Raw genomic sequence first — 72,089 nt, 5'->3', positions numbered from 1 at the left:
CAGATTGCTCAACATAAACAACCGAGGAAGCTCAGATCCAGATTGCAGAAACACTTTTTAAAGAAACTGTCTGAATTCATTCATTATTAACTGCATGAAAACAAGATTTAATGCACAGTAGCTGAATAATACTGCAGCAGGAGAGTCCAGCCAGCCGCTCCCGCTTTTATACTTCAGCCGAGCTAAAAGCAAACTCTGATCCCACACAGTTGCCATTGCTCAGGGGAGAGCCATCCCACTCAGCAGCCCTGCAGCCGAAACCCTTCCGGGGAGCCAGACTCTGACGGTCACCAGCTCTCCCACACCACAACCCGGAGCCGCTGTCCTGCAGGCTGGAGACTCCCCGCATCAGTTTTACATCCAGGGAGGGCAAGTGCTCATCCAAGGTGTGTGAAGAGTAAATACTTGAGCAGGAGAACATACTGTGTGTTAAATCAGAGAAAGCGTTTTCACTCGTCACTTCCTAATTACAGCTGTGATCATAGCTGACATGACGGTGTGTGTTAAACACACTGATAACACATAATCCCCTTTGTAATCACGGGATTAAGGCCTCAACATATTATGGGATCATAAAATGGACAGCCTGGTTGTTAACTGCCATAACCCACAATTTGCCCCCAGAGACAGCAGATTATGTGGAAATGAGGCTCAGACATGTCATTAAAGATTTTAAAATGACTTCAAGAAGAAATTTCTACTGATGAAATGTTTTCATCAGGCTCCTGATGTTTACTTTTACCTTTGGCTTAAACACACACACACACACACACACACACACACACATCTTTAAATTACCAGGAGTGTGTTTGTTAGTCCTCTGTGAGTCTGTGGATTCCTCTTCTGACTGATGGGACCTTGTTCTGCTCGGCGTGACGGTCTCCCCAGCTCGGTGTCTTCCTCCTTCAGATCATCTCTCTCCTTTTGTGCTAAATCTGACTCAGTTTTCTGCTGGGATCTGATCTGCTGCTTCTTATGATTTTTCCAACAGCTCAGTAAAGCTTTTCTGACAGCAGAGTGATTGGGACTTCTGCTTGTCACGAATTATCTCAGAGATTTTGCAGTTTGTGTCTCTCTTAACTCCTGCTGCAGCTGGCACGATGCTGCGTGTTATTTCTATTAATCAGTGACACACAAACAACAGATAAGATTTCAGCTGATATTTTTTAAGACTGACTTTCAGTCAGCATGATGGGTCCTTGTTTTTTATGCATCTTATGAAGCAGAGCAGGAGAGCTTCCTGCTTTTGCAGATATTTTCATATAGCGTAGATGGAAACTGGGAGTCCACTCTTCTTCTTCATCTCTACAATTACGTGTATAATATGAGGTTTTGAAGTTGGACAAACCCAAGCATGAAGCCTTTGAATAGACAGAAAACAGCTGTGTTTTCTTTCCCGGATCCTTCCTTCATCCTTAAAGCTTTTGCTTGAGCTCTGTGTAGAGTCCTCGGGGAATCGTCTGAATCTCCTAAAACATCTGGACCATTGAATCAGCAAAGCGGTTCTGGTCCTCCTGCCTTTAATGTCAGACTGCCTCGTTCCAAAAACAGCACTTTGCTTTTTTTCTTGCACTTAGCTTCAAAGTGGGGAGATTTCATTGATGGCATAATGGTGGCTGCTGGTCTTCAGACACCAGGAGGAATGGTCTGGAAAGTCTTTAGTTGTTCTCCAGTAAAACCAGTGCAAAGTAGCAGTCAGTGCTTCATGAACACCGTTGGAGTCCAACAGTTGCAGCTGTTCCCTTTGACAAAAAAAAACTTAATGGTTCATAATTGTATAATTTCCTGCTTCTTGATGTTTGATATATTCTATAAATCTGTCTGATTCAGTGTCTATAAAGAGCCTGGAAGAAACAATGAATAACTGCATCTGCGTACCAACTGAATGAGTTTACAAGGATTAAAATGTACAAAAGAATCACATCTCTGCAGCATCTGTCATGACCTTCTGACTGGTTTAGTTTTGGTCTCCCTCCTGTTTACAAATCCACATATACTTGTAACACATTGTCATTTTGCCGAAGTGTTTCACGCAGCATGCGTCACTGCAAAATCTGCCGGGTGCCATTTCGCAATAGTTTACTGATTTACAGAAATTTTCTTCTGTATCCCATGATGTAATGTGCCACTGCCACCATAAAACTTAAAAGTTGTTTTAAGTTATTCATCATTATTATAATTCTTTCTCATATTATTATTATTGTATGACAGCTGGGTGACGCAGCATAACTTTGTTTTCTTTCTTCTTCTTTTGTTTTCTGATTGAGTGTTTCTCTTCTTCTCAACATCCTGGTAGGCGTTACCTCAAACACACGTAGGTAAATATAATAGTTGTATCACAAAGATACATATATTTTTAATTGTTTCTGCAAGTATTAAACAAGAGAAAAGGCAGCTAAGCCACTGTTAACTTACGTCTCTGAAACTGACTAAAAATGACAGCATGCTTCAAAATAAAGCGATTATAGGGTGAAGTACTGCGAGTGATGGATGTAGTACCTATGATACGTAGTATGATGTTGTAGGTGGTTTTAAAACTGTCCTCAGCTGCTTCTGACTGATTGAAAATGACCAAAAAAAAATCACAGCATGTAGGAGAGCGTTATGTAATTGTGTTTAATAGTGATACAGAGGAGAAGACTGGCATGGTGTCTGATTAATCTGCCTTTTCTTTTTCCTCCGTCACACTGTATGGGCAAAAGGAATATATTGGATGTTTTATTTCTCACTTGTATATATGTGTGTATGTGTATTGACTAAAGGAAAAGTCCAAAAAGGGAAGTGCTTAATCTTAGTACACGTCTGTGGTCCAGATTTAATATCTGAGACATGTTAGATGACATTGTTTTTAATGTAAGCTGATATCAAGCTACTAGGAATAAAAGAAAAATCAAAGTTTCAACCTTTTAACCTTTTAGTCTTCAAGTCTATTGATTTTTTTTTTTTTTCTATTTTCTTTCTGGTGACTTATTGTTTCATGTAGGTGTTGTGTCTGTTATATTGTGCCAGTGTTTCCAGTTTTTGACCTTTAGACCCTTTCACCATGTTAGTGTCAATGTTTCAGTTTCAGTAAGCTCCTGTTTTTCTCATGTTTTCCTGCTCTTTCCAGTGTTTGGGTTTAGTCCAACTGAGTGGTGCACATACCTCCAGGCTTATTTCCTCTCATCTGCAAAGCTGTGTTGTTGTCTTTTATTGTCTCTCACATGGTATTTTCATTCATATTACTGTAGAAAAAAATAAGCAAGTACTTTTTTTTAATAAAGAAACAAGAGATCGGGATTATTTAGCTTTTTATTTCTGAGTTATAAACTTTCTGAATAGTATTATAAGATAAACATGTTTGACTTTTAGAGTGAGCAAAATGTCACAACTGTAAGTATCTATTTCAAAAGAGTATTGTGTTACAGGGATTTATTTTTAGGGCTTTAAAACTAACCTAACCTCTGTTTTCCCACATTTCCAGTCCATTTAAGCAGCCTGACAAGTAGTATTCAGTATAATAAAATAACTCTTGAGCACTAAAGGATGAAGGAAGCTACAGCATGTTAAAACCACAATGAAACAAGAAAGTGGCGTAGATGTGAAGTATCCTGTGATTACGGTTCCTGTTGACACATTACTGAGATTGTGGTGGAGGATTTTCCCCGAAAAGCCCAAAGCAAAGTGTTTATAATAAAGTCTTTTCATCTGCTTGGTAAAAAATCACCGTTTATGATTGCTTAAAACACATGATGTCAACCTCTGTTACCTTTTTTCCTTCATTCCTTTCCAACACAAACACAAACAAATTCAATCAGGGAGCTCAACAGTTTGCATGGCAGCCACTTGGGACACAATATCCTCTTGTTTGTTGAGCGTCTCTCTAGTTGCGTCACTGGTGCTAAAAATACAAGCCCTCCACTACCACCCTCCTCCCTGCCTCCCTCTCTCCCTCCCTCCCTCCCTGCCTGCCTGCTCACATTGTTTCTCTCCTTCAGCGTCTGTTCCACACGAGGGAGGAGGGGGGAGAGGTGGGAGGACCTCTAATCCAGGGTGTTTTACTGACTTCAGCGGGCATGAGTGATGTCATTGTGATGTCAATGCCTGTAATTGTAATCAGGCTGTAAAGTTGAAGAGCGACCACTCTGATTCAGACAGAGCTGAGAGGAAAAAGGGAGAAGCAGAAAGAGATCCAGGTAAAATAAAAAAAAAAAAGGGGGAAAGAAAAGTAGAAGTTTTTTTTTTCTTTCCTGAGGTTCTTTTTCCCCCCGCTGCCGGGTTGCTGGATTATTGAAAACAAGAGATGGCTGTAACAGGGGATGAGACTGAGTCAGGTAGAGTTTCCTCACATGTTTCTGTGTGTTTTCTGCAAAATCTCGCATGTATTTTTTTTATTTCAAGCTTATTTCTCAGCTGCTTTTTCACGTAAACAGACTGAAAAGTTGAGTAGTTTGTCATTTAGAGGCTGTTTTTTGTTATGAAAGAGTATCTCTGTGATTATCTAGCAACAGATTGTAAATGCTGGAAGATGTTTGCTTGTGTTCATGTTGCGTTACTTTGACTTAATCGGTCCTAAAATTCAGAATGAAACATGCAGAAGATGTGACAGTTTAGGGTTGGAAGGGGAAAAAAAAAGGAAACAGACCGAACAAGCCAACAGGCATTTGTTTTGTGTGGACGTTTTCACACACGCACACACACAAATACACACAGATCTACACGATCTGCTTTCTGAACCACTAAAGTGGTTGTCAGGCAGACGGACAGGGAGAGGGAGAGAGGGGGTGAAGAAGTAAATGGGCGGGTGGGGGCAAGATAGTTGACGCTTTGACGTCACCGTGTTTCCTGGAACACAAGCAAGGCAGGGAAGAGGGAATGTAAAACGTGCGAGTGAGACGCACAAACTGACGTCAGCACAGCTCGAGTCACTGTGCTATCGCAACAAGAGAGAACGGGTGAGATAGCCTGTGTGTGTGAGTGTGTGTGTGTGCACCTGCTGAGTCTCTGTGGATCAATGTGTGTGTGTGTGTGTGTGTGTGTGTGTTTGGAGAGCAAAGAGGGGGTTGAAAAGAGAGCTCCGAAGTGAAAAGAGAAGCTGAAACGGAGCGGTTAACTGTTGAGTCATCTCACTGATGAGTCAACTCAAAAAGCACAGAAACCACTTCCACTGAACGGGTTCGTTTCTTTTCAGGGCTTCTCCAGAGAAAGTGCTGCTTTTCTTTGAAAAATGTCGTCTAGCAGTTATCAGAAGCGCACAGCAGTCTGATAAACGCAACGTCACCTCCCAAATACTAAAAAAAGATGCCTTTTCAGGCTGGAAACTGTTGGAAAAAGCTTTGCAGGAGTTGCTTCTCTGCTACTCGCCGGACCTGGGACTTCTGTTCCCATGGTTACGGCTGCTTCATCCTGGGGCATGAAGAGAATTGAGCTTTTTAAGTGTGTTGAAGGCAGAAAATGAGGGCCTTAACTTGGATAGCTACAAGATGCTTCCCATTGGAGATTCAATTGAATTCAACTTTATTTATATAGCGTCAAATCACGGCAATGCCATCTCAAGACTCTTTACAGACAGAGAAGAAAATATAATGAAAGCCAATTCATGATAGCCTATATAAGGAAACCAACAGATTGAGTTGGGTCCAACTGATTGTGTAGATCATCAAAGGTGTTGAATCAAGTTGAATCGGTTAATTGCGTCTTGTTGAAACATTGCATTTCCATTAAAATGTACATTTTTAAATGCAGTTCAGCTGTATAAGAACAAATACCTGCTGGTCAGGTCAGTCGCGGTCAGAGGAAATTCACGCTTTGAGGCAGGAAGGCAGACGGATGAGGTGCTCTTGGCTGAAAATGATGTCTAACATCCTCTGGTGAAGAAACAGAGTCGCTATAAATTATATGAAGAAAAGAAAAAGGGTTGCATAAACTGCTCTAACGCTCTTGTCCATCTTGACCCACAGCCGCCACTGGAGACATACCCGCCTACCAGCTACGTTCGCCTAACTCAGGCCTGGCTCAGAGCATCGTGATGGCTGCTTCTCCCAGCAGCATGCAGAGCCCCTCATCGATGCACGCCGAAGATATCACCCGCAAGAGGGAGGTTCGGCTGATGAAGAACAGGTAGCTGGCGATGCAGGGGAAAGATCGTTATGTTTACAAACCGCATTAGATCTACAGCGGGGGAATGAACCGCCTGCATTCTTTAAGGGTTTGGAGAGAACATGAGCAGCTATTTCTGGAGTCAGAATAAGCCAGTGTTTATGGTACAGTAAATAAAAAATGCGGTTAGTTTGATGTCATTACGAGCATGGAAGTGTGTGCCAAGGCTTGTATCTTATTATCTGTGCTGCAGTAACTCTGTCAGAGCAGAGCTGCATGTGCAGCTTAACCGCCTGGAGGCCAAAACTGCAGCATAACGCTTTCATAGAGCAGTAAATGTTTCTGTTTTATTTTCTTCAGTAACCGTTTGTCTTAAAAAAAAAAAAAAGATATGGAGTCAGTGCTGATGGATTATGCATATCTCAAACTAGATTTTCTTCTTCTTTCCTCTGCAGGGAGGCAGCACGCGAGTGCCGCAGGAAAAAGAAAGAGTACGTCAAATGTCTGGAAAACCGCGTGGCTGTGTTGGAAAACCAAAACAAGACCCTGATTGAAGAGCTCAAAGCGCTGAAGGACATATACTGCCACAAAGCCGAGTAGCAGACGCTGCTTGTGGCCGCTGGCTGAAGACAGTTTACAATCTGCAGCAGCATTACAGAAAAAAACACACAAGAAGAAAAGGAAAAAAAAAAAAGACTTCAGAACAAAAACTGCTTTGATTGTCTTTGTTTCTCTGCTCACTCAGGCCTGATTCACGCCAAATTCAGAAGTGACGTGGGAAATTCAAACAGCTCAAGCTTGCCAGTTTTGCTCTTGTTCTTATCCTGTGTACTTTGCATGTGAAGACTCAAGTGTTGCACACACTGCGCTTGCCGTCGCTGTCGCGCGCAGGGGGGAGAGGCCGGCCGGCGAGAGTCGGATGAAGATGAGTGGAACAAGACGAAGAGGTACAGGTGCTTCCTGAAGCATGCAGGAGGAAGAGGGGAAGGAAGGGTCAGCCATGTCTGGCAACCAGCGAGTGTCTCCGGGGTCGAACGAAGTGCACGGAACACCACACCGATCCACCACCAGCTGCAACAAGCCAACGTGTTTACCTGACAAAGTCATGTGTGTGTGTCATTTCTGCTTGTGTTTTTGGTTGTTGCATTCCCATCATATAAAAGCACAAAGAAGGAGAATCAAGCTTGTTTTCTTAGTGAAGTGATGTCGTGCATTTCAACATTCTCTGTTTCTGAAGGAGTTTTCAGTTTTAGGTGGATTTATGATAAAAATCTAAAATAGAAGAAATGAAAATGAATGTTTTTTTTTTCTTTTTACAAATGTCAAAACATGCCAGGTCAATGTAAAGGGGCATTACCTAATCTGAATGCTAGAAGGATATAGTTTTCCCTCTGATAAGATCGATTTATTTATCTCTTTAGTCAAGGCACACAAATTAAATAATCTTTGATTGAGACGATAAATAATTTAAATTCACTAAAAAATCAAAAGCGGCAAATATTTCATCTTAAAAAACAAACAAGAAAAAGCCTTTCCAGTCAACTCTTCTGCTTACCTTCGACTCGGCACCCTTTTATTGTTCTTTCTCTGTTTTAGATGATGGATATCCGCGGTGGAGTAAAAACTGTACTGATTGTGGCGTAATATGGAAACGCTCTGTTTAAAGGGTGACGCCAGTTTCTTAACTCTGTTTTTTTTTTTTAACAACAGTTTATTTTAAATACGTGTATAACATCATCAGCTTGTGTTAATATTTCAGCTGTTGTATGAAACCGCTTACTTTGTTTCTGTTGATGTAGTAGTTGACTTTTTGCTTTAATCATGTCGATAACTGACTCGGGCTGCCAACGCATTTCTAGTGAGATATTTATCCATTGTTTAGTTGAATGACTGTATGTGTCACACGGTGACAGTCTCACTATTTATCTGCCAATTCCTTTCATGGTTTGTTTTGTTGGTTGAGTGCCCACTCAGCTAGCAAATAAAAAAAACAAAACAATAAAAAAAATTGAAACAAAACAGTCGTTATGATAAAAATTGAGTTTTTTTTTTTTTTTTTTTTTTTTAGTATTGATGCGTTTTTCCGCACTTTGCTTTAATTGTTTTAAAAAAAAAAAAGAAAAACTCCATATTTTTTTCTGTGTTCTTCTCTCGGTGTACTTCTTGTTTGAATTGTACAAATGTGGTTGTTTATCTAATAAAATGTTCAAATCTGACAAACATTTGTGATTTACTTCTCACCCAGCACTGACATACACGTTCATACACTGTAAAGCCTGGTATATATATTAAAAAGGAGGGAATTCTGTATTTTAACCAATTTTTCTTTATTATAATATAATATATTTTATCATTTATTATAAATATAATTTTTGGAACAATCGAAGGCAACTATTTTCTGCTGCAGAACCATGGAAATTCACTAGGGGGCAGAAAATACCAAGATGTTTATAACTGAGTTTTAACACAACACAAAAAGTTTCTGACCATAAAACTGCTTCTGATTCACTCTGATGGACACACACTGACATTTATTATGTACATTTCCAGCCCGGGGTGTCATGTCAAGGTTCAACGTGGCTCTGAGTCACGTCAACCGCTGGATATCAACACATTGGCTGTTTCGGAAGCGCACCATCACACGGCGATAAGAGTCAGCTGGAGAGAGCTCAGAGAAGAGACAGGACGCAGGATGGATTCTGAATGAACCTTTAATAGGGTGCAAATTCTTGCTCACTAGTGTTGCTTTAAAGACGATACGCACACCTAATGATGGCTAATTTTTCATCCATCTCGCACCCCACTTGTACAATCACTAAAATTCAATTCAATTTCAATTCAGCTTTATTTGTATAGCGCCATTTCACAACAACATCATCTCAGGGATCCTTACAGACACATCAGTTCAAGCCAATTCATGACGGACTATCTAAGAGAAACCAACAGATTGCATTGAATCTTGACTTCAATCCAATCCGCCATCCAGTGGAAGGCAAAAGGGCAGCCAGCTGCCTCGACTGCTTGGTGTGGCGAGGACAGGGAAGACTGATCAACATGCACTGCAGCTTTTATCCTGGAAGAGGCATTGCAGCTCGGCTTCCTGATCTCAGTCCGGAATAGTCACAGGTTTAGTAAAACATAGTCTTATCTTGGGTCATTACTTATCTTTTTCTTCCTCTGAAGATGTCTTCTTGTGTTTCTTTGGTCAATGCTTGGTAGCATGTGATGCGATGTGTCAGTGAAACTCCGCTACGTCATCACACAGCACAGTCTCTGTGTTGGGATGCTGCTGGGCAGTGACGGCTCCAGAAATGCACAAAATCGATATCCCCGTGGCATCAAACAAGTCTATAAAGTTACCAAAACTTGTATTTAAGAAACATTTTGATTAGATGAGTGGTTCTGAAGTTTCAGCAATTCATAAGTCAAACATACTGCATGTGGTGTAAACAGATTAAAACCGCAAAAATGAATAATTCTTTACTATTTTTTTTTTTTTTTTTACTGTGACTGTCTTTTTTTATGCTGCAAGACAAAATGCTGCCATCAGTGTGGTGGCGGAAAATTTCTGCTTTTAATCTGCAGAGTGCCCCCTACAGTCTTAGAAAGCTGTGGTCATGTAGCACGCTGGAGGAACAGATCCTGCGGCTGTACAGCGTAGACAGCAAGCGGAAAGGCTTGCTGCAAGGATGTTCTGTTTATGGTGGCATGAAATGAAGCATGTGTTAGCCAACCATCCTAAATTATGGCAGAGGTGAATCTGGAGTCGTTGCAAGGTCTCAGCAAATGTCCCAGACAGAACACAGGTCTTCTGAAGTCATTTTGAGGCTGAACTTAACAAAACAAATCTGATAAAAACCCACCTGGGTTCAGCAGTTTGCTTATTGTGAAGACTAATGCTGTTCTGTACATTTATCCAGGCGACACTGGGGGGAAAAAATATCATGTTAGGTACATTAGAAAAATAAGAAGGTTTATTGTTTTTCATTTTCTCTTTACCTTACTCTGGTACTGCAACTGCGTGGGCATCAAGTCTTCAGCTAAAAGCTATCCATATTTAACTGGCTCTGCTCACAGCATGAAAGTCAACAAGCCCCATGAAAAGCTGCTTCAAGGAAACACATGGTGGAGCCACAATGACTCTGCAGTATGCAGACACCATTCAGCATTGCTTCATCCACCATCAGTGGGCTGATGTCTTCCTCCAAATGAAGTAAACACAAACTAATGCTGCAGTGAAAAGATCTTTTTAATGACATGAGCATCGTGTACTTTTGTGTCAGGATGAATGCAGTCACTAAACAGAGGCCACATCCACAGTTTAAGCTATGCACAGTTTACATATGAGGTGCATCAAGGCCAGTCTCCTGCTTGTGTTTACCTTTGCTGTGCAAATACTGTATACTGTTTGTCATTTGAGGAAGTGGTGCAGGAATTCAGAGCTTTCCCTGATGACGTATAAACAACAGCGATCATACGACTGTATTTGCATCACAGTACTCAACACTGAAATATTATATTAGTTTGTGCTGGTTATATGGATTCACTGGATGACTGTCATGATAACAGAGGGCTCTGAGGTGGAACATAGATCAGGGATCCTAAATCCAGGTCCTTGAGGGCCTGGTGTCCTGCATGTTTTAGACGTGTCCCTGCTTGAACACACCTAACTCAGAATTTGACAAGTTCTGCACAAGTCTGCTAAATACACACTGATCTGAATTAAGGTGTGTTGCAGCAGGGAACACACCAATCCTGGGTTAACGATCCTTGACGTAGATGTTTGAATAAAACGTTCTGTCAATAAGCATGCTTATATGACATCTAAATGTGGTAGTCTGACTGAAATCCCAAGAAATGAACCTACTGTAGATAATGCAGTCTTAAGCCAGTTAACTCATGCATGCGTAAGCCCAACATCCAGCACACCATCTTCAGCTCTATTTGGATATCCTGTACAACACAATACAAAGGGAAATTACTCACTTGAAGCATGGGCTGTTTTGTATTTGAAAGATTAAAAAAAAAAGGTTATGTAGAAGTCCAACAAATAAAAATAGATGTACATAATTTAAATACAATCACAGAAACAAATGAGGGGAAAAAAAAAGCACAATCTTTGAAACACCTCATTATGTACTGAGATGTGTTGGTTTATCTGTCTGTCTGTTAGCAACATAGCTCAAAAAGTTTTCAGGAAAAATGAGAGATAGAATGACGAACAAGAGATTCAGATTCTGGGGGTGATCTGGATCTCTTGCCGCCTGGATCCAGGACCCTTTGAAAGAATTCTTTACTATTTGGAGACGGAAGCTCTAAAGGCAAAATGGTCCCTAATAAAAAAAAAAAAAGATGTCCGGGAGTTGTTGTTGTTGTTCCTCCGGGACTTGTTTAGCATGTTTTTCCTTGAACCTCTGAAAGGTCACAAATTGTGCTACAAACTGCACAACAAACCCAAGCTCCTTCATTCAAAGTGATAAATCTCAGTTTGCTTCACGGTTGGAATGAAAGCATTATGCACGCTATCAAGGAAGACTGATGTTGTTTATGTTGTGTGTATCAGCAGCATCACGTCATGAGCATGTAGTATTTTCTCATAAGACAAACGGACACAAGCTGAACTGAAACAACAGATTAAAATGAAACCGATGAGATTTTTTAAAGTAAAATCAACTCAAACTTCACAAGTCTTGTTTTTTCAGAGAAAACCTCTCATGAGAGGTTTCCATGGCAACTGCAAGTAGTACAACATTGACCCTGAAGGGTTTGCTGGCAATGAAAAGTTTTTTTTGTCTTTCAAACTTAGCCTGATCTCAAAATGCTACTTTATTTTCTGATAAAATGACTCAAAGTTATTACATTTCACAATCCACCTCTTTCAACACAGTCATAAAAAACAAGACTTTTAGTTTTTGCTCTTTCACAAAAGACACACATATTCACAAACTTAAACACACTGTGGAAAACCAGGTGAAAAGTTGAATGATGCTTCAGAAGGAAACCTTGAAACTAAAGCTCGTGAATCATCAGGGTTACTTTCAAACATCGAGTCTCCTATGCGTTGCATAAATGCCTGAAGTTAAGAAGTGCAATAGAAAACTGAAGCGTTTTGCTTTGTGCATTCATTTAACCCAAGGATCCATTTAATTGGGACAAATATTGAACTTGCATAAGCTTTTAATCACATTGCTTTTAAAATGTTTTTCCAGAAATATGTAAAAACTTTAGACTTCCTGTTTTTACTTCTCCTTTCATTATCCTTTGTTTATGCTAAAAAAAAACAAACCAGGACAAGCCAGAAGGTGAAAGTTCAAGAATGTGGGAGTCTTTTTAACTTTTCATGACGATATCTTGAAAACATTTTCATTGCTTCTCCTTCAGAGAGGCTGGAGTGGAAATTTCCACCTTGTTACTGGCCGCCTACAAGTGAGTCAAGGCTGATTACCTTGACAACATCAGCGATGCAGTCAAGGAGGACCTCTGCTGTTCGTTACACACGACTGCAACCAGAGCCTTCTGCTCAGTGAAGCAGCCAAACTCATCTTTAAACTGAGAGTTTTCATCTGTATTGAATAAATGTGTGTTAATACCATAATATCTGTTTCTATGAACACACTCTTGCCTCTATAAATAAATGACTAACCAGTAGACAGAGAGCTGATGTCTGTCATGACATCTGTCTTTATATGAATAAAAGATGTTCCTTCCCCCCCCCCTTCAGGTTAATTAGTAATTACATTTCACAAAATCAAAATCACGCTACAGCTATCTATAAAAAACATTCTAGACGTCTTCAATAGAATATTTACTGATAAATATTCTCATTTCCAATTTATTTCAGAAATCAGACTCAGAAAGACTTTTATTGCCATTGTCTTTGAATAATTCACAGACTAGGACCTTGTTTTGGTGAGAAGGTGCTGAATAATAAAAATAATAATAATAATAATTTAAAAAAAACCCACTGAATAATAATATAAAATTAGAAATACAGCTATTTTACAGCTATTTTACAAATAAGGTAAGGCATGCAGAGGAATGAAATGAACATATATACAAACATATATACAAACCCTTTTTGTTAAAAATATATAATAAAAATAAAGTTAAAAGTAATTTTGTATGACATGGAGACATTTAAACTAAAAAACAGTAAGAAAGCAGGCTTCATGCTGAGGACAGCTGTGGAACTGCACAAGCTACAGAAAATTTAAAGAAATTGTATTAAAAAGTTTAAAGAAAGAAAAAAAATAAACCCATACAAGTTACAAAATATATACTGTACTTATATGGTTATGTTGGGATGAATATGCATGTGTAAGTGTCCATATGTATGCTGTGTATGAGTATCAAAGAATGCAAATGGTGTTGGTTTATGTTTATGTGCTGTATATATGTGTGTACAGATACATAAGTGTGTAAAAAATGTATATAGATGTATATGTATATACATTTTCTCTGTTTGTTTGTTAGAGCTGACATATACCTGAAAGAAACTGGCATAAATTAAATTGCAACTTGCAATCCAGCTGAGGGAGAAAAAAAAAACATTCACCGTAATGCATAATGCTTATGTAACAGAGCTGTGTAGAGGAAAACTACACACTGACAGGAAGAAGTATTTCAACATAAAAGAGGAAGTGAAAAACAGAAAAAGAACAACTCTGTCCCAGCCTTGGCCTCTGCTGGGTTTACTGACCTGCCTCTTAGCTGCAAACGTTGAGCCAGGCTGTAGAATTTAATCTGGTTTACACAGACTGGTAAAAAGCCCTAAAATGCAGCCTGGATTCGGCTAAACTGGGGCCCATTACTGGTTGTAAATAAAGATACTGTAGTCAAGCCCTGAGGGAACGTGTAATGATGTAGTAGAGAGTTGGTGGCTGGGAAGCGGCTGTACCTTTGGCTTGTCATCATGAGAGATTCACACAACACAGTCAGGAAACAGGCATTATGTTCAGCAGCTCCGCAGTTAACCCAGCACAGAACCTGCCATCCTGATCACTTTCTCTAGTTTCTGGTTTTTTATAGTTGCAGCTCTAACAAATAGCTGCAAAGCAGACTTCATCTTCCAGACCTTTAGAAAGTAAAAAACATTTTGGTGCAAACATTTAAGGTTCTCAGCTTCCTCAGTAAGCAGCGTTGTTGATGACGGCTTTAGTGTTGTATTTAGTTTAGTTTGGTCTCCAGCTGAACTTCCTTTTAGTCCTCCACCTCTTTTCCCAAGATGTAAACAGTGCTTTGTTTACTCCTGTTCCTCCCAATATCCACAATCATCTTTTATTTTGTGTGTGGTCAAAGTGAACTGATTGGCTGAGCAGTTCCCTGCATTGGAGGGATGTTGTGTTGCCTTTATGACACGTTTGTCACAGGGTGGATGCTGAGGTGTGGACCCAAATGCAGAGCAGAGAAGTAGAGAAGCAGAATCTAGAGTATTTATTGCGAACAGCAACTCAAGACAAAAACTGAGTTGTATAAATACACAGAACAGAACAAGACACAGGTGAAACAAATGAACTGAATGAACCCAGGTGAACTACTGAACACAGACAAAGGCAAAACAGGAACAACCTACAAAATAAAACAGGAAACCAGGAACAAAGGACACAGGAAAACATATCGTCATGACAACGTTCTTAATTCAGAATGCACGTATTTATGAATAATGCCAAGAAAAATGCACAGTGGATGTCACGATCTAATCTTGAGCATTAAGCAGAGAAACAGATCACTTTTCTTTTTTTTAAGTCATTTGAATATTTCATTTTTTATGTATCATTTTAAACCTACATGTGTTTAGTTTGCAGCTATGAGCTGTAGATCACACTGTTTTAGATTAGGAACAAAGAAAACAAACTAAAGTATTTATTGTGACATACTACTATACTCATTATCTACTAGATCTAATACTTCCTACTGTTCAAATACATGCGTTTTATTTTAACCAGTCACTGGAAATTCTCCCTACAGGAGTGAGTGTGAGTGGTTGTTTGTGTTTTTGTGTTGACCCTGAGATGACCCTGGTGACCTATCCAGGTCCAGGGTGTCCTGTCCGGGATGTATGTGCCTCTCACCCGACGGAAGCTGGGATAAGCTCCCTTACCTTCCCTACAACCCTGAACTGGAATAAGCCATATGGAGAATGAATAAATGAGTGATACCCTCAACCATAAAATGTAGGCTTAACCAGAAAGGACCATTGGAGGCAGGTTTAAGCAGACGGTTGGGGTAGTTTATGACTAACGCAACATTTGCAACAAGTTTCTTTGTGCATATTTGCATGTATGTATAGACAAATAAAATTTATCAAATAAAATAAAATAATCGGAAATATTTAAAAAAAATGTACCATTATGAATCAAAGATATGAGTTACATTATGTTGATATAAAATAATAATACACTATATACAGATAAATAGCATAAATAGTACATAACATTTTTAAACACCAGATGCATGATCTTAAAAAATCCATTTTACTTAAACAAACATGTACAGTCAGTGACGTTTTTAAATCTAATTTTACTTTTTACTTATAAATTTTGTTAATTCGGTCTATTTTGCCAAAATATGTGCATAAAATGATTATGTTATACTCTCATAAAACATCTGTTCTAAAATAATACCTAAAACATTTCCTTTTCCTTTTTTTTTTTTTTTTTTTATCACCAAAGCAAAGTTTGTAATTAAGACGTATGGTTCATATAATATATTTATTTATCCATGAGTACCAGTGTAATTCATGAACAACTAATGTCAAATGAAGTGAATATTTTTTTCAAATAATTTGCCCATCACAGGCATGAAAACCTCTTTGATAGGTGTCCACTGTAGGGGACATTACATGTTCAAAGGGATGAACATAAACTACATTTATTATGTCTGACATGTTTGTATTACACAACTTTATTGAGTATATTTTGCTATAAAACAGCAAAATATGAAGAATCTCTACAGCACGCGTCATGATGTCCTAAATGACGTAACTGAGAAGTGTTTTACCCCTGGTTGGCCAGCAGATGACCTTCTTTCAGCTGTGAGCTATAACAGTGTTGTTCCTTGTTTACTCATTCAAACAAACGCTGCAGTGTTTTAAAAAGCTTAAAAGTGAAATTTTTGCAGGATTTCAACCCTGGAAACATTTTATAGGGGATTTAAAAAAAAAAAAAAAAAACCACAAGAAAACCTCAAATTCAAGCTTTCTGCTGACCTGCTTCCTTTAGGTGCCTGGTGATCAATAACATCCAGTGAATAATTATGCTCATCTATAATCACTAAATCTGATCTTTAATTTTTAGCTGTTTTTTTTTTTGTTATTACCAGAAATTATTGCTTATACAATAAACTTTCTTTGACTCAGAAACCCCCAAACAAACGTTTATAAAGAGTTAATTTTACTGGATTTTATGACTGACAATGACCTCACCCTTCACCTGACCCTGGATGTGTAATAAATGCAAAATGGCTGAATATTTTGTCCTTTGAGGCTGAGTTCATAAGGCACATTTTTTCCATTAAAAAATAATAAAATCAGCACATTTTCAGGCTTTTGTTTGAGTCTGTAAATGTTTCCTGAACCACCGAAGAGAATAAATGGAGCTCCCTCCGTTCATCAACAAGTCATAAATAATTCAATCACGCCTGTCAGCCAGAGTCTCTTTGCTTCTTTCGTACCCTCCCACTTGAACCGGAACCTCTTCTCTGGATTCTCAGCCCTCCCCGTCGGTCCGTGGCGCAGACATCCATCCTCTGGTCCACACGCACTGCGCGCACGCCGCGCCGCGCCGCGCCGCTCTCTCCTCCGCGCGCAGGATGCTTGCAGCTTTACGACGCCCAGGATGTCGGCCCGTTATCTAGCCTTTATCTACTGGAAGTGACACATCCTCTCCGCGGATAGGATCTCCGGGCGCTGCTATGGATGCTCCCGGTGCGCTCTGGTGATCCATGTTGGCCGGCTTGGTGCGGTCGGTTCAGCGCATTAAAGGATAATTTACACACACACACACACACACACACACACACACACACACACACACACACACACACACACTCTCCCTACCGGACTACAGGGTTCTTAAAAAAGGGGGGCCACGATGGGGAACATGACCTCTTGCTGCGTGTCTGGCAGCCCCAAGCTCAGCAGAAATACCCACTCGAGGCTGGAGTCGTACCACCAGGATTCGGATCTGAGCAGGGAGGAGACTCGATGCCATCTGCAGCACATCAGTGAGAGGGACAACATCGATGGTAAATGCATCACTCTCACAGCTGTCATCTGGCAAAGTTGCAAACCAATGCTTCCACTGCTTTGTGGGATGAAGGCTTTGTTTAAAAAAAATTGAGTGAATTAAGAATGAACCAAACACAAAAATCTCCAACTGACTGTCAGTACATGTGTAGTTGTCGTTGATTGTCTCATGATCATAGCAAATAAGCACAAAGCACACTGTAAGCATATTATGGTCTGTCAGTACAAGTTAAGCTACTCTAAAGGCAAAGATAGACTCATTACAACCTTCAAAATGAATCCTCAGAGAACCACTTTGACCTCTCTTGTGATCTGAATGAAACCTGCACATTTTTGGAAGCGTGGCCAGAAGACCTCTCTGTTCCTGCTCCTTGTCTCTGAGTGTGGTGTAAAAAGGCAGAGATGTATGAGTGCAGCAGGACACACGGACAGACATGTAAGCACGTTCTGTCTCATGTGGAGAGACATGAAGCTGCACACAACATCCTGTTCACGAGGACAGTCTCCTTTGTGTTGCTCTTTGTTTTCAGCCTGTGCATGAAAGAAGCTGGAACTGTGGAACGCAACCCCTCCCTCACACCACCCCTCCTCTCCACCGATACATGCTAATATGCATTACAATTGACCCATTCACTGTCGAAAGTGTCGGCTAAATAGGATGCCTATTTTCAGCCGGTGATTTCATAAAAATGGATTTCCTTTCAAACTGTCCAAGTCCACTTATCTTCTGTCCCTCACTCTGCGTCGTACCTGGATATTTCCAATTATCTGTGAATTTTCCTTTTAAAGATTTAGATCTGAGGGTTTAAATTAGGTGATTATAATTGAGATGTGTGGTCTGTTTTCTCTCTCAGGATAAGTATTCATTGTGACGTGCACCAACTGGTTTGCTGCCCAAATTAAACTGAATGGCAATAGGTTGACTGATTAATGCTTTATTGAAATCAGATTTTCTCAGATGAATTCTTCTCTTATTTTCCCATTTAATTCACTCTAGAAGTCAGATAAAGTCATTATTCTTGGGGGTGTTGTGTGTTTTTACCTTTACATTATAAAACACACAGAAAGTTCCTGACACGGTAGTTGTCCAATCCTGCTGAATATCCTGACATGTTTCAATCTAATTCAGTCATGATTCCTCCTGGAAAACCTTCTTCCACCAGGAAAGTTAAAAATGATAGAGTAAAAACTTGATCATTACCTGATTTCTGAGTTATCAGATAATTCCACTGATCATGTAGAAAGCTTAATCTGATATTCTTGATCAGATTTTCTCATTATAAGAAATCAGATTAATACACCTAGACTTTACCTCACTATACTCGGATGTCTCTGTGTGTGCAGACCTGTATGTCTGATTCATTTGGCTGTTTTATATTTGCACATGTGCAAAAAACTGTCTTCTGATAGGCCTCACAATGTGAGCTCAACACACACACACACACACACACACACACACACACACACACACACAAACATGATGGTGTGAAGCTGCAAGAAGTTGGAGTATAAATAAAGTAAAACACTCATGTGTGATCTGTTTGCAGCTTATTAGCGCCCACAGTAGCAGCTAACACTTCGACTGTGGGCCCCAGCATATTCTCACAAAGACTGGATGTTTTTGTTTGTTTGTTTGTTATTTTAATAACTGGAAGCTACGTCACTGCATACCTGTGAACGCACTCTCAAAGATTTCTATAAAATGTCAGAAGATTTTTTCCAAATACTGTATTTCAGAAGTGCACATGGACGTGATAATGACAATTATTTCATTTTTCCCAGTAATTGGATTTTTATTTTAATGTAAAGAGGCTCAATCATTCTACCTAAAGGTAGTGGTTAAGTGGTGCTTTGGTTTGGTTTAAAAAGGAAAACAATCATTTACATTTATTTTTCTGCATCATCCAGCGTGCGCTTTAAAAAACATCTTTGTTCTGATTATTGCTGCTATTTCCTAAAGTAATTTTATATACTGTATATATAAAAATAAACGGACATCAGTTTGTTTTTCCTCTTTAAAATGCATTAGATTAGTGCTTTAATTGGATGCACAATGGAGGCAGGAGCTTTCCTAACAGAGCACAGAAAGGGACATGAAGGATATTCAGAGTCACCTGACACCTCTTGATGAGGATAAAGACGGCTCGTGCTGAGAGGCCGTCTGTCTCGGTGGCGTGGTGATTAAAAAAACGGAGCGTGTCTAATGGTTTGGGTCTGTTATGAATGCACAGACAGAATGATGGAGATTAGCGGGCTTCGCTAGAATGTGCATTATCAGAAGAAAATGATAAAACAAGAAAATCTTCATACCCCCCCCCCCCCACGTCCCCTCGTTCTGGAAATACTCAGACAGGCAGCTGTGAGCCTGTATCAGTGCAGACAGAAGAGGCCACGAGGGAGAAATGAGTGCGAAGAATTAACGCCTCAATTTAGAGCATGACACGCTGCTTTCACAACATCATGTGCCCCTTATTGAGTAGGCTGGCGTTTGGGAATGAGAAAATCCCTGAATGCATTGGATCCAGAAACCCAAATGAACCCAATGTGTTCAACACATATGAGCCACGTAGTGCACGCAGAGTAGATCCCCGTTTGACAAAACAGTATGAATTCCTGCTGTTTACCAGTTATTTTTTCAGCTATGTCCAAATCCCGTCATCTGTGGGTGTAAAATATTGAACAGGCATCTCTCAGCTACATTTTAACTAAAAAAATATCTGTCTTTGCAGGTTCGAACAAATTTTAGGTGTCAGATATGAAAAGTATCGTCCTCTTACACGAGTGTCATCCCTTACAATAACTGTTATCTGCACTGCTTAGCAGATCAAATCTACGCAGATCTGACCATTTATTTTAGAAATCCCTTCTGACATACAGCAGATGAGCTGTTAGCATCATGTCCTCTTGCCAGAGCTGATCTCTGAGTGAAGAATTTGAATTTGATGGGCAATTTGATGTAGCGAGACTAGGGCTGGGCGATAAATCGGATTTTTATCTCAATGACGGTCTGGGTTTTCAACCATCATAAAAATTTTTCTCTTTGCAGTTTCCTCTCCTGCTGTCTTCAGCTGCTAATCGAGCGTCTCTGGCATTGCAGCGCTGTGCTGTAAACTCCTCCCACAGCCGCTTTGCTTTCATTCAGACACTGTTGCCAACTTGTTAAAAGCGACTAGCGTCAAATCTAGCTACTTTTACTGGAGTTATTAGAGACTTTTCTGGTGTTTTGGCGACTGACTTGAAGGCACATATTGTTCTGCAGTTACTGTAAGGAAGGAGCAGTAGGAGCCTCTCCCGTCCTAAAGCACTCCCAGGCGGCCAGTCTCAGTCGGCTCCGGCTGCAGGTCAATGTAGAATAACTGCAGTAGGTTGTGGAAGTTCACCTAAACATAGTTTATACCATTGTCTGTGACAACTGACTGCGTTATTTTCGTATAAATGCACACGTAGTTTGGCGAGTTAAACACTGTAATATCCCTCTGTTACAGGGCGTTACCATAGCAACATGTTAATCAGCTGGTTTAGATCAACAGTCTTTTAACAGGTGAATGAGAGAAATGCGCTGCAGCCTGACAGCGGTTGTTTGGCATGAAATGTACATCCTGGCAAACATAAAATAGTTCCTATACTTCAGCAAATTCTGTAGAAAACAACAAATTATAATACAAATTTGTCATAAAATATTTACTGTGTGGGACCATGGTAAAAGCAAATTAAACAACTCGTAACCGTGTTTTAGACGGTTATAATGCCTGACGCGGAGTTGAGAACACCGTTGTTGAATCCTTACTTATATTTATCTATTCAGTTTACATCAGTATTTGCACTTTGTCAAGACAAAGCTTCATGTTATTTGTTTGTTTTCTAAAATATATGAAATCCTAAAGATTCACGGTTTAATGTTAAAAAAAAATTCGTGTTGTTAAAGATAAAAAGATAATCGTGTTAAATAATCGAGATCTCAATTTCAGTCAAAATAATCGTGATTATAATTTTGCCATAATTGAGCAGCCCTTAGAGAGATAAGCGTCTGCATCCGTTTATCTAAAGCTCAGTTCCTTTAAAGGTATTTGGTGAAAAATCTGCAAAGTGTGGCTCAACACTTTCCTGCTACATTTCAGGAGGGGATGAACAACAAAGTGAAAGTGTTTCATATATATTAGCTGTGTAACATTACTCCGCTATTCCCAGGGCTGCTGGCTCTGCTGTAACCCATGCATAGAGTTGCCTTCTGACAGCAGCTCGTCCCGCTGGATATCAGGGCGAGATTCTTCCTTTTATAATGTTGACAGACGCTTACAGCTGTGTGAACCAACAGATACAAGAGCTTCAACTTAGCTGACGATATTTGCGCCGTGATAATCACAACTTGTGTTGAGCAGCTGCCAATCATGAGTCAGTGTGGTTAAAAGCAGAACAACTGGTGTGTCTAGCATTAAGGAACAATAAATCTCAGGTTGAAAAATGCTTTTTTTCTTTTAGCTTAGATAATTATCAACTGTCTCAACTTGCCTTATTTTTCTGGATAAAAGCATCAAACCCCAAGTTATAAGAATGTTTCAATTAAAACAAATCTGCATTGCCTCTTATTTGCTGATACTATCAAATGAAAAATGTGCTTTTTCGTCATTTACCTCTAAATAAACTGAAAACTCATCGCGGTATTTCTCAGCTGTACTTAAACTATTATACTGTTACTTACATAAGAGGAGAACCATGCAATCATCTCCAAAAAGCTTTAAATGCTGCCTGATTGCCCTGCTGGTTTAATCCCACTTGTATTCAGAGACCTTTGCAGGAATTAGAGACATGGGTGTTAGGATGTGCCTTGGATTTCACTGGGGTCTAACATGGGAAAGCATTGTTTGTTATTTAAACTGATGTTTAATTTGCTTTGTAGCTGTATTAGAACAGGGACAATCAGCGGGTTTGATTTAGGAGTAATTAATGAAGAGCTCTCCTGCAGGCAGAAGTTAATTAACTGAGATAGACCTTCAGAGAGAAGATTATGTGTTACATTATTCTGGTTTTTTTTTTCTTTTTGCTGTAACTGTCGCATCGGCCTTGGAAGTTCAGTCTGATGAAGACATTCTGCTGCAGATAGTTGTATCTGTGTCGGAGCGGACTGTTTGTGTCACTTTGGAACTTTTGTCTTGTTGCTCAGTTTCAAAGACAGATAATCACCCTCCACACACACGGTATGGTATTCATGTGTGTGTGCTAATATGTGAGGGTGTAAATGTACTTCACAAAATATGTACATATGGACACGTGCACTTTTCATTGCCATTGTCTGCTCTTTTTATGTGAAGCACATTGTGTTTACATGTAATGAAATAGACATTAAAGATTGCAAGAGCTAAACTGGGAAAACAAACTAATAATCATAATCATAATCATAATAATCGTAATCATAATAATCATAATAATAACAAAAAATACCTTGGATAATATGTTTTTGTCTTTATTTTAGATATCTGTCTGCATTCACTGCCAGGTTTGAATTAGAAAACTTATTGTGGAGATAAGTGTACTAAGCATATTTTATTTATTAGTTTTGTTTTTTTTAAAAATTAATTTAAAAAGGGACATATTGCATATTAATGAGCATAAGTTAAAAATACTAAATGTTAGTTTGCACATTGTTAGTTTTACTGCTGTTTACGTCTGTTGTTCTTTAGAAGGCAAACTTCAACAATTTACTATAATAATAAAGTACTGACATGTAAAGTGCAAACCTGATTATTGCATAAAATGCATGCATTTAACCTGTAAAGGATAAAGTGAATATTCCAAACGCATAAGTTTAGAGTACGGTCTTATAAAAACAAGATAAAACACAGTTCAATTCAATTAAACAGTCAAATGTAATTTAGTCACACAGGACAAGCAAATGTACAGTACATGTACACATACACACTTACACAAAGTTAGTTATATTAGACTTTTAGGTGAAACTTAGAAAGAATATAAGTTGTTGATGCTACACTGATGTAGTATCATCAATGTTGGATATTTTAGTAGAATCATGCAATTTTACTTCCATCATTCTAAAGAAATAGTTGACAGTGGTGAGTAGAGCACAACATGAAATGTCAATGTGTCAATAACTTGTCCTCATCTTGATCTGATGATGTTGAACCTGAAGAGTATGATAAAGAGGACTGGTTAGATATAAGCTGTCATGGAACCAGATCATTTCATGGTTGATTCATGGTTCAGACACGTCTTTTGGAGTTTTGTTGTTAATCATCGTGTTAGAGAGCAACAATGTGTGTAAAAAAAAACAAAAACAAAACACCAATACACTGAAAGATTGTACATGGGCATTCAGAAGTTTAGAGAATGTCAAATCAAGTTCACCTTTAAAGGTTTTTTTGTGTATTTTATGTTCATTCTTTCATCATCCAAACAGATGAACATCCCATCCCGGTCCTGCATGGAACGAAATAGAAGGATTAAACACATCCTGATTCTATTACTTATGTGAAAAATGTCTCACCACATTTGAGATACAGCATAGTGTTTGTTAACAGGAAACTCAGGGTCAGAAAATACAAAAATCTCTATTAATTGTCTAAAACCAGACAAAGGCTACTGACAGAAACCAACATAAATAAACTTGTTTTTCTGGTGACAGTAAATCCAGATTTCTCTGTGGACACATCTTGAGACAGTTAAAAGACTTTCCAGCTTTTCTAATTCTATAACGAAGCAAAATTCTTGTAATTGCAATGCCTCACAGCTCATGTCCCATGATTTGACTATTGCACATTTGGAAATTGCATTGTCCATGCTGATGAATATTGTCCAGGTTTTAGTAAAAGTGTTTTGGTTTGTAGTGAATGAGAATGCAAAGACAGATTTCAGTCGAATGAAAAAGGCAGAAGTTTTGCAAATATCTTTAAATCTAGTGAAAGGGGCTTCAGATGGCAGGAGAAACTAGGAACAAAATGAGATCCAAACAAAAGGTAAACACAGGGGAAGCTGCACGGCCGGCATCTGATAATCACAAGGATCTGATTTTCTCTGGTCTTTGACTGATTTGATATGAGACGCTAAATAGCTTGTGGAAATCTTAACTCCTCCGTGTTTCATGTTCTGTTTTATTCATTTTGGTGTAATTGTGAAGCACTTCGGTGAGCTGTTGTTGTATGTAAACAAATCTGACATCGAGGTGGACTAGAGAAATCGCTCCTGAACCGAGGGAGAAGATTAAAAAACAAGGAGCAGGTGTGGCAATCTGTAACAGAAAATCTGCTGTGAGTCATAACACGACTGAACAGGATGAAAGAGGAAGCGAGAATAGCAAGAAATCTATAAATGCGGAGAACAAGCCTTCTGCCGGAGGAAACACACACACCCCGACCTGAACGAAAGGGAACTACAGATCAGAATGGAGACATGAAACAGAAAACAAACAAAAGCTAAAGAAATCCAACAAAACCAGTTCAGAACTCCCGGATGTAGTCATGAATTATCTGTTCAATATCAGTCAATATAAAGTCAAGTTGTTACAATAATCCACAGTGCTGCTAAGATTTGATGCACATCATGCAGTTACAAAGGAGGCTCTCTTGATAGACAGACACCAACTCTGTCCGAGGAAGACGGATGAAGGGCGAGTGAGAACAAGAGACAAAGAAGTCATATGATCTGTCTTTTTTTCCCCTTTTTTTCCACAAAGCCAACTGTGTTAGTCTTATAATGACTATTTTTTTCGGAGCTAGATCAGCTGATTCTCATATATTTTAGGTACAGAGAGTGGAGGAGGGGGTTGGTGAACCTCGTGCCATTATGGATTGACACTTTTTACCGTTGTGCTGAAAGGTGGTTTCTTTTACTGCTCAGGATTTACTAATATATTTTATATTTGTTGCCCACAGACTTCACAAAAGATGCATAAATACACATAAGGATATGTAATTATTTATGTGTGTATGAGCATAGAAATACTACTTCTACTCTTACGGTAAGGGCCCAATTTAAGCTGTATTCCTGTGTTTACAGCAGCAGCTGAGTTTAACTGGTTTGGCTAAGTGTGTTTTCATGATGTCTGCTGATGTCTGACCAAATCAGGAAATCTTGTCCAACATATTCACATTGATGAACAGAGACCAGAGAAGAGTCTCTTGTTCCTTTCTTCTCCCTTTGAAGTAGATAAATCTTTTAATTGAAGGTCTTTTAGCAGGAGATATTCCTGTTTGATTTATTGACGAGTAATGAGAGTAATTTACTCCCCGGTACACAACAAGACCACCTCATCTCCCTGATTATCACTTCAGAAAGACAACTTGGCTTTGATGAGCTGTGGAGGCAGAAAACACTCATTTAAATTAATAAAGGACAAGATCTTACAGATCAAATGATCAAAAATCAAAAGCACCATCTGACGTTACCTTGAGACTGACCCCATCCAACTGGGAGGAAAGGCTGATTTATTGGCTTGGGGTTGGTATAACCTCATATCTATCAGTATTATTAATGTTTCATCTGAGTTTTTACATATTTATTGTCTCTGCTGTTGATGCTTTTGATCAGTTTTCAGATTTCTCAATACTAAAACACCTCACTTCATAGAAAAGTGAGAAAAATTCATTTCCATCATGTCTCAGCATAATATAATTTTATTAACATTCTTTTGGTATGAAAGGATGAAAAATGTCTTTTTAATTTACTGAGAATCAGGCATAATTAAGATGATTCTAACAGCACATTGTAGTTCATGTTATAATCTTTTTATATTTTCTTCATGTGTATTGTAAAAAAAATCTCATTAGTTGACAAATTTTTTTATTATTATGTACAAATATTGTAAAAACTTTGGATAATGTTATAGAAAACCAATCCAGCTCTTTCTGTTTACATGTTGGTTTCTGTTTATGACAGGAAAGTGAAAATACTTTTTCAGTTCAATTCAATTCAACTTTATTTATATGGTGTCAAATCACGGCAATGCCATCTCAAGACGCTTTACAGACAGAGAGGAAAAACATGAAAACCAATTCATAATAGCCTATGTAAGGAAACCAACAGTTGTTGGTTGGGAACTAAACAAGGCAGTCAAGGGCATCGTTTTTGCTCTAGGAAACAAATATTTCAACCAATGGACCAAACAGCAGCTTGACTAATTATCTACAGATTAGTCAACTCTATCTTGTATTAATAAAAAAAAAGTTAAAATGTCTTTTTCCCTTTAGATGAATATAAATAAGATGGATTTTTAAACTATATAAAAAATTACCAAAAAATTTCCCTGTTAATGTTAAAAAACTTGGCTTTGTTTCCCTGTTAATGTTAAAAAACAGCTTTAAAGTTGGACTCATTTTCTGCCTTTGCACTGCAAACAGCGCCTGTATTTATGGCAGCAGTGATGTGAGTTTACGTGCTTGGAAGCTTGTTATCAGTGTTTTCCCAGGCAGCTCTCCCATTTTCTCCCAGTAATATTAGGCCTCATGCAGTGTGTGTGTGCAGGTCCTGTTTGTTTAATGTGCTCTCACAGAACCCTGATCTGTGTGTGCTGAAACAGTAGCCTGTAGGCGTTAGAATGACGCGCTCCTGCTATCTGACATATGACCTGATAATGAAGATGGATAAGAAGCTGTAAGCCTGATGCTATTTATCTCCTACTAACCTAGATGTTTTTGTTGGGTAGTGCCCCCGACGCATAGGCATAAAACATCTGAACGTCAATAAATCTAGCTGTTTGTACTTCTGGGATAAACATGAGAAGGCTGGAAACAGATAACACACTTGATATCTTTAGCTGTTTTCTGGATAAATTGTTTGCAGTATTGAGTTGTATCTTTAGGCACAGTTACATTGCATATAAGTATAACATAACATAAGTTGCTGTGAAAAAACTTCTGAAAACCACTAAATGGCGTGCAAAGTCCTGTTTGTGTCTGCATGTTTAGAGTTTCCTCTACAAACAGAAGCCCTGCTGAGAGGCCCAGTCTCTTCTGATTGGCCAGCTCCACTGGGACCACTCACCTTTCTATGTCAGCTGTGCTTCTTTACTGGATGCAAAACAGTTCACGGCCCCAAGTTCAGGATGAGTCATCAGATTTTGTTTTTAAAGATTTCCCCAGGAAATTAGAAACTCTAATATAACATTGATAAAAGTTTCATAAACAAGCATAAAGGGGACGTGCAGCTACAAGACATGTGAAATAGATATTGACTGATGTAACTTAACAGGTAAAGCTTTTGGGGGCAGAATAAAGAAAAGACTAAACAAAAAATGAAAATGAAGTCCTTATTCAACAACTGTCTGTTCTTTAAGCTCCTTCAGTCACACACATATGCAAGTGCCTTGTGAATGAGTTGAAATAAAACGCTTTGCCAATATTAATATCCATTTTTTTACTATTGTCAAGTTTTATTTGAGGAGACAGAACAGATTTTGTACTGAAAAGTTTTTCTGTGAAAACAGTATCATTTAAAAAAATGCGTGTCCACCCAAAACCGGAGAAAATACTGCAGGATGTCCGCCAGGCCTGGAAGGGGCGCTGTAACACAGTTCCAGTTTTGTTTTTTGTTAAAATTTTACATACAGGTGAATATATGCAATACAACAAACATGGCTATGCTTTTACAATTGTAACATTTGAAATAAGGGAACAATTGTGAATAGTTCGAGCAATACATTAAAAAAATAATTAAATGAATCAAAAGTGCAAAAATGAGGCAAAACATTGCAAAAGATAAGAAGACTTCAGTCTGAGACCATTGAGTCCAAGGAGTTGTCTTGTGATGCAGGGTCTGATAATAGGTGATGTCAAAAGTAAGGCAGTTGGTGTTACGGCCGTACGAACTTAGAAAAGAAATGTATGCTTCGGAAATAGCCAGTTTGGGAGTATCTATGATTATGCCTATCAACACTAGAAATTTCACAAAACTCATCAATTAATTGTAAACATATGCACAATGAGAATAATTAATAAGGCACAAATATAGATGCAACATGTCACAAACAACCCCGTCACAGCAATGTAATTACTGATTACAAGAACTCAGTGCACTACAAACCCAGTGGACACAAACATAGAAATGTAATACAGACAACAATTAACTAAAGCTGGCATTGGGTCCAGCCGTCTTTAAATCAGGGATGTTGGGAATTGCTGCAATTTACGCGTTTTCCATTTGGAAAATCCAGTTCACTTGTCATTTCCTGCATCAAATCCGAGAAACGAAACGAGCTCCTACGACAACTGGAATACATGATGAGTCATGGAACATTGCTGAAATTTGTGCGGTATAAACAAAGAAGATTATGAAGGAGAAATTAGCTAAATAGGAAACATGTGGACTGAAAAGTTGTGACCCGAGTCATGGATATGTGAATGAATATGTAGACGTGTGGTGTCAATCCTGCATGATTCCTTCTAAATACGTCCTTGTACATATATGTAAATAAGGACTGTCAACAACTGTCATGATTTGGGTTTTTCGGTGCCTTGTTTTTGGGCTTCCTGTTTTATTTTGTAGTTTTTCCTGTTATTGAGTTCACCGGGGTTCATTTAGTTAATTTGTTTCACCTGTGTCTCGTTTTGTTCTGTGTATTTATACTCCTCAGTTTTCATTCCTTGTTTGCTGGATCATTTGGTTGTAGTTAGTCCCTTGAGTGTCCTTTGTTGCGTGCCTTTGTTAAAATAAATCAACTAGCATCTACATCCCTGTTCCCCTCATCTCTGCGTTTGGGTCCACATCTCCGCTGCCACCTTAACAGAATGATCCAGCCAAACGAGGACCCAGCGGAGATGATCACGCTGTTCGAATTTTTTCGAACAGCGTGCCTCGGGACCTACGAGCCTCTGGACCTGGACCCTTACCGGACCTCATCCAGGAGAAACAGGCGCAGACGGCATAAACGACTGGCTTGCCCGGTGGAGAGCCCGGGCCAGTCCCCTTTTCTGGGAACTAGGCTCGCGCTCCGCCCATCCGGACCACTACCACCGCCAGCGCCCAGGTCCACGTCTCCGGCGCTGCAGGCTCCCACGCCAGCGCCCAGGTCCACGTCTCCGGCGCTGCAGGCTCCCACGCCAGCGCCCAGGTCCACGTCTCCGGCGCTGCAGGCTCCCACGCCAGCGCCCAGGTCCACGTCTCCGGCGCTGCAGGCTCCCACGCCAGCGCCCAGAACCCGTCCGGCGCTGCAGGCTCCCACGCCAGCGCCCAGAACCCGTCCGGCGCTGCAGGCTCCCACGCCAGCGCCCAGAGCTCGTCCACATTCCTTTCTCCATATTCCCGAGGGGGTCCCGGGACGGGACGCTCCTCCCTTGCTCCATGTTCCCGAGGGGTCCCAGGACGGGACGCTCCTCCCTTGCTCCATGTTCCCGAAGGGGTCCCAGGACGGGACGCTCCTCCCTTGCTCCATGTTCCCGAAGGGGTCCCAGGACGGGACGCTCCTCTCTTGCTCCATGTTCCCGAGGGGGTCCCAGGACGGGACGCTCCTCCCTTGCTCCATGTTCCCGAGGGGGTCCCAGGACGGGACGCTCCTCCCTTGCTCCATGTTCCCGAGGGGGTCCCAGGACGGGACGCTCCTCCCTTGCTCCATGTTCCCGAGGGGGTCCCAGGACGGGACGCTCCTCCCTTGCACCATGTTCCCGAGGGGGTCCCAGGACGGGACGCTCCTCCCTTGCACCATGTTCCCGAGGGGGTCCCAGGACGGGACGCTCCTCCCTTGCGCCATGTTCCCGAGGGGGTCCCAGGACGGGACGCTCCTCCCTTGCTCCATGTTCCCGAGGGGGTCCCAGGTCGGGACGCTCCTCCCTTGCTCCATGTTCCCGAGGGGGTCCCAGGACGGGACGCTCCTCCCTTGCTCCATGTTCCCGAGGGGGTCCCAGGACGGGACGCTCCTCCCTTGCTCCATGTTCCCGAGGGGGTCCCAGGACGGGACGCTCCTCCCTTGCTCCATGTTCCCGAGGGGGTCCCAGGACGGGACGCTCCTCCCTTGCTCCATGTTCCCGAGGGGGTCCCAGGACGGGACGCTCCTCCCTTGCTCCATGTTCCCGAGGGGGTCCCAGGACGGGACGCTCCTCCCTTGCTCCATGTTCCCGAGGGGGTCCCAGGACGGGACGCTCCTCCCTTGCTCCATGTTCCCGAGGGGGTCCCAGGTCGGGACGCTCCTCCTCTGTCCCCAGTTCCCGAGGGGGTCCCAGGACGGGACGCTCCTCCCTTGCTCCATGTTCCCGAGGGGGTCCCAGGACGGGACGCTCCTCCCTTGCTCCATGTTTCCGAGGGGGTCCCAGGACGGGACGCTCCTCCCTTGCTCCATGTTTCCGAGGGGGTCCCAGGACGGGACGCTCCTCCCTTGCTCCATGTTCCCGAGGGGGTCCCAGGACGGGACGCTCCTCCCTTGCTCCATGTTCCCGAGGGGGTCCCAGGTCGGGACGCTCCTCCTCTGTCCCCAGTTCCCGAGGGGGTCCCAGGTCGGGACGCTCCCCCTCTGTCCCCAGTTCCCGAGGGGGTCCCAGGTCGGGACGCTCCCCCTCTGTCCCCAGTTCCCGAGGGGGTCCCAGGTCGGGACGCTCCCCCTCTGTCCCGAGTTCCCGAGGGGGTCCCAGGTTGGGACGCTCCTCCTCTGTCCCGAGTTCCCGAGGGGGTCCCAGGTTGGGATTCTCCCCCACCGGCTCCAGCGCCAGCCCCGGTGTCCGAGGAGGAGGTCGCTCCTTCTCCCCCGTCTCCAGTGTCCGGCGAGGAGGTCGCTCCTTCTCCCCCGTCTCCAGTGTCCGGCGAGGAGGTCGCTCCTTCTCCCCCGTCTCCAGTGTCCGGCGAGGAGGTCGCTCCTTCTCCCCCGTCTCCAGTGTCCGGCGAGGAGGTCGCTCCTTCTCCCCCGTCTCCAGTGTCCGGCGAGGAGGTCGCTCCTTCTCCCCCGTCTCCAGTGTCCGGCGAGGAGGTCGCTCCTTCTCCCCCGTCTCCAGTGTCCGGCGAGGAGGTCGCTCCTTCTCCCCCGTCTCCAGTGTCCGGCGAGGAGGTCGCTCCTTCTCCCCCGTCTCCAGTGTCCGGCGAGGAGGTCGCTCCTTCTGCCCCGTCTCCAGTGTCCGGCGAGGAGGTCGCTCCTTCTCCCCCGTCTCCAGTGTCCGGCGAGGAGGTCGCTCCTTCTCCCCCGTCTCCAGTTTCCGGCGAGGAGGTCGCTCCTTCTCCCCCGTCTCCAGTGTCCGGCGAGGAGGTCGCTCCTTCTCCCCCGTCTCCAGTGTCCAACGTGAGGGATCCTAAGCCAGGGCTGCCCCCGTCGTCTGGGCCTCCCGGCCGTCCTCCAGAGCCGAGGCTGCCCCCAGACTGTTTCCTGAGCTGGGCCGTTTGGATTCTTCCCCCGGCCCTGTGCCCCTGCACTTGTTTTTTTTTCCCTTGGTCCCTCCTCCGGGCCCCCTCCTCCCACCCGTGTCTGGACTCTGATCTTTTTGGGCCGTCCGGTGGCCGGCCCAAAATGTGAATGAATATGTAGACGTGTGGTGTCAATCCTGCATGATTCCTTCTAAATACGTCCTTGTACATATATGTAAATAAGGACTGTCAACAACTGTCATGATTTGGGTTTTTCGGTGCCTTGTTTTTGGGCTTCCTGTTTTATTTTGTAGTTTTTCCTGTTATTGAGTTCACCTGGGTTCATTTAGTTAATTTGTTTCACCTGTGTCTCGTTTTGTTCTGTGTATTTATACTCCTCAGTTTTCATTCCTTGTTTGCTGGATCATTTGGTTGTAGTTAGTCCCTTGAGTGTCCTTTGTTGCGTGCCTTTGTTAAAATAAATCAACTAGCATCTACATCCCTGTTCCCCTCATCTCTGCGTTTGGGTCCACATCTCCGCTGCCACCTTAACAACATTAACTTTGATCATACATTTTATTCTAAAGCCTGCAGAAAGAGCCTTGCAGAGGTGTTCTAGAGGAAGTCCAAAATCCTCTTAGACCGCTTTAACTAAAATATGCAGTTTTATCAAGATTTCATTTTGCCTGAACGCAGCATTGGTACGTTTAGCATGACAAACATACACAGGTCCAAATCCTCCTCAAAAAGGTGAAACCATCAAGGATTAACACGCATGACTGAGCAGTAAGCATGTTCATTGACTGCATGGGAGAGAATGAGTGTTCACGCTACCACGGATTCCAACAATAACACTGGCATCACATCCATAACAGTGCACATAGTAAATGTTACACACACTGTTCCCAGAGGGCACGACAGCTGTTGGGATCTAAATACTCTTAGTAAGTGAAGCGTAAAGCTGCCAATATAAAAGAGGGAGTCAGTACATATGGTTCTAGAAATGCATTCAGTTTGTGACTGTAATCATTTTTAACCCTGTTAAGCCCAATGTGACATGATTGACATATGCAGTTTCTGAGACATTTAGCATCATTCATTCATTATCTGACAAAGGGTCGCGGGAAAGCTGGAGCCTAACCCAGCAGTCTTTGGGCAAAAGGTGGGGTACACCCTGGACAGCTCGCCAGTCCGTCGCAGGGCAACAGAGTAACAACCAACCACTCACACTCACTATGGACAATTTTAGAGTAACCTGTTAACCTTAAACCCCACCTATACCCATCTGTATTTAATGCTCATAGTACTCAAATCAGTATACTGCGACTCTATGCCATAGCTGTAAAATACTTGTACATACTGCAGATAATATATACTTTGTACTTGTTGCTTATTGCACTCTGGTTAGATGCCAACTGCGTTTTGTTGCGTTGTACTTGTACATTTGTAATGACAATAAAGTTGAATCTAATCTAATCTTTGGACGGTGGGAGGAAGCCGGAGTACCCAGAGAAAACCGACTCATACACAGGGAGAACATACAAACATGAAAGGCTACTGTCCAAGCCCCAACTGAGGATTGAACCAGTGACCTTCTTGCTGTGAGGCCATAGTGCTAACCACTATCCCACCGTGCAGCCCCACTTTATGATAAAAACTTTGCTCAAAATCCTGTTAAACATAACCTGATACTTCTCTTCTGCCCCCTAATCAATACCAGTAAGTAGAAGATTACACTATAATAAGTCTGATGTATCACCTGGTAATAAATGGTAAATATCCTCCCAAACATGTTAACATTTAATTAAAGAGCCAAATAAAGACCTCGTATTAAAAAAATGTGACTTATCTTACATTTTTCCATGGGTCGAGCCTTAAAGGCTTAACATTAATGTGGCCAGCAACGCCGTTACGTTGTCAAACAAAATGTCCAACCAAGATCCTGGATCACGGGTATCCAAAGTCAGTCATCGAGGATCTTGAAGGATTTCAGTGTATTCCTGCTTCAACACATCAGCCTTGAATTAAATGGATCCACCAGCCTATAAAGGTCTGCATAGTGACTTATGATTTTGGGTCAGTTGTGTTAGAGCAGGGATGCATGGAAAACCTGCAGAATTGTTGCCATTGAGGACAGCAGCTGGACATACCCATCCTAGATGGTCCATTTACTTACTCTGCATTACTGCAGCCTTTGATTGTTTTGATTTGAGGACTTTTGTATCAAAATAAGAGCCATCTGATCAGTTTGGCTCTGATTGACCATAACATAAGACAAGGTGGTAAAATGTGGTTCACCTCAGACAAAAAATCTAGCCCAACATCCTATTGAAGGTTTAAGGTCACCTCTTTAGTCTAGTCATGGAAAAAGGAGCATTTTTTTAATCTTCTTTTTTCTTACTCTTTAGGCATCTGAGGAAAATAGAATTTTCTGCTTTGTTATTTGACTCAGATTCCTGATCTAAAAATCTGTTTAAACCCTGAAACGGGCAAGAGCCAAACAAAAGAATTGGAAAACCAGTTGGGATTAATGTGGTAACTGATAGGAGCATTGTACTGGAGAGACCGCCACATTGGAGGATATGCTGCATCTTACTCTCAGAAGCAGACTTTCAGTAGTGCATTAACTCTTTAAAGTTTGATATAATTGTCCACCATGGGGAGATGTTTTACTCAGTAATAGGTTTAGATACATTTATTCAATAAGTGTTTCAGAAAGAAGCAAAAAAAAAAAAATTATGCTGGAAACACTGTAGTGGCATAATGGACTGGGCTTTTAGGAGCAGGGCGGGTTTGTTGTTAATTCATTATGCAAGAGCAGGAAGGCAGACAGGTAGGCCTGCCAGATGATAGGTTAGTCAGCTGCTCCTGTTTCAGAGTGCCAAGTCCTGCCACAGGTCTCCGTTAAAGTTTACTTCAGGTGGTGAATATCATGTATCAGCACTTGACACCACCTGCTGTGCTCTGGGAATATCAGCAGATTGATCTCCGAGGACAGATCCAGTGAGATTTATTCAGAAATGCTAAAACTAATAGAAAATAATGAGTAAAGTGGCTATATTTTAGAAACTGACAAGGTTTTACATTAGCTGTAAGAAAAAGGTAGATTGTTTAAGCCCTGTAAATATCAGGAATTAGCACTGGATAGATTTGCAACAAACAAAACGTACACAACGTTTTTTTGTTGTTCAAATGTTTTTGTTTATCATGTTGGTATTGTTGAAATCGCCCCCTATAAAATCAGCTTTTATAGCCAGCCCACTGCTTATTGGCCATTCTGCCTTTCAGGCTCTTTAATTCATCTTGAAAGATTCATGACAGTGCCATCAAAGCGAGCTCTCAGTACACATCAGTGCAAAGCTGGGCGAGCTGTGTGTGACTTACACTTACACTGACTTATATTTGACACAGGCATCATGTATTTGACACATCCATGAAGCATGCGAGAAATGATACCTCAGTGACAGGAAGTCGTGTGACACATTCAAGAAAAGCTGTTTATCTGCCTGCGGTTCAACGTCTTCATGTGTTGAAATAACATTTCAAAAGATTTTACTCAGCCATGGAGCTCTTCTCTAAGTAGAGCAATTGTTAAACCTGTTTGCAGCACGTTGACAGGATAACAATGAAGCCTATGTCTGAAATGCGTCAAGTTTAGAATCACAAATTGAGCTTGCAGCTCCTCTACATCATGGCCTGATTATAGAAATAATCCCCCAAAAGGAGGACTGCCAACAGTGACCCAAAACTATTTATTTGCAGAATTGGCCATCATTTAGCTTTGTCACGTGGCTGCTTGCCAGATATCCATTTGCAGGACATGAGGGCTCTGTGTGGTTGTTTTGTTGTGCACTGCTTTGCTGATTTGGAATATTTTCAGCTCCTTTGGGGGAAGCCGTCGCAATCGCACTGAAAAGCAGCTCATGCAGTTTAAGGACTAATGAATGTGAACTTGTTGAAATGTGCTGATTACTGTTGCATAAAGCTCTAACCAACACAAGTCGAATAAGTAGTTCATGGTGGCCTGCTGCTGAGGCCAATGTGTGTGTATCTAAAAACAGCAGAAAGAGGAAACAGGTTTAGTCCCTATGGATTCTGGAGCTTTAGAAGTTTAATAAAAATAATGTGGAAAATAGTTTGTTGATTAGCCCAAACTTTTGCTGTCTTGGAATTGGGATGCACACCTACTAATATCAGTGTGCACAAACATCCACCTTTGCTTGTCAATTGCATTGCCTGCAATAAAGACTTCCAAAGTCTAATGGTTTATTAAGCTTTTGTTGTGATTATGCTGAGAGGTTTTTATCACTAGTGGAAAAAATATTAGATTAACCTTTAAAGAACCTCAGTTTCTAATACTTAAGCAGGATGTGCAGGTTTCTGCTGTTTCTTAGAGAATTTAAAGTAGATGAGCGCTTGGAGAGGGTGCCTTGCACCAAGATTAATGCCTTATATTGCTATTTTCTCACCATCGCTTCCTCAAGATAAATGCAAATTGGGTCTTAAAATTATTCATTGCATAATCTTGTTTAAACAGATCACCTAGGCAGAAGAGTGATGAATGATGTTTTTAATAATGCAAACAGTTTCTACCAGATTTTATCTGCACAAAGGCTGAGTAAAGTTATTTTATTATTATTATCAAAGCTATCATGACAGAAAAACATGCAGCTATTGGAAGATTCTGTGGTAGTGATTGTAACTTCATTTTTATTTGCGAAAAGTAGTGTTATTCTCACTTAAATTTCTTTGGATTATTAATAATGTTGTTCTCCCGCTGCAATCAATGGACTTTAATCTGAATCTTCGACATCCATAGTTGGAGTCGGGAGATTTAGCAGTGCAGACTGCTTGCCAAAAATGTGAAATATTGATTTTACCTAAACTCTCTGACAGAATTAACTTGATGGAAAAGTTACTGGTTTTTGTGCGTTTATGAAAGCAAATGTTACTCAGTAGAAGATAAAGTTATCAAAGCAGCTGTTATTTACAGGGAAAACATAAAATATTTTAGGCTTCTTTTCCGTTTGTATTTTGAAGGGGATTTGCTTGTATAATATATCTGTGGCTCGAGCCTTCAGGTCATGATTCAGTCCATATCAAGTCTGGGTGGAAATGAGTCATGCCTGAATGTGTCTGAAAGCAAAGAAACAAAAAGAAAGCACAAAGTCTCATAAAAAGGAAGGCATATAGCATTAGCCTTAAAGGGGAAAAGCTTGTGTTTGCAAAAAAACATTTTTAAAAGCTTTTTAGCCAATTTTTAAAAATTATATTAGCACAATATAAAAACAACTGATGTAAAAAGAAGAAAAAAAACCAACAACAAGAAAACAGATTGTGCAGGTGAAACAAAAACTCCTTATAACATTTTAAAAAATCCTTAAATTTAAAGAACAAAATACAAAAACATTAAACGAGAAAAAAAAAAATCAAACCGACTGAAGTACATGTATCAAGTAAATTAAAGCAAAACACAATAAATCATTGAGATTAAATCAGTACTTAAGTGTGATTGTTTATGTATCCAAATGAAAAATGTTTGTGTGTGTGTGTAAGTGTGTGCGTGATTAGTGTGTGTGTAAATCAAAAAGTAAATACACAGTAAATATGACACTACATTCAGAGATTATCAAAGCACCACAAGAAACCAGATATTCTTTTAAATTATATTTAGATGTTAATAAAGACGGAGAGATATTTACCACATGTTGATGACAATTCCACAACTCCACGATACTTCAGTCAGATTTGAACCCTTATGGTGAGATTCTTCAACATTCAACACAAAGAAGTCAACATTTTTAGGTCCGCCTTATTATCAGCTTCATGTTGTGTTATTTTTGGTATTTGGCAGGACCAGCAACACACAACCTAACAGCTGAGTGGGGATGTACCAGGCAGAGCTGTTCTTGGAGCTAAATAATGTCAGCATGCTCAATGCATTTGCCAAATACATAAACAATAAGGTGTTTGTGTGTTAGAATGGCAACCTCTGCTTCTTAGTAATGCAAATAAAGAAGGTTCTGGGAAAGTCATTGGTTTAACAACAAATTATGCTAGCTGAGCTATTTTGGCATAGCACTTGGTAAGATATGCTAAATTAGCTATTGACAGGGTTTTGGATATTTTTGCCTCGCTGAGGGTTAGAAAGTTGTATATCGCTCGGCTTGCTACTTTTCCAAGTTTCTCTCTCTAAGAAATGCTAAACAGTGTTTCTATGGTTTTGTTTTTCAGAGCTGAACATGGTGTACAATCCATCAGACCATCCCCGGGCCAGCACGATATTTCTCAGCAAATTTCAGAATGATGGTGAGTAGCTGTTTAAAACAAGACTTCACACAACCTACGCAAGAGTTTGCGTTAAAACAGAATGAGGCGATCACAAATGTGGGAACTTCATCCATTTCTCTGCATTTTGATCAATAATAACAATGGAACTTTCATTTTTTAATTAAAATGTTTACTAGACATGTAAACGACCCTATTTAGCTTAGTTTGACTGCTCTAAACAATTACCAAGACACGTTATATTTCTCAGGAATAATTTCATTGTTATGCAAAAAAAATGCTATAAAACCATTCAGATAATTACTCAGCCTTAAACTGGAAAGTTCAAGAGAAGAACCACAAGTTTTATTCTCTTTGAGGGATTATAAAAGAGAGAATGATTAGTAGAAAAGACAAATACAAACATTTCATTACAAAATTCTAATTAAATGACTATTTTGTCTTCTGGCTGTGAATCTGAGAGCTGAAAAAAATGTAATATTTACGTCAGGTGAAGATGAAGGCCATGTTTAAGGCCTTTGCTGGCAGTAATGGAGCATTGTTATCATACTTCTTCCTGTACAACTTGGTAAAAACTGTATCACTGTGAAGCTGCATCAAAGCTAGGAGTTCCTTTTCACAGTGTCTTTTACCTGATAAGATCCAGGTAGGTCATTTTGAATAGCAGCATTTTCCAATACCACTCCTCTCACCTTGCTCTCATGATATATTGCTGCACATTTTCTTCTACAAATACTTTTTGTACACCATTGACAAAAACCGATTGTGAAGTTGATCAGTATGCATCCATGTCTGAAGAGATTTTTTATTTGAAATGAATTTTTAGACCTTTAACGTGTTGTAAATGATAATAATTTAGCTCATTACCTGAAGTAATGAAGCTGCCCAACAATCATGCAAATAATTTTTCAAAACCAGTATAGGTGGTAGCTTCCCTTATGTTATCTGAGATTGAAGGAATAAATTCCAATGAACAGAGAGGTTTATATGATTTAGACATGGAAAATGTGCAAAAAGGGCTGATTTTATCTCTAGCTTAGTGAACGTGTGTGAAATGTAGACAGAACCACATGTGGCCAGCTGATGTATGCTAATTTATGCATTTGCCCCGAGGCATCTGACAGAGAGGCTCGGCATTATGTTGGAGGCAACTCAAGCATATTCTGGCACAAAAGATATAAACATGCTTCCTCGATACTTAAACCACCCAACACAAGCTCTTTTTATTTTTTTGTTTGCTTGTTTAGAGTATCAGTATAAAAACAACTCAAGACAGCATGAAAATAGATGGAAACTACATGACAAATATGCTTTTGGTTTCTGTTGCAACTATTAGCATCATACACATGTAGATACCAGCGTGCATCTTAACGTTTCATTAGCTCCTCATGAGAAGATTTAGAGCTGGCTATTAAAGCTCAGAAGCTCATAGACTTCTGTAATCAGAGAATTTGTAGGTATGACTTACATTTGGCAAACTTATAGTAAATAAATAATTCAAAGAGGGAAGTGCTTATGCTCATGCTCATGCTTATGCTTATGCATGCAATCAATGTTTTGTCATTTTCAAGCTTATTTAAATTATTGTCCTTGTACCATCTATAACATGGGTTCCCAGCTCCGGTCCTCACGACTTTGGGCACCCTTGATCTACTAGCTGCTTGTGCTACTGGGCTTACATGAAGCATTGGGCTCAGTTTTATTGTTTTGGTGGCATTTTTTAAATACAAATTAAATTATATGAAGCCTCCTTGGCTCCTTACAAAAAGAACAAGCTGTCATGAATCCCGTCCCTCTCCAGTGCTTTAACACTAAAAAGCTAAATTACTGCAAATTTTTCACAAGAAAAAAAAAAAACCAAAACAAAACTGAGAAAGTTTAAAAAAACAAAAAACAAAAAAAAACCTAAAAAACATTTGTGGACATTTACAGTCGGTGGCTAACTGACACTTGAATTCAGTTCATCTGGATTTTTTAGTTGCTTAAATTTCACATAACATGACTTAATCCAAACTGCTGCAAAAGTGAAGCATATATGAAAGTAATGTTTAGTTTATTAAAGAGAATCAGTTATTCTGATGTAACAGGAATAAGGTTGTTGGTTCCTCTTTTTTTTTTTTTTTTTTTTTTTTTTTTTTTGTGTTTAGAGGTGCCTTACAGGAATGGTGAGTAGTGTGATTATGTATCCCTCTAGTGGCCATTTGCTTCTCTCTTTACATGCTTTCTTGGTGTTAATTTCCACCTTGTAACAATTCCTTTAAATGTTACGTCTCAGCCCTTCTGACTCTTTTTGAGAATTGCCGTTAACACTGTGAACTTTGCTTTGTTTCTTGTGATAACAGCATGCTGTGGAGGTTTGTAACTGGGTTTGTCTTTGTGCTGCTGGTCATGAGGTGGAAATTATCTTCTGAATTCAGCTGTTAAATCCTCTTTTTTTTTTTTTTTTTTAACAGTGCGAGAGAAACGGAAGAGCCTTTTCATCAATAATGTGAGTGTATTTTTTTAATTTCCAAATAAAAATGATGGAATTTTATAATCCTTTAGTAGTTTTTGTCAAAAGAACTGGACTTTTTTTTGTCATTTTTCTGCACAGAAAAGACACAGAGAAATGCTAGGTTACATGTAACTTCTTCTCATTCCTCTACACATCATGACACCCTGACATGTTTTATGTGGGTCAGGCATAAACATGTCCACTCTAATAACAGTCACTGTGAATGTGTGTGTGGGTGTGTGTTTGTGTTTTTGTAGCATGGCACAGGGAGGCGGAAATACAACTCCTGTTCAACCATTTTCCTGGACGACAACATTGTCAGCCAGCCCAACCTGAAGTACACCATCAAATGGTTGGAACATAAAAGCAGCACAGAAATAGCACTGAAGAAATTCCTCATTTAACAAGTCACACACTTTTCTGTCAAAGATTTAAATATTTATTTTTCTTTTGTTCTTTTTACAGTGTAGCTCTGGCAATTTACTACCACATAAAAAAAAGGTGAGGATTTTAAGCTCAGTAATAATAACATCCTTTTATGTGACAGAGCATGCAGTATTTTGTGTGCAGGCTACTGTGAATAATTTCTGTGTTTTTTTGCTGCATTTTAGTTTCAGAATTAACCCTTTATAGGGCACTCACTGTAATACCTAACCTAAAATTGTCCTTCTGGTGTGGACCAAGACCTCACTTCTGTTGTTTCATTAACAACAACAACAAAAAAAAGTTTCATGCTGAATATGAAAGAAAACAAAGTGATCAAAAATACTTGCTTGCCCCATAAAGGGTTAAGCACAAAAATATATGCAGATATGAAGTTTTGAATTCAGACATTATATCCACAAAATTTAATGGAAAAAGTAATCATAGTCAAGAAGTGCTTATTTTGTATTATGCAATTTTAGTCCATCTGAAATAATTTCTGAAATATAGTTTTGATCTTGCATTGCAAACAAGCTGCATTGCTAAGAGGTTTACTGGCTGTTGATACAATTTGTGACTTTTATTGCAATTTATGGAGTCATGATGTATTGTAAAATATAATTACATAATAAAAATGTCTCTTTTTATTGCAGGGACAAAAATGGAGAAATGCTACTACTAGACATCTTTGATGAAAAGCTTCATCCTCTTTCAGTGAGATGTTTAATTTCTTCTGACACTTTGCACCTGTTTTGTAAATTAGCTGAATGTGCTTGTATTTATTTGGCTTTGATGCAACTTTACTCCTTTTTTGGTGGTTTATACTTTTGTAAAAGAGGTTATGTGGCATTGTCCATTCATCTGGTTGTTGGATTACCAAAAATATTGCAGAGAAATGTTCTGTATGGTTAATGAGAAGTTGTGCATAAACCAGCTTAGAAGTGGTTTTATTGAAGTTTTAGAAGAACTTTTAGAAGAAGTTTTATTGCTGACTATATATTTCTTTAAGTATTGTGTACTTTAGCAAAATTTGGCATCTTACATGCTTTTATCACAGATGCATAACAAATCAAAATGATAAAAATGTACTGAAGTAGTTTTAAAATCATTGTCTTTCTGTTTGCTTTCAAATTGATTTTAAAAATACTTTATTAGGGGGCATTCATGTTGCTTCTGTTTGGTTCACTTTAAACGGAAATGTAGACCACTTCTAGGGATGGTATGGATTCGTTCACTGTAGTGTGAACCCCAACTGCATTCAATGCGGATCAAAGAAGCGGACTCTGATCCACTTGGAAAGCGGGACTCTCTATTTGCTTGCAAACGGCCTCTTCAGTGATCCAAAAAGAAAGGCACTGTGCCAATAAAGCATCAGGAAGAAGTTTTTTTTTTTTTTTAACTTGCATGATATGACACTGAACCACGAGACCACTTCCATGAAGCCTGTTATTTTGCCATTTGAGGGCTTTATGCATTTGATTGGGAGAATGCTGCAGGAACCAGATATCATCCACCATCTCTGGGTTCAACTGTGTTCTCTGATCACAGAACCAACAGCAGAAAAATATCTCACTGCGATGGGTCAGGGGTCTCGCATGATGGTGAGAACTTTCCTCGCAACAAACACTGTTTGGAAAACTCCCGGGACTTCTCAATAATGGCAACCCCAGTGCATGGACACTCATCACGTCCAGAAAGATAAAAACGAAAAAAGAAAGAAAATAAATAAGTATCCACCTGCATCATTTTTACTTGCTAAAGTGTGTTTTTGCGGAAGTATTGCCCCTTAGCAAGCAGCTGCTTTAACTATGTGAAGTTGCACAGGTTGTTTGGTCACCTTGAGTTTGCCCAAGTGCAGTTTAAACACAAAACTTAACCCAAGGAAGGTGGGAAAGTTTTGGGAAATTCCCACTCAATTAGACCAAGTCAAATGGACTATCCAGTGTTCATGCCCCCTTAGTTTTTAAAGCTCTTAAAGGTTTTAGTCTGAATTATTTATTCACCTAAAACATAATGAGAAACAGCTTTTAGTTTTTATGGCTCTCTCCTGATGAACGACCTTCCAGACCACCTCAGGGCCGCTGGGAATGCTGATGGTTTTAGGAGAAAGCTACTGAAAAGCTTTTCAGTAAGGCTTTTAATTCAACATTTTTCTAGACAATAATAAGTATTTAATTTCATTTAATTTATTCAACTTAACATCTTGCCCTGCGATGGACTGGCGAGCTGCCCAGGTGTACCCTGCCTTTTGCCCAAAGACAGCAGGGATAGGCACCAGCTTCCCCGCGACCCTTCACTGGATTAAGCAGTTAGGATAATGAATGAATGAATGAACTTAACATCTTTTATTTAAAATGCCAGTGTCCTACCTGTGGTTGGTGAGCATTAGGACAGCATGTTTATGCACATGTGTTTGTGTGTACGTGTGAATGTGTCATATAAATGTGTGACTTGTGGGTTTGTAGTCTGGGGGACCTAGTCGTTTTCAAGCACTTTGAGCACAAGCACATTTTTTTACATGCAATAATTACTTGATTATTGATTGTGCATAGTGTTTCAGGGTGTTCTCACTGCTTTTTGTGTGTGCATTGGTGATGATGGCATATTTTAAAATATTTCTCATTAACTTTTACTCCTATTCATTGCCATACTTCTCTGGTTTCTCCCTCCTTCTTTGGAATCCTTCCCCTGTCCTCGTCTTGTCTGTTTATGCAGAGCTCAGAGGTTCCTCTGGACTACAACCAGCACGACCCTGAGCAGAAGCAGATCTACCGGTTTGTCCGAACACTGTTCAGCGCTGCTCAGCTCACTGCTGAATGTGCCATCGTCACACTGGTGAGGTTTCTTTCCTGCTTACTGCTTGATTAACACTGCACAGTGTACACCGTGTGCGACTTTGAGAGTGGAGAAAAGTATTTATCTAGAAAACTTTTACTTTCTCTTACACACAGACACACACACACACAGAGTTCCTGTTTAGGCCCCTGGCAATTTGCACCATGGTGTGTTCAGACACGGCAGGAATGAAGGGAAACCAGTGATGAGATATTTGCATCAGAATACTATGGTGTCCTTTTGTTGCCGGCACTCTGAGATGAACGTAGGAAAGCAAGGATGCTGAGCATTAGGGGTTTGGAAATCAAATCGAAAAATCAAAAATCAGGATTTGTTTTTCTTCATAATTTTAAAAATCGATTTTTTGTTTAAAAATTATTTTTTTAAACAAATAAAAATAATCTCTTATTTTTTTGGTCATTTTTTTAATTTTTTTTTGTTAATCTTTTTCTTCTTGGACATTATAGCAGCAGAATGATTATCTGGCTACTGTGTTGTTTTTTTTTCCCCTCATTGAATTCAAGAAAAATGACGAGCAAAAGAAAAAAAAAGTTTTATACAGTTATTTTGTTTTTAATCCATAAAAATCAGCAATATCGCAGAATTGTGAGAATTGCAATTTAAATCGAATCAGCACCCAAAGTTCAGCCCTACTGAGCATGTATTTATACCAGTCAAATAAAACAATTAATCTTTTTAAGAACTTGTAGGTTATGAAATAAAGTTCCTATGCTATCTAGTTCATACAGGACATTTTAAAAATGTTTGATGTGTTTAATAAAAATTGTAATCCCATTCTGCTGTCAAGCCTGATTTAATGATGTCTTCTCAATGTGGGTGTGCAGGTGTATTTGGAGAGACTCCTGACTTATGCAGAGATTGACCTCTGTCCAGGAAACTGGAAGAGGATTGTTCTTGGCGCCATCCTGCTGGCCTCAAAGGTCTGGGATGACCAGGCTGTTTGGAACGTCGATTACTGCCAGATCCTCAAGGATATCACAGTGGAAGACATGCAAGTGATCTGTCCGCAAAATAACACTTTCCACAGCCTTCCAATTTTTGGGGAATCGGGATTCATTTGCTGTTGTTTATAATTGATGTTTTGTTTTTAAATCTGGAAAATGATTTGTTGAAAGATGCAGATAAAATGAGAAAGTCACAAAATGAGAAAGAAATTGGACTAAAGCTTCAGGATTTCCAGAACCTCAGGAATGTTTTTACCAACATACTAAAAGAAAAAACATGACCTGATAGATCGATGTGAGTTGGCACAAGAAAGCTCAATTAGATTTTATTTGGAAGAAAAAAAAAACCCACAAAGGATTCTGGTACGAATGAATCTTTTTGCTACACAGACATCCACAGCAGGGGAAGTTCTTAAAAAGATTAAATTAAAAAAGATCCTCTAATTTCAACACATAGTTTGGACAAAATGTGTATTTATTTCAGAAAGAAGAAGATTTTTAATTCAGTGAAAAGAAACAAAAATGTTTTCATTAGCTTGGAGTGAAGAGTTGTTAACTACATATTTTACAGAAGACCTTTTACGGCCCATCATGTTGCTCCGACTGAAATTCTCACACTTCGGTGTGATGTTGTCAGAATTTTATGTCAAAATGTTATAAATAAGTTGTATTAATTCTCCTTTCATTTACAGGAATGAATTAGAGCGTCAGTTTCTGGAGCTGCTCCAGTTCAACATCAACGTGCCGTCCAGCGTCTACGCCAGGTACTACTTCGACCTGCGATCACTCTCAGAGTCCAACAACCTCAGCTTCCCCCTGGAGCCACTCAGCAGGGAAAAAGCCCAAAAACTGGAGGTGACAGACTTCCGTCCAGTTATCTTTTCTGTCCTGGTGTACCTAACAATGGCATTTTTGTAGTTCCTTAAAGTCACTAGCATGTTGAAGTGTGTTTTAGTGTAGAGTCGTTTACACCCATAGGTTTTTATTCTCTCACCAATCTTCTCTTACCAATTATAAAATCTATAAAGGAAAACAGAGGAAAATGTAAGCCATGATGTATCATATTGGACCATGTAAGGGAGGCTTAATGGAAAAAAAGAGCCTTTATTTCTGACTGAATTCCAAAAGAAATGGACTTGCTTTGCTCACTCGAATCCTTTCATGTCCTTCTATCTGCAGGCTATTTCTAGGCTTTGTGATGATAAGTATAAAGACGTTCGAAAGGCTGCCAGGAAGCGCTCGGCCAGCATGGACAACCTCTGCGGGAGACGATGGGTTCCTGCAATCCTTTCTTAACCACTAATCAGCTATCAGATCCTGGCCAGTGGAATGATGCTAAAGCCTGGATGAGAAACTGCCTGACAGCATTGCTGTGTGGAAATGGACCAATTTCTTTTGGGTTTGGATGGATCTGGGATGCAGAACTTAGTGGAACAGCTACTGGGATCCAACACCAACCACTGGAGGTCAAAACAGAGTTAGGAAATTGAAACTACATGTGTAGTTCTGGAGGATGAGATGAAATCCATGGAGGTTTCTATCATAGTGATGCCTTCACAGTGCCTCTTCTTGTTTGTTCACATAAGCTCATAGCAGTTTATTGGTTTTTTTTTAATCTGTGGAGGAAAAAATGACATTTGAACCAGAAAAGAGTTTTCTTAGGGAATCATATTGTGAAGCAGTTGTAATTTTTAACTTCTGCACAAATTTCCAGTTTTACCCTGGTTATTTGTTCTTTTATTTGAACACCGAAGCAACACTGGACTTTGTTTAGGACATTTATTTCCTTTGACAGGACAGAATAATAACAGTGTTTGCTGTTTTTTTTTCCCTTTGAAAATCTTTACAGTGTAGTTTACAATATATCTAGTGTACCTCTTAATACTCAGGTAGTGTTCATGACATGTTGATTCACATTAATGCTTCTTATTTGACTTATATCAAGGTAAAAAACTCAGATAAATACCATAGATGGAAAATGTAGAAGGTAATTTTATGATGTTCCCTCAGATATGGGTGTTATTTTGTACCTTTGGGGACATGTTCGCTCACCCAAATCACATGTACCCCAAGAGCATGTTTTTCAGACTAGTATTAACTTCATTTTGTCAAGTGTGAAAGCCAAGAAGCTGGAAACAGTATAAAGCACATTTCTCTGTAAACCTCTATTCAAGCATTGCAAAAAAAAAAGAGAAAGAAAAAAGGTAAAAAAAATAAATAAAGTAAGATTTATTGCAGACCTTCTTAACTTTCTTGAAAAGAGTCGCCTGAACCGGTTTGGTTTTATATTTCTGATCTAACCAAATGTAAAAATCTTTGCATTAAAAGTGTGTATAATCAGTTTGTCAAGAAGGAACAAACAACATATACTGCAGTACATATGTAAGAGGAAACGGGAGGAAGCAGCTTTTATGGAATATCTGTGATATTATATCATATCTGAAAGTCTGTTTGCCATCTCAGACCAGAAACAGCTGGTGAGTCCATTGTTTTAATTCTTATGAGGTCAGACATGATTAAAAGGTTGTTCCATGTCCCCCTATTGCACATTATCTTTGACCAGTATATGTACATTTTCATCTTCATAGCATCTGTTTTTTCTGGGAAAACTGTTCAGTCATTTTTACTTTTAAAGAAGAGATGGATGGTTGGTTAAAGAAAAAGTACTGAAATAATTTGTATTATCACTCACACATCCAGTTTATGTTCATAAAAACCATGTAGCTACTGTAAAACTTGTGGCAGATTTAGAAGGCTCATACCACGTACATTTACAGATGAATTGTTTTAGATTCCTCCTAGAATAAGTTCATTGCATTGTTTTTTTTTTCCTTTCACTGTGTTGCTGTAGCACCTTTTGCCGCGCTCCGTCTGAAATACTCCATCTTCTCTGAAAGAACCCATCCCAAAACACCCAGTCTGCACAGACTGGTCAGCTGATGGTGGATTTTCTGGCAAAATGTCCACCTTTACCAGGGTGCATAGAGAGAGGTTAGACATCCGGTGGCTACAACAACCTGTTCTTTGTTTGAGGGTTTGCCAAAAAAGCCCTAGGGGTTAGGGTTAGGTATGCAGATGTGTTTCATGGTGGCGGCTTTGATCCCAGGAAGGCAAGGCTGATCTGCAAATGAGATATTTCCAGTCGTGGCTTCTCTGTTTGGTCGATTTCAGGATGTCATTTTTGGAATTGCAACATTCCTTTTAAACTCCTTAAACTCAGTAGAAAGGAGGGGAAATCAAGCAGTTTTCGGCCTCTTTCAGTAAACTCTGAAGTCAAACCTCAGCTAAAAAGAAAAACCTTTAACAAGAGCACTCTGCCACCGATGTTGGTCAGTAGCAGATGTGCAGAGGCCGCACATCAGTCTGTTTTAGTTTTATTCACTCACCATGAGAGAAATACCGTAGATAACAATGTATTATCCTTATTTATAGTTGACAGTGTTGCAGGTATCGAGCTTAAAGTGTTGCCTTCCATACAGTTATACTTCCTCTTTGCAATTTTACTCACGAAAACACAGCTAACGGAGCAATTTTTCCTCATTTTCAGACTTTTAAATCACAATAAAATGACACAAACATTGAAATAATAATAAGAACCAAAGAATATTTTCAATTGGGTCCAACTTTAGATCCTCTTCAACCTTAAGTTTTTCAGAATTCTTAACTCTGATTGCAAATTGGTGGTAAATATTTAGAAAACAAGTTACCGCAGGTAACCGGTACTAGTTAGCTTTATAGTCGGTCTGTGACCAACCGCTTGTCAGTGATTAAAGACGTCTCTGTTCCATGTTTTCATTCAGAAGCTACACTTTTATTTCCTTATGTTTTAGAGACATCATTATGGATATTTGTCACAATAAATGATCAATTTATCATGTTTATTTTCTCATTTGTGGAAATACTAAATCAGTAATATATATTTATTTTCAAATTAACTTTGTACAGTTTATAAAGAGTTCAAAACTCTGAGACAGTTTATTTGTACATTTATTTATGGATGTGTTGATTTGTGTTTTTAATAAAAGAAGATACTCTTGTTTGGTAATTTATGCTTCTTTTTTTTTTTTTATAAAAAGAAAAGCGTTTGTATATTTGACACATTTCTGACATAACCAAAGAACTTTTTAGTTACATAAAAATTGAAGTGTGCTGCCAAAACATTTAGTTTTGATTGAAAAAAAACACATTTTTTTAAATGGGATCCTATTTGTTTACTATTCTAACCTGTTTTGTTGATGCATCACTATTTCATTTAATTAGTTTTTACAAAAAAAGCAACGCTTTCATATTTTAGGGACTATGTTGAGCAGAGAGCGTTTTAATTAGAGGCCGTGAGCCTTCTTCCCTACACATTGTGCCACAGTCATAAATGTGCAGCTTTTTATCACTTTGTTTATTTAATGGCTTCATTACTCAAATTATAGACCATGCAACAGCTGCACTCCTCAGTTTTTAATTAAATCGGCCACATGCTGCAGCACTCTTTAGTTTAACACTGAGTTAAAGCCTTAAAACTAAATAAAACTAAACTGTTATACACCCACCTTATATGCAGAAGTTTTCATGTATCACTACTTGTATAGTAGAATATTGAATATATTTAGCAGCAGTTGGTGCTTGTGGCTGTAATTTCTGCTTCCAGGCTAAATCTTTTTCCATTCGCCTGGAGCAGTGTGGATATTTTGAGCGACAACTTGCCCAGTTGCACCAGCACATTCTCTGTATTAGGTATTAAGCACACAGTGATAAAAAGTAGGATGACAGAAATGTGCATCAAAAGGCATGGAGATTGGCAAGGAGCTAGCAGTTGCATTTACTATACTTTTAGTTGATGACATATGACTCGTGAAGCACAAGCTCGTCTCATGTTCTGTATCAGTTGCACCTTATCAGGTAGAAAATGCTCGACGCTCTGGTCAGTGGAATTCTGCTTGGAAGATGGCAGTCAAAGCCATGAAAAGTCTCACGCAAACTGGCTTTCGGTTTCAAAATAAGACACACGAATTTGCCTCAGAGCCAGGCTAGGCTATTAGCAACATTATCAATAACACATTAAAATACAGTTTAACCATGCAAATACCATTTTGTCACTGATAGAATATGGATAGTAAAATCTGTACAACTACTTTTATGAGACAAAATCTTCAAAGAGAAGTACAGATAAACTGTTTGTTATTGCAGCTTTGTGCAGCTACTTTAAAGTTTGAGGTCAGAACTTGTGGATTCCTTCAGCTTTCCCTGTCAGAAATCCTACTTCAGGAGCAATCCAACTAATTTTCCCGAACAGGAATTTGAGGACTTAAATCAGAGGTGCCCAAGTCCAGTCCTCAAAGTCTGCTATCATGTCACTTTCAGCTGCATCTGTTCTCCAACATGCCTGAATCAAATGGCTGAATTCCCCAATCCTCATGGCATTCAGCCCTGCAGAGGCCTGGTAACGTGCCTTTTCATTGGAGTCAGGTGTGTTGGGGAAGAGTTCCATCTAACAGGTGCAGGATTGTTGATCTCAAGGACCAAATTTAGGCAACCCTGCCTTAGAAAGGAACCCACTACCATGTCTTGAGTCAGGGATTCTCAGTCCTGGTCCTCAACAGGTGGTGTCCTTCTAGGTTTTTCCAAGTTTCCCTGCTACAACACACTTGACTCAGACCAATGAGTGATGGACAAACTTGTGCAGAGCCTGTTATCAAACACTGCACAAGTGTTAATCTGACTCAGCAGGGACACTTTGAAAAGACACGGACCCTCAAGAACCAGGATGGATGGTGCAGTCACAGAGCGCTGGAATAAAGGACCGCTTCATGTCCTGAAAGAAAATAATGCAAAGGCATTTCCAGAATAAACAACATTTCCAACTGAGGGTGATAAAAAAAAAAAAAAAGTGGTTTCAGACTTCTGTGGAAATCTAAACCATGTTAGCACACTTTAAAGAAGTGGATCCAGTCTACAGGTTCAACTACTGCAGCTAGTTTTATTGCAACTTTAAGAATAAGACTGTACACAAAGGGAGAATACACACAAATGCACCAATATTTTAATGAATGATGTATTTATTGTTGGACTTGGAGACATCTCTCTCTGCACAAAGTCATATAAAGATAAGACGATTAAAAGACGACAAACAACTCAACTCAGCAAAGTGACGTTACTCCAGCAGACTCCATCATCTGAAGAGTTGGGCGATGGTGAGAATATTGAGCAAACAAGGCTGTTTTGTCAATGCGTGAACACTAAAAAATGCAGATTTTTATAATTTTATTTTGCTATGACACATGAAAACCAATAAAAATGTGTTATTTTTAAGAGTCATTCAGATTTTGTGTGTAAACAGGTAGAAAAAGGCTCTTTTCTTGGTAAATGTTGTAGATTGCACGATCAGATGCTGTAAGGGCAGCTGAGGTCTCGTTTAGGGCTTAGAGGGGATTGGGCTTCTGCAGTGGCAGCCCCTGAATAACCTACCACTCTATATTCCCATGGCAGATTTTGTTTTTACTTGGCTTTAAATTGGAGTTTTTATGTTGTGGCATTTCTTTGTTCAACTTCCTTTTAGTTGGTTTTTCCGTGTTAAATTACTTTTTTAAATTTAGTTTTATTTATTTAATTGACTTGTTGTTTATTGTGTTTTGAATGTACTTGTAAAGCACTTTAGTTAACTTAACCCTACTTTAAATGACCTACAGAACTAAATTTGATGGTTAGCATTGTTTACTTTTTCTCTCCGGCAGCCGATACTGTAGACTTTGTCTGATGTAAACTCAAGTATAATGTTTAACTGGTTTTATGATGCCCTGTGCTGGACTGGCGAGCTGTCCAGGGTGTACCCTGCCTTTTGCCCAAAGACTGCTGGGATAGGCTCCAGCTTCCCCGTGACCCTTCGTTGGATTAGGCGGTTGGGAGAATGAATGAATTTGTGAAATTTCCAGATTTAGTCAACGTTCTTTGGTTGTTTTCACTACAGTTTACGATTGCACATTTGCTCAAGTATGAGTTCCAGCCTCCTGTAAGGTTGAGTTCTATCCAGACATCCCAACAATGCTTTGAAGGCGAAGTGGTAAGAATAGCTCAGTGCACAACGGGTCCTGGCCTCCAAAGACAACAGCGAGAGGCCATAACACGACATTAGAGTTGAGCATTATTTAGCGACAAGCTGCGTGGATCAGCACTGTAGTTCTGAAACAGAGCTGAAGAAGACGGCAACTTGGGAATACCAAATTTGGATTTAGATTTGTCCATTTGAGGTACCTTAGAAGCATCTTAATCTTGTGTTTAGATTGGAATCATTGTTGAGCAATGAGGACGATGGGAGCCATAGATGTATTATTCACCACATTATGTCACAATGTGTCTTTCATTGGTGAGTCCCTTTTGATAATAAGTATGTAGAAGCTCTTTCCTTATTGTTTTCTTATTTAGCACAAGCATTTTGAGTGGATGAATCTCATTTAAAAGATTTACTGAATAAATCTTTAAACATGGACATAATTACTCTCATTCTGTAGAATTAATACAGATTTTGTACAAATGTACTGGCTTTGTCTATCCATCCCGTCTCCGTTGCAGGTAAAACCTGGTGCATTCTGATGCTGCTTTTGCGTCTGCTTGTCCTCCTGCTGGCTGGCTTCATGCTCTTCAGCGGCGAGCAGGAGAGATTCATCTGTAACACCATCCAGCCGGGCTGTTCTAACGTCTGTTTTGACACATTCGCTCCCGTGTCTGTTGTTCGTCTCTGGGTCCTCCACCTTATTCTTCTCTGTCTGGCCCACCTGATGTTTGCAACCTACGTTACGCATAAAGTTTTGTCATTTTGCTCCTCTGAAGGCCTCTGCTGGGAAATGAACCGAGGAAGCTTGACTTTCACCATTGAGAACTCCTCAAGAGAAGTGTCATTGCACAAGGCTCCTCTTCACAACCTCCCACATGAGTGTCGGGTGCCACGATTTTACTATTCTTACCTCATAGTGGTTGTTCTGAGGCTACTTCTAGAATCTATTTTTACCACAGGCCAAATTTATCTTGTCGGTTTGATCATTCCCAAGAGCTTCCTGTGTAATGAAGCTCCCTGCACTTCTGGGGTTGAATGCTACGTCTCCAGACCGAGTGAGAAGACCCTAATGCTCAATTTCATGCTTGTCACTGCGTCCTTGTCCATTCTGCTGAGTCTGGCTGACTTAGTGAACGCGGTGAAGGTGCTGGTGAAGTCGAAAAGGAAGAGTGAGATGCTGATGGAGGATCTGAGTAAAGGAGAGCAAAGCGGTATGTTTACAAGCACAACAGTCACAGAGGACACTGATGCTCTTTTAACCAAGAGAATTAGCCCAAGTGGAAGCTCAAAGATGAACGATGTCAAAGATAAAAGGTCTGCTGCAGGGGCTGAGTCAAACAGTAAGCTTCCAAGTACAAAGATGAATGGTGGTCCAGTGCTTAAAACTTGGGAATCTGCTAATGAGAGGAACAAAGGGAGGAAAATGGAGGGGTCTGGATTATCTACTCCAGTAACGCACAGCCAATTAAAACCTACAGTTTCTGCAAAAACAACAACAGTCATAGGTGTACCAAAGCTGAGCCATCGCTCTTCATTCGGCTTGCATTCATACTCAGGACAACTATCTGACTGCAGCGCGTTGCAGGACAGGAGAGCCTGGGTGTGACTGACTGAAGGTTGCCATTTGTCACTGCGGTGGACAAAATCTGCTCTACATTTCTTTTTAACAAGCCTGAAGCAATTTTTATTGATTGATCCTTTTGTTGCATGAATTGGTGATTTTGTTTTGTTTTTTTTTTAACCAGAAAATGTAAAACTCCACTTTCTGAATAAAACCTTCATTTTTAATTAAAGTACATAAATTTGTCAGCTGAACATGATAAACTCTTTGCCTTCAAACTTTACAGACAGTTTTATTTTGCTGGGCCGTTTTGTTTCATCTTGTTTTCCTGGCTTTTAAATTCTTCTCAAAAGAAGAAAACAAATCATTGAAAATTGACAATTTAACAACTAAATATGAACATATCTCAGATGTTGGTGGTGACCAAACCAGAACACAACAATAAAAAAAACCAGAAAAACAGAACATGTTCCTCTTCATTACTGACCTAATCTGATTGGTAAACCAGGACAATGTCTGCTGCCTTTGAGGACAAATGTTTTCCAACATCTGCACCGAACTAACATTTAAAACTTGTTTACAGCTTCTGCCACTGTTACCAAGTAGCCAAAACGAACTTTATCCTTCCGCTTCTCTCAGAGAGGTGATTTGTGAAGCTGCTCAGTCAGACAGATAAAAAGTAAGCATCCATGTCTTCTGAGGTGGAGGACCTTTCCCCTCATGATCCCTGACGCTGCTGAACCTCCTGAACTGTGAGAAGTTCAAAGCGTTGCCTCTCCACTTCCCAAACAATCCAAACAAGTCTGGTTTCAGCTTCCCGTCTGGGTCAGCTTGTTCTCATAAACAGTAACACATGAATTAAAATGGATTTGTCTTGTAAGCACTGTGATGAAAGAGCTACATGATAGACTAGTGCATTAAATTTCTGCTCCTGTTGTATGGAAAACATAGCTATAAGACAGACCACTGGAAATGTCTTTCATGCACAAACAATAAGCCTGCAGTGAAAATCCCCTTCCAGATGGGATCAGATAGTTTGGTATAACTCAGAGTGTAAGATTGATCCCTACTTAGGACTAGTTTGTCAAAACGTTAGTTTACATGAACATGACTAAACTTTGGCAGATTTATGCAGAATTCAGCATCCATATTGCTTCCTATCTCTTCTCCGAGTTCTCTCCAGCCAGTTAAAGAAGGTCTGTTGACCTTTGTCTCATCTCTTTGCTTGTTTCCTTGCTTTCTCAGGTAACTCCCTCTTGGATTTCTTTGCTGAATCGGACACAGTTTGCATTTAAAATGGCCATTGTGTTGTCTGGCAGTAGGGAAGCCGTGCCATAATGTGATGCTCTGAGCTGGAAAAACAAAGTTGTCAAGTCTCGAAGCCCTGCAGCAGCTCAAGGAATGTGCATATTGGATGTGTGTCATGACTAAAGTCAAAAGCACAGAGTATTACTGTCAGAAATGTATGTAGTGTTGTTTTTAATATAAACTCAGCACTTTTAAACCTGTTACTGCATCGATTCAGCCTGTTTCTACCAGCGTTAAATCAAACTACTCTGCTGAGTTGGAAGTTCTGAGTGATGGATAGTAGTATAAAAAGGAGTGGATTGATGGCATGCATGTTTAGTTGTCATGCAGCGTGCTGGCTGAGTAAGGCCAACATAGTTCTTGCAGTTTATAATCGTAAAGAGGATTCATATTGTTTTCCTATGGTGTCCTTGCAGTGACGTTTTTTTTTCAACCCCTGAGCTGTCTCTGCTCGGTTGTGAGAGAAGGAATCTCTCACACAGGCCAACAGTAATGAAACAGATACACTACTCAGCTGTTGGCTGAATGGTTGCAGCCACAACAGACACACTGACCTGACCCCTGACCTCTCACATGACCGCTTCAAGACCCAGCCATGACATTACTTAAGCTAGCCCTGTTCAGTTGACATTAGGCCTTCAAACATCCCACCGCCATCATCCATCATCAGCTCGGCGTGGAGGCAAAGTTCTACCTTTTGACCTTTAAGAGGCAGAAAATTATATAGAGTAGATTAATAAAACTTAAGCTATAATACAACATGAGATGTGTTAGTTTAATTATCTGAATTTGGTTGCAGTTTATTAAAATATCTTCTAAGTTTTACACCTTTTTCTTTTGTTTTTTTCACTTTAAAAATAAACTTTTTTCATGACAAAGATTTACAGTCGGATCATCTAGTTTTAGTGTGAATCTCTGTTTTTCTTGGGATTCTTGTCAATGCAATTTGTGAAGTCATGTGGTTCCATAAATACTCCTACCATTAATCTTGTGCAGCATGCTGACCTTGTGTCTTTTTTCTCCTAAAAAAATTTGCATTGTAGGACAAAAGACCCAGAAAAAAATCAACAGCTAAAAATCTGGAAAGAGAAACAACTTTAAAGTATAAAGTATTAGACAAGTTTATTAAAATTCCTTTTAAACAGCTTAAAGTAGCAAATGTGGTGGATGATGCTCTCTTACAGTTTGTAATTCTGGATTTCAGCTTTGGAAGGTGTAACTATTTAGAAGGACCTTATAGCAAAGAAAGAAAATATTGTTTAAGGCAACAATGTCATTTTCCTACTCGTTCGGTTTTAAATGCTCATTTCCGAGGTGCTGTGAACGCACCATCCACCAACATTTTAAGCAACTGCAATTCTGCAAGTGATTTACAAAAGGTTATGCGACTTATTGCAGCTCCTATGCTCACAAAAAGCTTTTTATCTTCCGAGCTGTAGACCTTCCTGAACCAAAAACTGGCTTCCACACACTGAGGAAAGCTTTTATTTAAATTAAAGCACCAGCTCACAATAAAAACCCTGAAGAAAAACCCGACTGTACTGGAAGCACCAGCCGGCAATGATAACTGGCAAGACATGTAATTAAAGAGGAAACTATTGCACATAGTGGATAACCAGTACTTCATCTGGTTGTGGGAAAAGAAAAGCTCCCTTTAATGTGTGACTGAAGAGTATGTTGTTATGACAACAACATCACATTTTATGAGTAGACTGTGTTAATAGATAACTATAGAAACTGTAATGTGCTGCAGAGGAACTATTTTTCTTGCTCATGTAAGCAGCCACAGCTTTCTTGATTAAGAGCCAAAGAAATCTCTTTAGTCAAACATCTGGGAACAGTTACACAGAAGCCACTAATTGCTATCTAAGTCATATTCCTAAAACCAGTAAGACATGCTGAGGCTGACTCCCCAGCTGAGGTTTATTTGATTAATCATATAATGTTGTGTTGAGTTTTTATTTTGTCATAATTACAGACAAATATCTCTGAGGTTATTATAAAGGAATGCAAACTTAATCTGGATGCAAGTGGATGGATTTACAACAGAGGAACATGTGTAGTGACCAAGCTGTGATGCTATGGCGTCACTGGGAATGACCATTTGGATACATGTGAATTTGGAAAAAGCCTTTTGATATCAATAGAAACCTATTTATTCTGAACTGAATCGGCAGCCTCACCACTATTATAATCACATAAAACCTCTGACAATTTGACATTAATTCAGCTGTGGAAAATTTGAAGAGCATACAGTCAGGTCAAAGAGAGTACTATGATGGCGGCAGCACAACTTCTGAGCTACTTCACCTCCGGAACAGCCATGACCCCTACACATGCCTCATACCCGTCTCAGTTTTCGTTTGCTGTGGCATCTGGGTCAGCCAAGACGTTTGGAAAAATGTTCACAGCGTGGCCAGACATCAAATGGGTGCTCAGAGAAAGGACGACACTGTCACAGGTAGAGGTCAAAGAGTCAGACAAGTTAACTTAGTGACCCTGCTCATGACGTCAGCCCAGAATGCTGACGCTGACCTCCCCACATGTTGACAGTTCACCTCCATTCCAGCTACAAAACACTTATAGAAAGTTTTGTCAGCTTTGTGTCCTTGCAGACCTCTCAGTTCAAAAGATGACCCTAAAAACAAACAAACAAATAAAAACAACAGCTTGATGTACAGAGCTTTTTGCTATTTAAGTATAATGAAGAAGTATCACATGGGTAAAAATACAACCCTTCCCCAAAAAGTTAAAACAATATGAATGAAAAAAAAAAACCCAAAAAACAATAACTTATAATATTCACAATACAGAAAATTAAAATGTTGAAAATGGGAAATTTGACTATTTCATAAAAATATACAAAATGTTTGTTTTGAATTTTAATGCAGAAAAACTGTTAGAAAAGGGACAACAAAGTGCTGGAAAAATAAAGAAATAGCATTTAATTAGATTAACTAACATGACTGGGTGTAGAAAGAGGCAAAGTAGTAGAGTTATAGATAGGCAGAAGAGCAATTTCAGAATAATGTTCATGAAAGTTGGACTCAAGATATTGAAGATTTAATCTACTGTATGTCATATCATCAAAAGATTCCCATACATATCTATACGCAGGATGCCAGAGTTAAAATTAGCATTAGATGCCTGTGATATTCAGACTCTCTAGGGGTTCCACATTAGGAGCAGGCCACTGCACGGGCTCAGAAACACTTCCAAACGCTGAAGAGGAGAGGGACCATCTGGCTTGTCCAGCACTCACATCAAAAGCCTGCATTTCTGATGGTATGATGTGCTTTAGTGCTTTTGGAAATGGAAATTTGCACACCTGAAAAGGCTGCCTTGATGGTAAAGATAGAGGTTTTAGAGCATCATGTACTCTTATCCAAATGACGTCTTCTTCAAGGAAGGTCTGTCATATTTCAGCAAGACAGTGCTGAACTGCCTCCTTTCAACTGCCTGCCTGCACCAGACCTTTAGGCAAGTAACTGGTTTGCTCTTCAGTGCTCCCAGTTAGTTCTTATATACCATCCCCTCACTCCACATGATCCACTGAGACTTGGAAGGTCATCTGTGGCAGGTGGTCATTTCGTTTTTATGCTCCCAATATGTGGAAGCAGAAAACCTTTATTTTCAATTTATTTGAAACTTTGTCCATTTTTATAACATACAATATAAACATCAATTACACCATTTTACATTAAATACAGCTTTCATTGCCCGGTATATGAAATGTGTTTTATATACAAACTGACCTTGCCTTAGGATTGCTCTAAAAGATGTCAAATGCGGCATTAAAAAAAATGACAGATTTGGCCACAGGAAAAAAAAGCCAAACTGGTTCCACACAAGATGACAATGGATGACGAGAGAGAAAGAAAAAAAAAATAGTTAATATACAATTAGTCAGGATAACATTTACAGTATAATGTCAGCCATCTTTTGTTTACAACTCACTTTGAACCCATAAAATTTGATTGAGTGGTTTATTCAAAATATTTACAGATTGTGAGAAAAGCAATAAAGAAAATGTCTGCCATCTGTCTTTTGTTACCACTATATAGAAGTGATAAATGTTTCCTGTTAAATGACTTACTTTTATCCAGAAAGTTTAAAAAAAAAAACAAAAAAAACAAAAAAAACCCCACCCATCCTCATAAACACAGTTGAGAAAACTGGGACTTTTACTGCCATCTAGTGGCCGAGTGTTAACAACGCAACCAACAATGATTAACCCTTTAAAGCCTGACCCATGAAAAGGGGTAAGAATAGTTACATTTTATATTTTAGATTACCATTTAAAAATTTTTTTTTTTTTTTTTATAAATACTATAATCAATAATAACAAATATCAAAATCCTGTTCAAATATTTCCCTTTCTGGTATTTTTTGGGGGGGGATCAGAGGAGAAGTTTCAGACTGTACACAACAGCATTTCTAGCAAAGTTTTTACTATAAAGTGATCCAAAATGTCTCCAAAACAGTATGTTTCAGGATGTGACATTGGGCTCCATGGGGTTAAATGAAGAAGAAACTGTATTACAGACAAGACTAGTAATAGTAGAAATCAGCTTGAAAACTATCTGGAGATGAAAATATTTTTCTGAAGAGATAACAGATTTTCCAGCTATACCATAATATTAGAATATTTTAAATAAACCATTAAAATGTTACCCATGATGTGTTCAAGTTACATAAAATTCTTATCTGAATCAGTCCTGTCTGTAAGAGTTATAAATGTACCATAACAATTCCCATTTCAAGGTTCTGTATGTTTCAGAAAGATCGCTCTCTTTATGTAGCAGATATCTTACTCTGAGGCAAAGTGTTTCATGTGTGGATCCAGCGTTGTACGTCAATAAATCAATCTCCTCCCCAGCTAAAGTTAATATGTCGACCTGCGCCGCCTCAGGTGCAATAATGCTCCGATCTCATGGGTGAAGGAAGAAGGAGATTGAAAAGTAGGCGTGAAATCCCTACATTGACCACAACAGCACATCAGAGAGGATGTCAGAAGCATCAGAAGTATTGATCAGGCAGCACCCGTTTCACCTGCAAGGTTGAAGGTTAGATGAATGGGAGGATGGGAAGGCTGGGTTGCTCCCGATGGCAGCAGCTCAGGAGACAAAATCCATTCTGTCTTCCTTTGATGTTAATGATGGAGGAGCAGGGTGAAGAAGTGGTTGAATGGCTTTATTAAAGGGTGGGCCTGGCCTTTGCTAAGCTGCTAATCAACAAATTTCATCCCAAGCTTTATAAAAACTGTTTAAAAAGGAGCAATTGTAGGTTGTTTACATCTGTTTCTGGAACAAAAGTCTTCTGCTCAACATTAAGAACATAAATCAAAAAGTGTTTCTAACCTCAAAATCTTCCATTGAGTCTAAAAATTGAAGCAGAAACTGCAGACACAGCCTCTCTCTTGTCCTAAGTATGAGCAAGACTTCAAAAGTGGTGTATCCAGCATTTCTCCTAATAAACCAGATTAAATGTTATCTGCTTCGACCAAAGCTCCAGTTTCTCAGGCTCTCGGGTTCATTTGTAATTTAAACCCCAATCAGATACCAGACCTGAAAAGCTTAGACGAGATCTACAAATGAGTTAAATGACCAAAAATTCAATGAACAGGTAAATAAGACTAGAAACTGGGTTTGTTTTAACATGTCTACAGATATGTTCTGGAGAATAAATGAAGGCAAGTCAGATGCTTGCAAAACAGCCAAGTTACCTCTTTAACCTCCTTCCAGACAAAGCAGCACCAGTTTGACCATTGATCTCTCAGATATAGGTCATTAAGTGAGAATAACTTCATACACAAGCTTTAGAGATTAATGACAATATATAAAATTGCAAGGCAAGTAGGTCTTACATCTAATTAAATTGATTTAAAATGACTGCTTCCAACAGGTTGGTGACTTTCCATATTAATGTGTTAGGAAGTTTATCCACCTCAACTATTGTAAAAACTAGATGTTTTTTCACCACAAAGAAATACTGACTACTGCAGGGGTGGACTGTACAGTTGTTTATATGCTATGAAGAATGAATGATCTGAGAAGCAAACGCAGACTCAGAAAAGAAGTTAGCTGAGAGATGGCAGAGACTTGCTGCTGCCCAGGATGAACAAACAGGTGTAACTCTGAATAGACATTGATTCTTCTGGATGGACTACAAATCCCTCTTATAAAAAGGTGAAACTCAGTCATAATTCACATTTATTTTGCATGATTTTCACAAGACACATACATTAACAAAATTCTTCCAATTCCTGTCGTGTTAATCTATTTATTAATATGCATCTTTCTTCAATAAAAAAAAGTCAAATTCTGTGAAAATTTTCATAATCATCAACTCAGAAAATTGAGTAAAGAGCCCAAAAACTGGGTTATGGTCATTTCTAGACTGTCTTGAGCTTAAAATAAATAATCTTCTGGTATCAATTCATTTCCATAAAAATAGATTTTCTTTTCATTCTATTTTAAAGTCAAACACAAATATCCAGTAAATATTTTCAGCAAATGCCAAAACATTTTCATTAATTCTGCCGTGCGCCACATGAGAGCAATATTTAGAATATGTGACTGTATAATTGACCGCATGGGTTTCTGTGAAATTCAGTTTTTATGTTGTTTTTCCTCACTGATTCGGCTGATTTTTTTTATTATAACTAACATTAAGTCTCCAATGATAAAATCAAATTAGAAGCAGAGGACAGTTTTTAAACACTAAATCATTTCCTGATTTTCTTCTCCCCTTAAAAGGTGACGACACAAGACAGGATAGTGAGGAAGATGCACACAGTGTACCCATGAAGCTTTCTGCCAACTGGCAATGCCTGCAGTTCATCTTCCAGCTTTAATCCTCTGCTCCTGATGAGCACAGAGGAGACACCTGCAGCCAATTACTTCCTGCAGGTGGAGGTAAGGCTGCTGCCTGACGAGCAGGAACAAAAAAAGTCTTTTTCCATTTCATGTAAAAATGCCTAAATTACTGCAGTTATACGTTTTACCGTGAAAGATGTCTACAGACCATATTTACATTATTACTTCTGCAGCTGATGTGAGACCCCATCTAACTTCCTAAGTGAAACCAACATTTAAAAACGTTTTCTTCATTAAAATGTGCACTTTCACATGTTTGATATCTTTTTACAAATAACTGAACTTAGTTTAGTATAAGAACATAAAAAAGCCATGATTAAGAAAATATGAAAGGTGGCAATTGTGTCCATTGTTTTTTTTTAAATTACCCAGGTTAAACTAAATAATGTGGAATTTTAATGCAAGGTTTAGATTTAGATTCATGTATCCATGTTAAAATGTAGATATGTCTAACCACGATGTGGAACCATTATATAAATTATTTGTAATATATTTTTGAGACAAACTGACTGACATCATCTTCCTTCTAAATTTAGATGAGGTTGTTGTCTTTAGACGTGAAAAAGTCGGGATTAAATCGTCCAACTATGTCACTATACTGGAAGGCATTCATTTGGCTTCCGGTGGAATCAGGATTAGATGTGTCAAGCATTTGTGTTTTAATATATTATAAATGAAATTTGATTTGATTTAATTTGGGTTATTGTTGACAAGGATTTGTCCTTTAGCTTGTTTCTGAGACAGGTTTCTAGAACCTCCTTGTGGAGGAAATTTCACAGTTTATCTCTTCTCTTATGGTCTTACTGGCATCTCTCACGTTTTTTTTTTTAACACGTTCAGCATCACTATTCTTGTTCTCCATGTGGACGTGTGAGCTCTGGTTGTGCTACCTGCAACTCAACATTGCCTGTCTGGTGCAACATTAAACCCAGAAAAGGATCTGGGCAGGATATGGACAATGATGATATGTAGGAACCACAGCTCAAGCTAACCCATGGATGGCACCACTTTTTTTTTTTTATCATCTTCCTGGAGTCTGTCCTTCCAAAGAGTCTGATTTAAAAAGACTCTTTACTGACCTTGTGGTCAGAACCAGTCAGAAACGGCCTTCTGAACAGTTTCTCCTGTTGCAACTGAACTACTTTGCTCCTTTTTTTAAAAAAAATTCATCTGTTTATTTAGTCATCTTATTCTAAGAAGCCTTGTTAATCTTTTCCAACTCAACCTCTTGAATGAGTTGAGTTTTTTTTTTTCCACAACTACCTTCTTTCACCTGCATGATATTGCAAAAATTAGGGTCATCATGTCTCAGCAAGATGCAGTAAAACTAGTCCATGTCTTTGTTACTTCAAGTTTGGATTACTGCAATTCCTTATTTATGGGCTGTTCCAAATATGTCCTGAAAAGTCTTCAGCTGATCCACAATGCTGCAGTGTGGGTTCTGATGAGAACTAGCAGGAGACATAATATTTCTCCAGTTTTAGCTTCTCTTCCTTGGCTGCTTGGTAAATCCGAGATCAAATTTCACATTTTTCTTCTCACATACAAAGCTCCACTTGACCAAGCTCCATATGAACGAATGAACGAATGAATGAATGAATGTAACAGTAGTGTTATAACAAACACTTAGTTTGGGTTTCACATACCCAAACCGGTTAGTAGAGGTGGCTCAGGCAGGTTTATTTCCACAATTTGTCAAAGAAATTAATCAAAGTCACCACAAATTTACCTCTTCCAAACTGTAGACCAGGACCTTAAAGGGTTAAAGTCACTACATTTACTGTCAAAAATGATGGATAAAATTCTGATGAATATCTTTATCCAGGTCTTTTTAACTAAATATGCTGGAAGCAGTGAGGTCATCTGTCCATCACAAGACCTGTCACTTAGGCCTGTTTGCTTTCGACCGCATTGTAAATCAGCCATGACACGACAATAGCTGTTACTGAAAGCTAAATGCTTCCCACCCAGCTTTGTATACACTGTCAAATTGTAGGCTCCAGTTGCTATGTGACCTTTAATGGCCCATGTAAGCCATTCAGACATGTTAACATGATTTATTCCAAACTAATCGCAGTCAGACATCTAATTAGATCATTAGAAAGAGACTTCATTCATAAACAGCCTAATTGGAGCTAATGAAGAAGGAGCTGGCTTCCCTGGATTGTACCAATAGGATCTTGGCAAGATGAGCGCTTCCTGAACTGACAAGTCAGCGCTTTGTTTATGTTAGGAGGAGATGGATCAGGCATGACCTCTCAACCCATTTCCTCTGTTGATTTTTTGCTTGAGAAAACATGCGCATACCTTTGCCACGGCACAAACGCACGCACATGTGCACCACTGGAAAAGGAGATTACTGTGTTTTGCACCTAAGCAGAGGGTCAATGATGTGTTCTAGTTAATGTGAGCAAATCTTTCATTATCTAGTTAGTGTAATTATTCAATGACACTTCAAAGTTCATACAATTTGGCCTCATGGGATGCTCCTTATTGGTTGTGTGTAAACTATCGTTGACTGTCACACTATGAGGTGGATTTTACACTGATCATGTTTTAATGTGAGAATGTTTGATTTAGGAAAATTAAAGCGCAGTAGGACTATTTCTGACTTCTTTAACTCGTCCTCTCCAGCATCTTTGAAAGCAGAATAATAATTTAGTTGCCAAGTTGTGCCAAACAAATTAGCTTAACTGAGGACGAGCTTCATGGATATAAAGGGACTGATGCCGTGTGGATATAATTCTCTCCTTGATACCTGAGTATTGTTCTTCATGTTTTAATTTGGTTATTGAATTCAATTCAATTCAACTTTATTTATATAGCGTCAAATCACGGCAATGCCATCTCAAGACGCTTTACAGACAGAGGGGAAAACATAATGAAGGCCAATTCATAACAGCCTATATAAGGAAATCAACAGATTGAGTTGAGTCCAACTCAATCTCCCATCCTGAGCAAGCACACTGGCAACAGTGGGAAGGAAAAAACTCCCTTTTAACAGGAAGGAAACCTCCGGCAGAACCCGGCTCAAGGACAGGCAGCCATCTGCCTCTGCTGTGTGGCGGGAAGAGGACAGAAAGACAACAGACAACAGGAACTACTACTCCCGGCCAGGGAGACCTGCTGAGACAGGAGACATACATGTTAATGATGCAACACTATTATTGGGGGGGGGGGGATAAAAAAGAGAGAGAAAGGGAGAAAGAAAGAAGCTCAGTGTATCAGGAAATGTCCCTCAGCAGTCTAAACCTATAGCAGCATAACTAAGGGATGCTAACCATCCCTAGTTATTGCTGGTTTGTATGTTAATGCTGGACCTGATGGGGGAACAAGAGAAGAGGGAGAGTGAGATGAAAAAGAAGGAAGGAGTGAAAGGCAGAACAAAGAAACAAATGTTAAAACCAGACAACCAGCTGCTACACTTGTAAATACACTTTGCAGAAATCCTCTTGCAGCATCTGTAAGGAAACAAAGCAGACAATCATTAGGAGCACCCATAAAAAAAACGAGCACAGAGAAACATGAACGATGCCAGCATCAGTACCAAGTTTGTTGCCATGACGGTTGCTTCTGGTGATTAAAGCTGTAGGAGGGAACTCCAAATCCGGTCCTCAAAGGCCAGGTATTCCGCAGGCATTGGACTTGTCCCTGCAGCAACACACCTCATTCACATGAATAGCTTAATAACAGATTTGACAACAAGCTGGGGAGATCCATTTTATTTGAATCAGGTGTATTGCAGAAGAGCAACATACAAAACCTGCAGGACAGCATCCTTAAAGAACTGGATTTCATGCTGTCGGACCACACGGTGACTATAAAATCATGCATATTTGTGGGTAAAGGTATGTGTGTTTGTGTGAGTGTGTAAGGGCAAAATATAAGGAATGGGTTTTGTTTGATGTTGTTGAGAGTTATCATGCAAATGCAATGCTGCCCTCCAAGGTTCAAAACCAGAAAATTTTCAAATTTTTTGACCTTTTCAACGACTTTGGCTGCTCACCAGGTGGCTCCATCTTGATTCACATGCAGCTTTTCCCCTTAAAATGTTAAATAATACATATTAATTTCAGAAAGATGCACTTAGATAAAGAATATTCTGCTGGACAATGTTTTAGAGTTACACGTGGATCTGTTATGTCACACCTGAAGATGGAGACATTGTATCGTTTACATAAAAAAACAAAACAAAACAAAAAAGCCGCTGCATGTTCTAAATCAGCCAAAGCAGGGAAGTCCTGGTCATTGAAGGGCTACTGCCCTGTTTCCCTGCTCCAACAAACCTGATTCTATTTAAATTGATCTCTCACGTTCTGCACAAACCCTTTATGGATTCATCAATTAATATGAGGGGTGTTTTACAGACCAAGACTGGAAAGATGGTGCAAAAATGCAAAAACCTAAGTGTGTGTATAGTCGAGTAAGAGCCATGCAGCTAAAGCTCCTGCACAAGGCCCATATATCTCCCTCTCAGCATCACAAATTTAATCTTGATTTATCTCCACTCTGTCTTAAATGTAAAATAGAAACTAGTAGCATTACACATTGCTTATGGCAGTACAGAAAAATGCAGCAGTTCTGGCAGGTTATCGGCTCAGAAATGAAAAAGATTCCATCTACTTATAGAAATGGCAATCCTTTATCTTCATTTCTTGGTGTATATGATACATCCATCTCTGATGAATCAAAGAAAAAACTAGTTCAAATACTGAATTTCTGTGCATGGAAATGTATTCTTCTAAACTGGATAATGGAAATTTCCCCTCAAAGCCCAAATGGCAAATGGTAATAATTGAATATGTTGTTTTGGATTATCTAACATACAAACTATATAGTAAAGATTTTGTTTTTCACTGATCACGGGAACCCTTTTCGTCACATATTGGCTGAGGTATTTCTGCCACTCTTGTAAGAGGGTTAGTACTGTACTATAGATAGTCTGGTAAAGGACATTATGTTGTCTTGTTTATGTGTTTATGGCTTTGCATACTTATCTCTGCCCATATATCATGCTTAGAGGTGTGCACATACTTGTCTACCCTGAGTCTCTTGAGTGAGTGAGTTTACCACCTGTGTTGGTATGAACTTAAATGTGAATATGAGTCAAATGTATATTTGTTTGTTGTTTTTTCCCCCTTTATTTGTGTTTATTTTTGTTATGTTATTATCATGTGAATAAAAAACAATATGAGGGGTATTTTAGCAGAGAAAACATCTAAAATGTATTGGACAATAGTCCTCTAAAACCAGATTGAGACTTTCATGTACGGTCTGATAACCCTCATCATGTCACAGTTGAACCACAAGGTGGCGACATAACACAACTTTAACCATTAACTCCCATGCTAAAGAAATCTTGCATTTTGCAGTTTGGACCTGATCAGATTTTTATTATCTGCATCACTTTGGTCATTTAAGCCCAACTACAACTCAGCTACTGTAAAATCTAAGAAACACTACGTATTTTTGTTCAAGTCAGGGGGCAGGAAAAAGCCCCAGCTGACGCGCACTTCCAGCCATTACGCACCAACTTCTTAACATCTCTAAACTAGGAACCACAGTTGATTGGCAGTCATCCCGTCACAAGATAAACGGACCACACACTGCACGGCCGTAATTACCTTTCCACACGCCAGAGAGAGAGATAGAGAGAGAGAGAGAGAGAGAGAGAGAGAGAGAGAGAGAGAGAGAGAGAGAGAGAGTCAGCCTGCAGTTACAAGTCTGCCCCTCCTGTCTGACATCCTAATGAGAAGCCTCAGGCATACCAATAAACTGCATTATATCTTGTTAGGAAGAACTCCAACTGTCCTTAAACGTCTTAAAATAAACTAATATGTTTTACCATAACTTTTGGCTGCTTTATTTGACCAACAGGTTTTCTTCGTGTGCATTTCATTCACTTTTCTCAAATTGGGAAAAAATAAATAATAATGTTAAATGGTTTTAACCAAACATGGAAGTGAAGAGTTAACAGCTCATAGCACCGTGCATGAAGGAGATCCCCTGCTGTTTCTTTAATACAGTGCTAATGTTGTTTAGAAGCTGATCACAGTCCATCCCATGTGGCCACCAATGCAGCTCACATTAGTTAAACATAAACTTTATCTGCCATTAATCAACCATCAAACACCCAGTTTCTCAAATATTCACTCCAACTATTTAAAATAAAAAAGGGTCAGATGCCGGAGGAAGATTTGAAGAGAAAGAACAGGGAAAAAACCCCCCAGTAAAGTTCAATAAAAGTTGTTTTATTTGCAAAATATAATCTTCTATCAAAGTGGAAATTATACATATTTACAGTCTCATAAAATTCCATATACAAAATGTACAACATATGTACAACAATAATTATATAAATACACTTTACGCGCTTATGCAACCCGTATGAGACATTATTAAGGCATTGATTCATGTAGAAATCATTCTGAAAGACAAAAAAAAACAGCCTAGCTATGGCCTCGCTTCAAGCAGAGCAGTCTCGGTGTGAATCTTAGTTTAAGACACATTGGTTCTTCACAGTTAGAAGAAGTAGAGCCTCAGCTATACCATGTAACCTATCGACAAGGGGGATCTTGTCAGCTGCATGCATTCAGTTAAGCCCAGATAAGATTCTGCATTCTTCGTGCCAGGTACATTGTTCTGCTGCTGACAGTCTCATTATTTAAAGAGAAGCCATTAGGCACTCATTAATGTGCTAATTACAACACGCTGATGGACAATCCCAACACAATTAGTCACAGCCCACACCCCCCTTTCCCCATTCCTCTATTCAAACCCATGGACGTCATTTGGATAAGGCAATGAAGCATGAGTTCAAACTTTAAAATTGAGCAAATAATTCACATTTGGGAACCAAAGTTTTAATATTAAAAATGGCATTTTGGTGACTGTTTTAATAATTTAGCTTAAACACACAAACAAAAATCAGCCCATTTATTCTATAAGCCTCCACAGAGCTGCTTTTTTTTCTTTTTTCTTTTTAAGCCTTTAGTGTCAAATGACAGAAGATGCACTGAAGCGTCCAGTCCTGGTCAGACCCGGGACAGGGGCATCTGTTTGGGGCAGGAGACGGAACTGGCCGTCCCGGACCTCCAGGTCAGTCCTGTGCTCACATCACTGTACATGGAGCCGGCGGAGGCTTTACTCCCCCAGCAGCAGCGCGTGCAAAAAGTCCTCCACGAGTCAAGTGTCTTCCCAGACCAGATCCAGGCTCCCGAGGTGATTCCCACCAGGAGGCACATGAAGTATTTCAGCATGAACACAGCATAGTCCGGCCTCTGCCTGTTCGGCTCCGTCATGCACGTACAGTTGTGCGTAATTTCCCAAGTCTGTCTGTTATGCTGCTCATAAAAATAACAAGCCACTATGACGGTGGCCGGGACGGTGTATAAGACCGTAAAAACTCCAATCCGGATCATCAGCCTCTCTAGTTTGTCAGTCTTGGTTCCACCTTGTTTAATAACGCTCCTGATCCGGAACAGCGACACGAACCCAGCCAGCAGAAACATGGTACCAATGAACAGGTAGATGACCAGCGGTGCCAACACAAACCCACGCAGGTTATCCAGATTCTGGTTGCCTACGTAGCAGATCCCGGCCACAGAGTCCCCGTCCACAGAGCTGAGAGCCAAAACGGCGATGGACTTCATGCTGGGGATGAGCCACGCAGCCAAATGAAAGTACTGAGAGTAACTGGCTATGGCTTCGTTGCCCCACTTCATACCTGCTGCGAGGAACCAGGTGAGGGACAGGATCACCCACCAGATCGAGCTGGCCATGCCGAAGAAGTAGATGAGCAGAAAGACGATGGTGCAAAGAGCAGGACCAGTGGTTTCATAGTGGATGTGCTCGGCGCCGTTCTCCCTGCTGCAGGCCACTTCCTCGTGTCCGGCGATCAGCCTGACGATATATCCCACTGACACGAACATGTAGCACGCGGACAGGAAGATGATGGGGCGCTCTGGGTACTTAAATCTCTCCATGTCGATCAGGAAAGTCGCCACGGTCGCGAAAGTTGAGATGAAGCACAGGACGGACCACAAGCCGATCCAGAAGGAGGTGAAAGTCCGCTCCTCTTGGGTGAAGTAAGGGTTGTGGCACGGCATGGCACAGTTCAGGATCTGTCCCGTTTTCACGCGGTTGTGTAGCGGGTGCCCCTCACTGGTCACGGGCACCATGGGCGCGCGGCAGAAGCATCCAGTTTCACATGGAGACACCGCAGGTTTGTGTTTCCCAGGGAAGCTTCGACCGTAGCTGCTTTTCTTCTTGTTGAAGGTCTTCTGAGGGCGGTTGGTCGGCTTGGCCAGGACAGGGGAAGCGGTGGTGGTCTGGCTCCGGTTGTAGTCCATGCACAGCGTGTCCTGGTTGCCTTGCTCGGGGAGCAGATCGCACCTCATCCGGTCTGGCCACGGAAAGCCGTACTGCCTCATGAGCGGAGCGCAGCCGGCTTTGGCCCTCTCACACACACTCCTGCACGGCGGCAGCGGTTTCTTGTAGTCCTCCAGGCAGATGGGAGTATACATGCTGCAGAGGAAGAAGCGCAGGTCCGGGGAACACTTGATCTCCACCAGAGGCCAGAACTGGTGCACTTCCAGGCCGGCTTCGTCCTGCGTGTCGTGGTTGAACTGGTTGGGCATGTAGGTGTGATTGTAGCCGATGCCTTTGCAGAGAGGAACAGAGATCTCCTGACACTGAAGTTCCTTGGCAGCCAGGCAGCGCGCGGCGTGCAGGACGAGGGTTAACAGCACGCACCATCCCGGGATGCTCCTCTCCATCGTGGGCTTCTGTGCGCAAATAGTCCTCTACAAAGTGACAGCGAACTTGCGCTTTGCAAGCAGGCTGCAAAGTCCAATTAACTGGAGAATGCCGCTAAACTCATTCTAATGCGCAAAGAGTTTCTGATGCTTTTCAGTGTGCGTAATATCTCCCCAAAAAAGAAGCGTTTTGCAAGCACACAACCTAAGAATGCTGGCAGTCTTCTGTCTCTCCTTTGTGTGAGAACTGGCCTCTGTTTTGGCTCTGCATGATCCGAGGCTGGTGAGCGCGTTACGCTTTATATGGGAGCAAATAGGACACTCCCCCAAGCATGCGCAGGGAGGGGGAACAAATCACGTCAATCAAGAGTCCCTTCTATAGGTGTTTGCTTAAAATGTTCACCCTGGAGGAAGGGTTATAATCACCTTGTCTTTGTTTACATTCACACACATGAATTGCATGTGCATATGTGCGCCGTGGGGTGTGAAGGGGTTAGAATGATACAGATTATGAAGGTAAAAACTAGACATGCAAATAGCAGAGAGAACCAACAGGTCAGTGCATTAATCTTTTTTTTTTTTCTTTTTTTAAATTTTTTTTTAGGTCAGTAGAAAACAGTTTTGAATGTTAAAGCATCAGAGCATCTTTAATATCATTTTATGCAGAAATTGTTTTATAAGAGTATCCAGTTCTTGTTGCTGACTTTGTATGTTAAATTGCTCAAAAGTGTTAACTCTCCTGTAGCTGCAAAGTTTAGAAATATGAGAACACAAAGCAGAGACTGAGTTTGGTACACAGCTGCAAGGCCAACATGTAGAACTAATATGACAGAAAATCTGCTGTCACAGCCTCAGGACCTGGAATTCCCCTCCTGCATATTTACAGTAAGTCATACGAAGAAAAGGATGAATTCTTGATTTACAAACAATTTAATCAATGTTAAACCTTTCGCGCTGAAAAGTACTGAAACGAAAACATAAGGATGCCTTTTGAGGATCTGAATAATTTGTAGGATTATGATAAAAACGTGAGTAATGCAGGCTTCTGCAATGCATAATAATAATAATTGAATTCCATCCATAGATGGAGCTAAATAAAATATTTAACATGCATCCCTATAAAGGGAAATTTCCTATAGAGCTTGCAGTTTTATGTAGTTACAGTTTGAGCTTGCAGATGAGCCGTTTCTTTTGCATGCCAGCTGTAAATTTGTGCAATTTTCTATGCGTTAATCTGATGATAGGTTTGACAGAAGCCAATTTGTTAAATTGCTACCAGTAAACAGTTCTGAAAACCACAAGGGAGCACTAGTCTGATGCTGTCCATCATTCACCCTCCGCTGGAGGGAAAGACTTCCTGCCTCCTTTCTGTTTGACAATGTGAAAACGTTCATGGAGCTTTACAGTTGTATATATGTGTGAAAGAATGAGACAGTGTGTCTACATGCTCATGTGTCTGCTTGCCAACAGGAGAAAATAGACAGTCTATGTCTGTGTGTGCGTGTGTGTGTGTGTGCGGTAAGCGAGGTTACTATGGGCTTGTTAGCCCACAGCAGGGGGTCGTCTTAGTCTAAAGGGAGGGGGCTGTTTGTCTTAACACCACTGCCAATGTTTCACTCCATGCATGCTGGGTCGGCGATTACTGTGTGGCACTGCTGGCCTGACAAACAGGACCGTTTTTTTAAAAAAAAATGTGTGTGTGTGTGTGTGTGTGTGTGTGTGTGTGCAAACAGTTTCAGAGCTCATCCCAAAAGAAATAAGCTAACATGGGCAGATACAAGTTTGTGATAGCACTAATTAAAGTCATTCACACTTCTTATTGTATTCTACAGCTTCAAATGGAGCTGAGACAGTTTGGCAGACAGGCAGCGTGTTTCCAATCCACAGGTTTTATCAGCACTAATTAGCCCCAAACTTCAGTATCTGTAAAAAGGAGGCTTACTTTAACATA

The 72,089-nt window shown here is 39.9% G+C and overlaps 4 protein-coding genes across 5 annotated transcripts in view; 3 read left to right on the top strand and 1 right to left on the bottom strand.

The window, feature by feature from the left end:
* Positions 1–8,292, top strand: part of crema (cAMP responsive element modulator a) — a 14,439-nt gene extending 6,147 nt beyond the window's left edge. The window contains exons 6-8 of one of the 2 annotated variants that reach the window (XM_079243938.1): positions 210–386; positions 5,940–6,099; positions 6,534–8,292. In XM_079243938.1, coding sequence (XP_079100064.1) covers positions 210–386; positions 5,940–6,099; positions 6,534–6,678 — 482 coding nt within the window. In that variant the 3' untranslated portion in view covers positions 6,679–8,292. Of the gene's footprint in view, positions 1–209; positions 387–4,071; positions 4,314–5,939; positions 6,100–6,533 lie in introns of those variants that run through there. The other variant, XM_079243939.1, reaches the window with a different exon arrangement.
* Positions 8,293–16,997: 8,705 nt separating this feature from the next.
* On the top strand, positions 16,998–45,889 carry LOC306758134 (cyclin-Y-like; the record flags this gene model as incomplete). The annotated part of the gene is given in 11 exon segments (XM_079243348.1): positions 16,998–17,322; positions 37,823–37,897; positions 40,024–40,041; positions 40,330–40,364; positions 40,628–40,722; positions 40,836–40,871; positions 41,447–41,507; positions 43,509–43,628; positions 44,474–44,650; positions 45,299–45,448; positions 45,773–45,889. Coding segments are annotated over 11 exon segments (1,038 nt in total). The 5' UTR covers positions 16,998–17,168.
* A 5,994-nt stretch (positions 45,890–51,883) lies between these two features.
* On the top strand, positions 51,884–57,140 carry LOC306758408 (gap junction delta-3 protein-like; the record flags this gene model as incomplete). The annotated part of the gene is made up of 4 exons (XM_079243735.1): positions 51,884–51,947; positions 52,154–52,846; positions 56,735–56,965; positions 57,058–57,140. 4 exons carry the CDS (start codon positions 51,884–51,886, stop codon positions 57,138–57,140), a joined length of 1,071 nt encoding a protein of 356 aa, XP_079099861.1.
* Positions 57,141–67,768: 10,628 nt separating this feature from the next.
* Positions 67,769–70,391, bottom strand: LOC306758218 (frizzled-8-like). Its single transcript, XM_079243460.1, has one exon. The coding sequence runs from the start codon at positions 70,157–70,159 to the stop codon at positions 68,417–68,419; it is 1,743 nt and encodes a 580-aa protein (XP_079099586.1). The 5' UTR covers positions 70,160–70,391; the 3' UTR covers positions 67,769–68,416.
* Between the last annotated feature and the right edge of the window lie 1,698 nt (positions 70,392–72,089).

This window comes from Telmatherina bonti (genome assembly GCF_933228915.1).
Source record: "Telmatherina bonti genome assembly, chromosome: 7".
Lineage (NCBI taxonomy): Eukaryota > Metazoa > Chordata > Actinopteri > Atheriniformes > Telmatherinidae > Telmatherina > Telmatherina bonti.
This window is presented reverse-complemented; position numbering and strand designations above follow the sequence as displayed.

Bases quoted from the DNA above. Each gene is read 5' to 3' on its own strand.
- LOC306758218 (XM_079243460.1), bottom strand. From the start codon at position 70,159: ATGGAGAGGAGCATCCCGGGATGGTGCGTGCTGTTAACCCTCGTCCTG.